Source organism: Somniosus microcephalus, chromosome 9 (assembly GCF_052327205.1).
Source record: "Somniosus microcephalus isolate GS21.2 chromosome 9, FLI_Smic_1.0, whole genome shotgun sequence".
Taxonomy (NCBI): domain Eukaryota; kingdom Metazoa; phylum Chordata; class Chondrichthyes; order Squaliformes; family Somniosidae; genus Somniosus; species Somniosus microcephalus.
In genome coordinates, this window is record NC_140995.1 from 199632479 (window position 1) to 199704567 (window position 72089).

At 48.7% G+C, this 72089-nt stretch overlaps 1 long non-coding RNA gene across 1 annotated transcript; it reads right to left on the reverse strand.

Annotated features, from left to right (window-relative positions):
• Positions 1-5467: 5467 nt before the first annotated feature.
• Positions 5468-59463, reverse strand: LOC147112940 (uncharacterized). Its single transcript, XR_015079453.1, has 2 exons — positions 59162-59463; positions 5468-5998 (listed from the first exon to the last, which is right to left on the reverse strand). It is a non-coding gene; the product is annotated as an uncharacterized LOC147112940 (long non-coding RNA).
• Positions 59464-72089: the final 12626 nt, after the last annotated feature.

Below are 72089 nucleotides of genomic sequence, written 5' to 3' on the forward strand. Positions count from 1 at the left end.
TCTATCTGCACTGTGGGGTTTCTGTGATTCTGTGATTAAGGGCCGCTTGCTGCAGGCTTACGGCCTGTCCAAGGAGGAGAGGGCCCGCAGGCTTCTCTCACTACCAGGCCTCGGCGATTCTACCCCGACCCAATTGATGAGCCGGATGCTTGCGCTCCTGGGCTCTGAACCGCAGTGCTTTTTGTTTCGGGCCCTTTTCCTCAGCCTGCTTCCTCAGCAGGTACAGACTGCCCTCGCGGGGTCCCCGATCACGGACTGCGTGCAACTGGCAGCCGCCGCGGACAAAGTTTTCGCCGTCGCCCAACTCGGCTGTGCAGCCGCGAGGCTCCCCGACACCACCGAGCGCGCGCCGCCACGCCAGGCCGCAGAACTATGCTACTACCACGCGCGTTTCGGCCACAAGGCCCAACGCTGCAGAGCACCCTGCTCTTTCGATCAAACCAAGATGGCCACCCGGCCCAACGCACCAGCCCCGCGCCGCCGCCTAGGCCCGCTTGACCGCACCCCCGCCGCCACGATGGCCATTGGCACCGCAGGTAAACTGCTGTACATAACCGACTCTCTTTCAGGGCGCAGATTCCTTTGCGACACCGGAGCCCAATGCAGCATAATTCCTGCCTCCCAGCTCGACATCCAGGCAGGCCGCAGCGGCCCACCCCTCGTGGCGGCAAATGGCGCAGCCATCGCTACTTTCGGAAAGCGACGGGCCGAGGTTTGTTTCAACGGCCAGCGATTTACGTGGGATTTCGTGACGGCCTCGGTGGCACATCCTTTGCTGGGCGCCGATTTTCTTTGCGCCCACGGACCCCTGGTTGACGTCCGCGACAGGCGCCTGATTGACGCAGCAACTTTCGCTTCACTGGCCTGCCAGCAGAGCAACAGCCCGGCCCTCGTCGGGTCCTGCTCCGCCCCGGCGCATGACGACTACGCCCGCCTACTCGCAGATTTCCCGAGGCTCACACAACCGACCTTCTCAGCCGCGGCAGCCAAGCATGGGGTCGAGCACCACATCGCCACTATGGGACCACCAGTGTTCACTCGAGCCAGACGCCTGGACCCAGCCAAGATGGCGGTGGCCAAGGAAGAATTCGCCACGATGGAAAAACTGGGCATCATCCGCCGCTCGAACAGCCCTTGGTCGTCCCCCCTCCATATTGTGCCCAAGCCGGGCGGTGGCTGGCGCCCCTGCGGTGACTACAGACGGCTCAACGACGCCACCACGCCCGATAGATACCCCATTCCGCACATCCAAGACTTCTCGGCACACCTAGCAGGAAAGTCCGTCTTTTCCAAAGTCGACCTGATTCGCGGCTACCATCAGGTCCCTGTCCACCACGCAGACGTCCAGAAGACGGCGGTCATCACCCCCTTCGGACTGTTCGAGTTCCTGCGCATGCCCTTCAGGCTTAAGAATGCCGCACAGGCCTTCCAACGGCTCATGGACTCCGTCCTATGGGACCTGAGCTTCCTGTTCGTCTATCTGGACGATATCTTCATGGCCAGTACCAGCAAGGCCGAGCACATCGCGCATTTGCACTCCCTTTTCCAGCGCCTCAGCCAACACGGGCTAATCGTCAACCCGGCCAAATGCCAGTTCGGAGCAGCCCAAATTGACTTTCTCGGCCACAGAATCTCGCCAAGGGGAGCCATTCCCCTACCTTCCAAGGTGCAGGCGGTGGCGGACTTTCCCCAGCCCACCTCGGTTAAGGCGCTGCAGGAATTTTTGGGGATGGTCAATTTCTATCATCGGTTTGTGCCCAAGGCCGCCGCACTCATGCGCCCCCTCTACGAAGCCACCAGGGGCAAAACGGGCAAAGAGCAACTCACCTGGTCCAGCGAGATGGCGACAGCCTTCCACCAGACCAAAAGCGCCTTGGCCAATGCCACACTACTGGCCCACCCCATCCCGGGCGCCAAGACCGCCCTCACCATGGATGCCTCGGATTACGCCGTCGGCGCCGTCCAGCAACAGTGGGTCGAAGGCGCGTGGCAGCCACTGGCATTTTTCAGCCGACAGCTACGCAAGAACGAGCAGGCTTACAGCACGTTCGACAGAGAGCTCCTGGCCCTGTTCCTGGCAATCCGGCACTTCCGTTCCCTTCTGGAAGGCCGGCCGTTCACCGCATTCGTGGACCACAAGCCGCTCACTTTCGCCATGGCCAAAGTAACCGAACCCTGGTCCGCGCGTCAACAGCGCCAACTCAACTTCATCTTGGAGTTCACCACGGACATCCGCCACGTCGCCGGCAAGGATAATTTGGTGGCCGACTGCCTCTCAAGACCCTCGCTACACGCAGTGCACCTGGGCATCGACTACGCCAGCATGGCGAGAGACCAGGCTGCCGACGCAGAGATCCAGGCCCTCAGGACGTCAACTACCAGTCTCACCCTGGCCGACATCCACTTCCACGCAGCCGGCACAACCCTCCTGTGCGACGTCTCAGTCCCTTCGCCTAGGCCGGTCGTTCCATCCACCTGGCGCAAGCGAGTTTTTGACATCATCCACGGCCTCTCACATCCAGGGATGCGTGCGTCTCAGAAACTTATGTCCGCCAAGTTCGTCTGGCCTGGACTCCACAAGGATGTGAGAGACTGGACCAACACATGCGTGCCGTGTCAGCGCGCTGAGGTCCAGCAGCACACCAAGGCGCCATTGGAGTGTTTCCCGGTGCCTGAGAGGCGTTTTGACCACGTCCACGTTGATCTGGTAGGCCCCTTGCCGCCATCGCACGGTTTTACACACCTGCTCACGATCGTCGACCGCACCACCAGATGGCCCGAGGTGGTTCCCCTCGCCTCCACCACCACGACCGACGTCGCGCGAGCATTCGTCTCGACATGGGTGGCCCGGTTCGGCGTGCCGACCGACATATCCTCGGACAGAGGCCCCCAGTTCACCTCCCACTTGTGGAATGCCATCATCGCCGGCCTCGGCACCAAGTTGCACAGGACAACAGCCTACCACCCGCAGGCCAACGGGCTCTGCGAGCGCTTTCATCGTTCTTTGAAAGCCTCTCTCCGCGCCAGCCTGGTCGATACCAGCTGGATCGACAAACTACCCTGGGTTCTCCTGGGATTGCGTACCGCGCCCAAAGAGGACCTCCGCGCCTCTGCGGCCGAGATGGTCTACGGCCAACCGCTCAGAGTACCAGGCGACTTCCTCCCCCTGGCAATGGAGCCGTGGTCGGCCGCCAGACAGCTTTCCCTGCACCAGGACGCAGCCCAGCAATTCCGTCCAGTGCCCACTTCGCAACATGGCCCGCAGCCGTCCTACGTGCCTCGAGACTTACGACATGCGGAGTTCGTCTTCGTGCGCCGGGACGCGCACAGAGGCCCGCTGCAGGCACCATACACCGGCCCCTTCCCAGTATTGGAGACGGGGGACAAAGCTTTTCTTATCGATGTCGGCGGGAAGCCGGACCTTATTTCAGTAGACCGCCTCAAACCGGCGCACCTGGACCTTAGCTTCCCGTTTCGGCCGGCTCTTCCCCCACGGCGGGGCAGACCTCCCGCGTTGGCGGTGGCCCCACAAGAGGACCAAGACACGCCAGAACCTTACTTTCCGGCCACCGCCCCACCTTCGCCGGCAGCCCATCCAGCCAGCCCACCGGCAGACCAGCCGACAAACCAACCGGCCGACCTCCCAGACAGCCCTCCTCACACGCCAGATGGCTACTACAGCCGCTACGGCCGCTTGGTCAAACCTCCGCAGAGACTGACTTTTACAGTTAACGAGGATTCTGGGGGGGCGTATGTGGCGTTGCCACATTGGGGAAACACTGTGTGTATGTAGATAAACCTGTATAATCCCCTTTTAACTGCTGTATTCCCCTCCCCCCGCAAGACAGTTGCAAGCTGAGAGGAATAAGGCACGTTCAGACTTGCCTGCTGCTGATTGAAGGAAAACCAATCAGGTTCCAGCAGGTGACCAGTCCGTGAGTCATCACAGGTTCGCGGGCTTCACGAATTCAGTACTGTATTGTGAGAGTTGGAGTAAAGACCTATTTCTTGCAGCTTGCTGTGTTGCCTAGTTCTTTACGCGGGAGACCGTAGTCCCCCACAGTATATACCTCAGTTGAGGAAACGCTCAGTCAAGGTGGGGAGAGGGGTTTCCCAGGAGGTCACACTGGAGTTGGGTGTCAGGCTCCAAACTTCAAGAACAATGAGTATGCCTACTAAAAGTTCCCCCAGACCTGAGATAACAAAGTTCTGCCACCTGCAAATGATGATTGGTGAAAACTCCTTTATAATGGTGGGGCTGCAGCTGTTAGTAAGCAGTCTACTTGTGAAGCTGCCAGGATTCACTGGCGTGTTCCTGAGGAGGTGTGCAGAACGTGGGAAAAGAGTTAAAACTGGAAAGGCCTCTCAAAATGGGATTATAGAGGCAATTAAGTGGTTGTTAAGGGCCTTAAGGGCCTATCCCGCCTCTTGGAGGCGGGATGGAAACGGGGTCAGAAAACTCGCATGTGGGAAAATTGCTCGGAGGCGGGATGGAGGCGGGATCGGGCCCACCCGCCATTTTTTGCAATTTTAACACCTCACCCGCCTCCAATCTCGCCTCCTCGGGCCTGGCAAAATCAAGCCCATAGAGTACAAAAGCAAAGAAGGTAATGATAAGCCTGCATAAATTATTGGTTAGGCTACAGTTGTGTCCAGTTTTGGGTTGATTATTTTGGTCCCTTCAACAAACACAAGAATCCCAGAGGGAGGCGAGACAGCCAATGTTACTCGGAAGGTGCGATTGTATAAGTTCAAGGAATCGTTGCTCAAGTTATGAGCTCTTCAGCCATAAGATGAATGGACTAACTTTTTTAACATATCCACTGGATTCATTATTCAGAGCAGTTAACTTATACAAGTATTCTAACCGTAAACTAACCTTGCTGACTTTAAGTTAATCTTGGACATTGAGTAAAATGTCAACTTGTAATAAGTAGAGCCCAGCCGATGCTGAGTTAATGAACTGCAATTGTGACCTTAGGTTTACTAATTACATCAATTAATAACATCTTGCTTAACTACCTTAAGTACTTTTAATGTTGACTATTAAAATGCTGCTAATTATGTTGTCATAAGTTTTAATAAAGAAATGCTATTTCATGATTCATTGTCTGATTTCTTTGATGATTTGGCAGGAAGAGGTTAAATCATTCACTCAGCAGCATACCATTGGTCCCAAAAGGGTACTTGATTTGTAGCTGTTAACATAATTTGGACTGGTTAGTGTAAGGCAGTCCAAACAAGCTAAATTTTAGGCATCGAATAAACAATAAGCGTGAACCTTAAATCTCCAGATGGTTCTCTGATGAGGCATTAAGGTGAATGGGTTAAAGGGCCATCTGGCACCTTTTGATTAATATTCTATGTGAGGTTTATGGGTTTACTGGTCATATCGTTCTTATATGGTTTTCAAACTATTTGGTGTGGGGAACACCTTGTCAGCTACCCACAAGGGAAACAGAGCTACTACCAGTGCAGAAAGCATTTTATTCACATATACAACAATGGTAACACAAATCATATGTTAGTAAGTTAACAAATATAGAAAATACAGAAATCTGATGATAGACAGGCACCCCACTTTGAAAAAATATGCTCTGAACAGCTATGTCGGTAGATTTTCTTTATCTCAGATCTTTGTATTTTTAATGGAACAGGCCAGTGTTATAGATCTTCAGCAATCACAGTATTAATATTCATGGTGATTGAAACTTCAGCTTCATATATTCATCACATTTTTATTCTTTTCTTATCTTCTAATTTATCAGGATCCATCATGGGTGGCAGTCTATAGGCCCGAGGGGACGCCAACGTCAGTGTGTTGTTTTTTTGAAAAGGGTATCTGCGGTTTGAGGAGCGGAGGCTGCCATCTTCCTGCTCATCCTCCAATTCTGACCTCAACTATTTGGGGGACTTTCCACCATGACAGCGTCCAGAAAGCCACGGGATCCGCTAATTCATTCCGAAACTTCACAACCTCCATTTACAGAGCAGAGTTCTAGTTTGGAGACAAAGGATGCTTTGCATTAGTGCCAACAAAAGGAAGATTTTCAGCCAAATATATTCAAACAGCTAGAAAAATGCACTAAAGTGGAATTTGTTTAGCAAATATTATAATCAATAAAACCACACAGCAACATTAAATTAAAAAAATTATGCACCTAATTATTATAATCGCTAATCAAAATACGAAAGATTCCTCCCATTTCACCTCAACAAGTCATTGCGACATAATGATATATCGTTTACCTGGCAACCACTCATTAAGCTGCATAAGAAAAAAAACAACTCGATTATAAAAGGCGAATAAAATATTTGAGGTACCGTGCCAAGCAGTATGACATTGATAAACCAATGCAACTTTAAACAAGTCGGGCTTGTATTTCCACACATGCTCACAAATTCCAAATAAATTACAGGAATCGATGAAGATAGCAATCCACACAATCATTTCCTCAAACCACCCTTTCGCCGTTCAGTGCTTCAAGCACGTTTACCTGCTCAGCTAAGAACAGCGCAAACCCCCTTTGGTTGCTTTCTATGTTACAGACTCAGATATAAGGTAAGGGAATAAACCTCGCTGACCAAAGCATACATTTCTCCAAACATAGAAACATAGAAACATAGAAGATAGGAGCAGGAGTAGGCCATTCGGCCCTTCGAGCCTGCCCCGCCATTCAATGAGATCATGGCTGATCATCCAAATTCAGTACCCTGTCCCTGCCTTTTCCCCATATCCCTTGATCCCTTTAGCCTCAAGAAATATATCCAACTCTTTCTTGAATATATTTAATGAACTAGCCTCCACCGCCCTCTGTGGCAGAGAATTCCACAGGTTCACCACTCTCTGGGTGAAGAAATTCCTCCTCATTTCAGTCCTAAATGGCTTACCCCTTATCCTTAGACTATGACCCCTGGTTCTGGACTCCCCGGCTATCAGAAACATCCTTCCTGCATCTAGTCTGTCCAGACCTGACAGAATTTTACAGGTTTCGATGAGATCCCCTCTCAATCTTCTAGACTCCAGTGAGTATAAGCCCAATCGACACAATCGCTCCTCATACGTCATTCCTGCCATCCCAGGTATCAGCCTGGTGAACCTTCGCTGCACTCCCTCCATGGCAAGAACGTCCTTCCTCAGGTAAGGTGACCAAAACTGCACACAATACTCAAGGTGCGGTCTCACCAAGGCCCTGTACAACTGTAGCAAGACATCCTTGTTCCTGTACTCGAACCCTCTTGCTACGAAGGCCAACATACCATTTGCCTTCTTAACCGCCTGCTGCACCTGCATGCTTACCTTCAGCGACTGGTGCACAAGGACGCCCAGGTCTCTTTGCACTTCCCCTTCTCCCAATCTATTGCCATTCAAATAATAATCTGCCTTCCTGTTTTTGCCACCAAAGTGGATAACCTCACATTTATCCACATTATAGTGCATTTGCCATGTTTCTGCCCAATCACCCAACCTGTCCAAATCGTACTGGAGTTTCCTGACATCCTCCTCGCAGCTTACCCTCCCACCCAGCTTTGTGTCGTCTGCAAATTTGGAGATATTACATCCAATTCCCTCGTCCAGATCATTAATATATATTGTGAACAGCTGGGGTCCTAGGACCGATCCTTGTGGTACCCCACTAGTCACTGCCTGCCACTCGGAAAACAACCCGTTTATTCCAACTCTTTGCCTTCTGTCCGCCAACCAGTTCTCTATCCAAGTCAATACCTTGCCCCCAATCCCATGTGCCTTAATTTTGCACGCTAATCTCTTGTGTGGGACCTTATCAAAAGCCTTCTGAAAGTCCAAATACACCACATCCACTGGTTCTCCCCTATCTATTTTACCAGTTACATCCTCAAAAAATTCCAGTAGATTAGTCAAGCATGATTTACCTTTTGTAAATCCATGTTGACTTTGTCCGATCCTGTCACTGCTTTCCAAGTGCTCTGCTATTACATAGTAATATAATAGACTCTAGCATTTTCCCCACTACCGATGTCAGGCTTACCGATCTATAATTCCCCGCTTTTTCTCTACCACCTTTTTTGAATAGTGGGGTAACATTAGCTACCCTCCAATCCATGGGTACCGTTCCAGAGTCTATCGAGTTCTGGAAGATGACCAGTAATGCATCTACTATCTCTAGGGCCACTTCCTTAAGTACCCTGGGACGTAGACCATCAGGCCCTGGGGATTTATCGGCCTTTAGTCCCATCAATTTTCCTAACACCATTTTCCTACAAATACTGATTTCTTTCAGTTCCTCTCTTTCATCAGACCCTATGTTCCCCGGCATCTCTGGGGGGTTATTTGTGTCCTCCTTTGTGAAGACAGAACCAAAGTATGTATTTAGTTGGTCTGCCATTTCCTTGTTTCCCATTATAAATTCCCCTGATTCTGACTGTAAGGGACCTACGCTTGACTTCACTAATCTTTTTCTCTTACCTTATAACCAGTGATTCCCCCCACCCCCCTCGACAAGAGCTAAATGTCTTTCGCAAACCCTGGATCATCTGCTGATCCACAAGCAGCCCATTTCATACTGGATATACATCGGAATTGCTGGATGAAAAAAGACCAGGGTCCAATCTAGTTTGCCTTCTACCATCCTGGTGGTCACATCATGGACACACAATAGTCGCACAACGACAGTGAAGTTATTGACTAATCATAGCAATCACATTCTATCAATTAGTCTACAACAGACCCATACATGATGTGAGGAAAAACCCCAGTGCTGGAAAGCTTTGGGAGCCATAGGCGCCGGAATTTTCATGCTGCCACGCGTGCAGGATTGGAGGCGGGTTGGGAGTAAAAGTGGAAAAAATCGGAGTGCGTCGGGAACCCGCCATCATGCTGCCTCCTCTCTCCTTTAACTCGGGCGCGTTTGCCAGTGTGGCGACAACCCATACAGCAGAGGCGGGCGACCTAATTTAGATCATTATTACCTTGTTGTCAGACCCTTAATCGTGTTTTTAACCAGACCTTTTGGGGGAAAAATTCAGTTGGTTGCGCCTCCCGTTAGCGCCTTAAGAGGGTGCCAAGTAGGGCGCAAAACAACTAGCGCCCGGGTGCGGCGATATCTGGGGCTCTCGCAAAATTAACTAGACATTTTGCGGCGGCGCTAAACACTACCGCCACGATCTCCTGCGCCGGCAGATCGTGACGTCAGTCGAGTGCGCAACGCCCCGGTAGCGCCCCGGACCGGATATTGAGTGCTGCCCCCTGCCTTACCGCCTACCACTAGCAACGACAGGTTGAGGGGAGCGTTTTGCAGTCAGAAAGGGACTGGGGGAGCGCTATTTAAAGGCGACCACTTCCTGCCTTTTTTTGTTGGTGACATTTTTGCACCACGCATTCTGAGAGAGAGAGAGAGAGACCTCTGGAGAGATTCAACGCTGTGTAAAGGAGTTTTGGGTACTGAGCAGCAATTTGCAGGTTCATTTTGATTTGCCCTTCCTTGTATCGATTTAGAAGAGACTGTGGGGGCTGCACTCTGAGCTCTTTCCCTGGGTCTCTCCATTGTTCTTTCCAGCAGATTTGATGTGGAGGTCTCTCCAGGCCGAGCAGGATGTGGGTGGAGAGCAAGATCAACCCATCCCTTTAAGAACTGGCCGGCGCCAGTGTGTCTGTGTTCCATTGCTGACTGACATCACATGAGCTTCGCCCGCCCTCTGAGATAGCGCCTCGCTCCTCGGCCTTAGCGCCTTAAGAGAGGTGTGTAGCGCCTGAGTTAGTGCTCCAATTACCTCCAGGGGTGATAAAAGCCAAGTTTGCTGTCAGAGGCGATAATTAGCGCCAGGCGCTAAACTTTGCGCACCGCCAATAATGGCGCCCCAAATGGGGCGATACCGAATTTCTCCCCCTTTGAAGTTCACTGCATGACCATGGGAATCACGCAGCTCGGGAACCATGTCTATTAAGCTGAGGTGAATGTTCAGTGGCCATTGATTGAGGTCATTAATGCAGAGCATGGAGAGCACAATAACTACAGCCACCTGACACCTGCTTACTTGCTGAGTGCATTTTCAGCACAGATTTAGATGTCTAGAGTTTGCAAGTCTTTTCTGCAAATTCAGAAACTACTCTCACCCATTGCTACTACCAATCACAACATTGACAGATTGCTTCTCTGATCTCTACTTGACCTGCCATCTATTCCATCAGCATGGGTGCTGTTTATACTGTCTCACCTTGGTCCTCAGAATCGGACCAGGATGAGCCCCAACACCAGCATCAGCAGGCACACCAGCAACAACAACACCACCAACTTTCTCCTCAACAACCTGATGCTCCACAGGACAGAGGGGATCAGCGCAGGGCTGCACTGCGCCGGAGGCGATACCCAACACAGGGTGTGCAGGCAGAGAATGAGCTTCCTCAACATGACTGAGCAGCAGTGCCAAAGGAGGCTCAGGCTATCGCGCCAGGTTGTCGCAGACATTTGTAGCTTACTGGATAAAGATCTGCTGCCCAGAGGACCTGGTGGACACCCCTTACCAGTGGCTGTAAAAGTCACCGGCGCCCTCAACTTCTTCGCTTCAGGCTCCTTCCAGGGATCTGCAGCAGACATTTGTGGCATTTCCCAGTCAGCCACCCATAGATGCATCACACAGGTCACCGATGCCCTGTTTGACAAGTCAGGCAATAATATCAACTTTGTCACTGACGACGCCAGTGTTACAGAGCGGACGCTCGGCTTTGCGGCTCTGGCTGGCTTCCCACAGGTGCAGGGCATCATCAACTGCACACATGTGGCCGTCAGGGCACCCCATCATCACCCAGGTGTGCCTGTGAACCGCAAGGGCTTCCACTCCCTCAATGTGCAGCTGGTCAGCAACCATAGGAAGATCATCATGCTTGTGTGCACCAAATTCCCTGGTAGCTGCCATGATTCTTTCATCATGCAGCAGTCTACCCTTGCTTAGCTCTTCGCACCTCCAAATAGGCTTTCTGGCTGGCTGCTTGGAGCCAAGGGCTATCCACTGAAGACATGGCTCATGCCACCCTTGAGGAGGCCAAGTACTGAGGCCCAGGAGAGATATAATGAAAGACACATTTCCACCAGATGCGTCATAGAGCAAACAGTAGGGATGCTGAAAATGCGCTTCAGACTCCTTGACAGATCTAGCGGAGCCCTTTGGTACACACCAGCCAGGGCGGCGGGTTTAAAAGGAGCAGCGAGGCGAGGCCCGACCAGAGTGGGCCTGTGTGTGGAACAGCGAGCGCGGCGGGTTTAAAAGGAGCAGCGAGGCGAGGCATACCAATTCAACAGCGGGGGAGAGAGGTCAAAAGTAATCAAAGTGTGACATCACCAGGAAGCAGGTAAGTGATTTGTTGGTGAGTATTTCTCTCTTTTTTAAACTTTAACTCTGTGGGTTGTAGTTACTAAGGTCTCTCTGGTGTAGCGGGGATTGTTGGTAAACCATTTAACTGTAGTGCAATTAGTGGGATTGATTGATTTAATTTAAATTCAATTAATTAAAGGGTAAGTCATGGCAGGACAGCCCGGCCACGTGATATACTCATCCTGCGATATGTGGGAACTCAGGGACACTTCCTGTGTCCCTGAAAACTACATGTGCAGGAAGTGTATCCAGCTGCAGCTACTGACAGACCGCATTGCGGCACTGGAGCTGCGATTGAATGCATACTGGAGCGTTTGCGATGCTCAGGACATCGTGAATAGCACGTTTACAGAGTTGGACACACCGCAGGTACAGGTTGCACAGGAAGAAAGGGAATGGGTGACCAACAGGCGAAGTACTAGGCGCAGGCAGGTAGTGCAGGGGTCCCCTGCGGACAACCCCCTCTCAAACAGATACACCACTTTGAGTGCTGTTGGGGGGGATGGCTTATCAGAGGAAAGCAGTAGCAGCCAACTTCCTGGCACCAGGGGTGGCTCTGCTGCACAGCACGGGAGGAAAAAGAGTGGGAGAGCTATAGTAATAGGGGATTCTATTGTAAGGGGAATAGATAGGCGTTTCTGCGGCCGCAAACGAGACTCCAAGATGGTGTGTTGCCTCCCTGGTGCAAGGGTCAAGGATGTCTCAGAACGGCTGCAGAACATCTTGGCAGGGGAGGGTGAACAGTCAGCTGTCGTGGTGCATATAGGCACCAATGATATAGGTAAAAAGCGGGATGAGGTCCTCAAAGCGGAATATAGGGAGTTAGGAGGTAAATTTAAAAATAGGACCTCAAAGGTAGTCATCTCAGGATTGCTACCAGTGCCACGTGCTAGTCAGAGGAGAAATAGAAGGATATTTCAGATGAATACGTGGCTAGAGGAATGGTGCAAGGGGGTGGGATTCAAGTTCCTGGGACATTGGAACCGGTTCTGGGGGAGGTGGGGCCAGTTCAAACTGGACGGTCTGCACCTGGGCAGGGCTGGAACCGATGTCCTAGTGGGAGTGTTTGCTAGTGCTCTGGGAGAGGGTTTAAACTAAAATGGCAGGGGGTTGGGAACCTGAGCGGGGAGACAGAGGAAAGGGAAACAAGGATAAAAGCAAAAGATAGGAAGGAGAAAAACAAAAGTGGCAGTCAGAGAAATCAACAGTTTAAATCAAACATGGCCACAGTAAATAATAATTCTAATAGGTCCAAGAGCATTAAAAAAACAAGCCTGAAGGCTTTGTGTCTTAATGTGAGGAGCATTCGTAATAAGGTGGATGAATTGGCTGCGCAAATGGAGGTAAACGAATATGATTTGATTGGGATTACGGAAACGTGGCTCAAGGATGGCCAATGCTGGGAACTCAACATCCAGGGGTATTCGATATTCAGGAAAGATAGGCAAAAAGGAAAGGGAGGTAGGATAGCATTACTGGTTAAAGAAGGGATTAACACAATTGTAATGAAGGATATTAGCTCTGATGATGTGGAATCTGTATGGGTAGAATTGAGAAATACTAATGGTGTGGAGATGCCGGTGTTGGACTGGGGTGGACAAATGTAAGAAGTCACACAACACCAGGTTATAGTCCAACAGTTTTATTTGAAATCACAAGCTTTCGGAGCACTGCTCCTTCGTCAGGTGAAGTGGAGAGATGCATATAGACACAGATTATATAGTCAGAGAATAATACCAGATGATTACAGGTGGCAGGATTATCTCACTATTTCAACTCAATATTGATCTTTTAATACATCCCAATATCTGGTTTGATTTTGCAATAGCTTCAATTTATAGTCAATCAGGACCCTCCAGATCTCTTTCATTGTCCATGCAACATTATTTTCTTTCTATTTAAGTAATAGTCCCTTCCTGGATTTTTATTCCCCATGTGAAGCACTTTGCATTGCCCTACATTGAATTTCTTCTACCACCTGTCTGCCCAATTCCCAAGCTAATTTTTTTTTGTAGTTGAATGTGCGAAGCTTTGGAATCGACCACTTTCATTAGCTTTGTATCTTCTGTAAATTTAGCCACTGTGCGTGACTCCTTGCTCCAGACCATTTATGAAGATATTAAACAAAAGAGGTCCCAAAACAGACCCCTGTGGGACCCCACAGGTAACACTCTCCCAGGCTGACAACAATCTATATCTCCTCTGAGTTCTGGGTACCAATTACGTATCCATTGAAAAATATTTTCACTGATTCCTGCTTTCTTCATTTTCAGTAGCAGCACTTCCAAAGGAACTATATCAAAGGCCTTACTGAAATCTGAGTACATCACACCCATTGCCTTACCCCTATCAAGCTCCTTTGTCACAACCTCAAAGCAAACCAGTAAGTTAGATTGACAAGACCTCCCCTTCATGAACCCATATTGGCTATCTTTTATGATTTTATTTCTATCCAGATACTCCATGATCTTAACTTTAATAAATGTTTCCACAACTTTACCCACAATGGATGTCAAACTCACTGACCTCTAGTTTCCTGAGTCACAATTGCTACCTTTTAAAAAAAAAATCAAAGTAACATCTGCCTATCTCCAGTCCCCAGACACCTCTCCAGTATTCAATGATTCCTGGAAGATTTATGCCAAAGTTTCTGCAATTTCCTCCCTGATTTCCTTATGGTTCTTCGAAAACACCTTACCCAGCCCCTGAGACACTCCATTCCCAGCTCACTCCGCCCCAGCTCACTCTGCCCCAGCTCACTCCGTTCCCAGCTCACTCTGCCCCAGCTCACTCTGCCCCAGCTCACTCCATTCCCAGCTCACTCTGCCCCAGCTCACACCATTCCCAGCTCACTCCGATCACCGCTCACTCCATTCCCAGCTCACTCTGCCCCAGCTCACTCTGCCCCAGCTCACTCCATTCCCAGCTCACTCCATTCCCAGCTCACTCCGATCCCAGCTCACTCTGCCACAGCTGACTCCATTCAAAGCTCACTCTGCCCCAGCTCACTCCATTCCCAGCTCACTCCAATCCCAGCTCACTCTGATCCCAGCTCACTCTGCCCCAGCTCACTCTGCCCCAGCTCACTCCATTCCCAGCTCACTCCATTCCCAGCTCACTCTGCCCCAGCTCACTCTGCCCCAGCTCACTCTGCCCCAGCTCACTCCATTCCCAGCTCACTCCATTCCCAGCTCACTCTGCCCCTGCTCACTCTGCCCCAGCTCACACCATTCCCAGCTCACTCTGTCCCAGCTCACTCTGTTCCCAGCTCACTCCGATCCCAGCTCACTCTGCCCCAGCTCACACCATTCCCAGCTCACTCTGTCCCAGCTCACTCCATTCCCAGCTCACTCCGATCCCAGCTCACTCTGCCCCAGCTCACTCTGCCCCAGCTCACTCTGCCCCAGCTCACTCCATTCCCAGCTCACACCATTCCCAGCTCACTCTGCCCCAGCTCACTCCATTCCCAGCTCACACCATCCCCAGCTCACTCTGCCCCAGCTCAGTCTGCCCCAGCTCACTCCATTCCCAGCTCACACCATTCCCAGCTCACTCTGCCCCAGCTCACTCTGTGCCAGCTCACTCCAGCACCAGCTTACTCTGCCCCAGCTCACTCCATTCCCAGCTCACTCTGTCCCAGCTCACTCCGTTCCCAGCTCACTCCGATCCCAGCTCACTCTGCCCCTGCTCACTCTGCCCCTGCTCACTCTGCCCCAGCTCACTCCGATCCCAGCTCACTCCGATCCCAGCTCACTCTGCCCCAGCTCACACCATTCCCAGCTCACTCCGATCCCAGCTCACTCCATTCCCAGCTCACTCCATTCTCAGCTCACTCTGCCCCAGCTCACTCTGCCCCAGTTCACTCCATTCCCAGCTCACTCCATTCCCAGCTCACTCTGCCCCAGCTCACTCCATTCCCAGCTCACTCCGATCCCAGCTCACTCCGATCCCAGCTCACTCTGCCCCAGCTCACTCTGCCCCAGCTCACTCCATTCCCAGCTCACTCCATTCCCAGCTCACTTTGCCCCAGCTCACTCTGCCCCAGCTCACTCTGCCCCAGCTCACTCCATTCCCAGCTCACTCTGCCCCAGCTCACTCCATTCCCAGCTCACTCTGCCCCTGCTCACTCCATTCCCAGCTCACTCTGCCCCAGCTCACTCCATTCCCAGCTCACTCTGCCCCAGCTCACTCTGCCCCAGCTCACTCCATTCCCAGCTCACTCTGCCCCAGCTCACTCTGCCCCAGCTCACTCCATTCCCAGCTCACTCCGATCCCAGCTCACTCCATTCCCAGCTCACTCTGCCCCAGCTCACTCTGCCCCTGCTCACTCTGCCCCAGCTCACTCCATTCCCAGCTCACTCCATTCCCAGCTCACTCTGCCCCTGCTCACTCTGCCCCAGCTCACTCCATTCCCAGCTCACTCTGCCCCAGCTCACTCCGTTCCCAGCTCACTCTGCCCCAGCTCACTCTGCCCCTGCTCACTCTGCCCCAGCTCACTCCATTCCCATCTCACTCCATTCCCAGCTCACTCTGCCCCAGCTCACTCTGTCCCAGCTCACTCTGCCCCAGCTCACTCTGCCCCAGCTCACTCCGATCCCAGCTCACTCTGCCCCAGCTCACTCCGATCCCAGCTCACTCCGATCCCAGCTCACTCCGGCCCCTGCTCACTCTGCCCCTGCTCACTCTGCCCCTGCTCACTCTGCCCCAGCTCACTCTGCCCCAGCTCATCTGCCCCAGCTCACTCTGCCCCAGCTCACTCTGCCTCAGCTCACTCCATTCCCAGCTCACTCTGCCCCAGCTCACTCCATTCCCAGCTCACTCTGCCCCAGCTCACTCTGCCCTAGCTCACTCCATTCCCAGCTCACTCTGCCCCAGCTCACTCTGCCTCAGCTCACTCCATTCCCAGCTCACTCTGCCCCAGCTCACTCCATTCCCAGCTCACTCTGCCCCAGCTCATCTGCCTCAGCTCACTCTGCCCCAGCTCACTCTGCCCCAGCTCACTCTGCCTCAGCTCACTCCGATCCCAGCTCACTCTGCCCCAGCTCACTCCGATCCCAGCCCGCTCTGCCTCAGCTCACTCTGCCCCAGCTCACTCTGCCCCAACTCACTCCGATCCCAGCTCACTCTGCCCCAGCTCACTCTGCCCCTGCTCACTCTGCCCCTGCTCACTCTGCCCCTGCTCACTCCGATCCCAGCTCACTCTGCCCCTGCTCACTCCATTCCCAGCTCACTCTGCCCTAGCTCACTCTGCCCCTGCTCACTCTGCCCCAGCTCACTCTGCCCCAGCTCACTCTGCCCCAGCTCACTCCATTCCCAGCTCACTCCATTCCCAGCTCACTCCATTCCCAGCTCACTCTGCCCCAGCTCACTCCATTCCCAGCTCACTCTGCCCCAGCTCACTCCATTCCCAGCTCACTCCATTCCCAGCTCACTCTGCCCCAGCTCACTCCATTCCCAGCTCACTCTGCCCCAGCTCATTCCATTCCCAGCTCACTCTGCCCCAGCTCACTCCATTCCCAGCTCACTCCATTCCCAGCTCACTCTGCCCCAGCTCACTCCATTCCCAGCTCACTCTGCCCCAGCTCACTCTGTTCCCAAAATGGACGGTAGCAGATCGGTTGCCCATCACTCACCCTTTCCAATCCTTTCCATTGGCTTCCTAAGAAAAATGAAATGTACAACTGAAGATATTCACCTGGAATTTCTTGAAAAACTTACATACAATTACGTAGAATTAACAGCACAGAAACAGGATATTTTGTCCAATTGTTCTGTGCCAGTGTTTATATTCCACACGAGCCTCCACCCACCTTACCTCATCTCACCTTATTTGCACATCCTTTAATTCATTTCTCCCTCGTGTGTTTATCAAGCTTCCTGTTAAATGCATTCGCCTCAATTTCTCCCTGTGGTAGCGAGTTCCATATTCTAACCACTCTCTCTGTAAAGAGGTTTCTCCCAAATTCCCTATTGGCTTTATTAGTGACTATCTTATATGTATGGCCCCTAGTTTTGGATTCCCCCACAAAAGAGTATGATCACACGATTGGGGGTATTCTATAGGCCTCCAAATAGTGAGAGGGAGGTAGAGGAGCAAATTTGCAGGGAAATCACAGAGATATGCAAGAGCTATAGAGTGATGATATTGGGGGACTTTAATTACCCAAATATTGATTGGAATAATGCTAGGGTAAAGGGAAAGGAGGGGGAGGAATTTCTGAAATGTGTTCAGGAGAACTTCTTTGACCAATATATTCTTGGCCCAACTAGGAAGGAGACTGTTATGAATCTTATGATCCATGAAGAAAGACTCATGAATAACACTGGACGGCCAGCTGGTGGCGCCGTCCAAGGAGTATAACTACTCGGGCGTGGGCCCAGCTTGCCCAGGACATTGTGTAAACAGGAGCTAGTGAAAGATAGCTAGACCTCCATGTTTTGAAACAAGTTGATTAAAGCCTTGCTTTATACTCGAACCAAGTGCTTAGTGAGTTTTATTATGTTTTATTGCTGGGTCTGGTGGTGGGGAATGAGGTGGGCCAGGTCGACCAAGTGTCTGTGGGAGAACACTTAGGTATGAGTGATCATCGTATCGTAAGATTTAGATTAGCAATGGAGAGGAGCAAGGAACAATCTAGAGTGGAACTTCTAAACTGGAATAGGGCTAACTTCAATGGAATGCAAAAGGATCTAGCCAGGGTAAAATGGAACCAAAAACTGTAATGGAACAATGAGTGATCTTTAAGGAGGAGATGTTCCAAAAACAGGCTAGGTACATTCCAACAAGAGGGAAGGGTAAGGGAACCAAAATAAGGGTGACGTAATAAAGACTCATTACGCACTTGGTTGTACATAAAGCAAGGCTTTAATCGACTTGTAACAAAACATGGAGGTCTAGTTAGTAGTCACTAGCTTCCTGTTTCCAGATTGTCTCTGGCCAAGTTGGGCCCACACCCGAGTATTTATACTCCTCGGACGGCACCCTCAGCTGGCCGTTCAGTAGTACTTCCTGAGTTACTTCTTGTAGAAGTTGCGATTTATGACATTCTTCCTCCCTAAAAGGTTTGGAAGTCCAGTCTTCCTTTAACGGACTAGGCGGACCAAAAATAGCTGTAGTCATTTAGCTTTCCGCTTGTGACCGGAAGGCAGGTCTCCCCGGACCGTGTCCTGGTCCCTGGGTCACTTAGCCTGTACCGGTAGTTTTGTGTCTGTGTGTTGATAGAGACACTGAAGACAGGAGTTGGTTTCACAGGTGTTTACTAAACAAAGTCTGGAGGGGAACTAACTGATACAACACAATATACAGGCTTATATAGCCCGAGTGGCCATTACCGGCATTACAGTACACATGGGGCTCTTAAAGACACATACACTACAATTCCTCCCCTTTTAGCCAACCAGTACATAATATTTTAAGTAATTATTAATTACATGTTATAAGAAAAATAATCTACACATTGCTGCAGTTAATTAATTATAAGTCAGTCTCTCTGGAGGCTTCCTGACTCGGTCCGGATAACGCCTCGGTGGTGTAGTAGTTTCTGGTGGTGCAGTAGGCTCTTTTGGCAAGGCTGATTCGGCTTGAATGCCAGTGTCGGGTTCATCGGGTTCCAGTATCACCGGATCGGAGGTAGATACTATGGGTATCTCTACTTCATCGTTAGGTGTATAGAGTTGTGGTGTAGGTTGTCCCTTTTCGGATGACTCTATGATTTGGTCAGCATGGCGCCTTATTATGCTTTCTCCGATGTCCACGGTATACATCAGCGGTCCTAGTCGTGTGCAGATAGTTCCAGGCTGCCATTTCTCGGTACGGTAGTCCCGGGCCAAAACCTGTTGACCTATCTGGAAGGTTCTAGTTGGCCTTTCATTCATGCCTTGAAATTGCCGGTTCTCCACGTCCCTTCTGATGTTGGGCTTGATCAAATCCAGCCGGCATCTTAGTCTTCTATTGAAGAACATCATGGCGGGAGTTTGGTTTGTAACCATATGTGTTGCATTCCTGTGTGCGAACAAGAAGTTATCCACCTTGTGCTGAAGTTTTATGTCTTCATTACCCATGGCCTTTATGGCCTTCTTGAAGGTCTGGACAAACCTTTCAGCCAATCCATTGGTGGCGGGATGGTATGGGGCGGACGTGTAGTGCTTAACCCCATCGTTTTTTAAGAACTTCCTGAATTCTTCGGACACAAATTGCGGTCCATTATCAGAACAGATCTGTTCCGGCAGCCCATTCCTGGCAAATATGGTCCTTAATACTGTGATGGTTTTTTCCGTGGTGGTGGAGGGCATCTTTATTACCTCCGGCCAATTGGAGTGTGCATCAACCGCGATTAAGAACATTGGCCTAGAAATTGAGTGGGCTTAGCGCCCATTTTGCGGCGCTAGAGGGCATTGCGCTGGACTTACAGCCGGTTTTGAAATTGACTAGGGTCCAACATCGGCGTTACACCGGTAGCGCTGCGCCGGCACCGATGACGTCATCGGTGTGCGCAGCGTCCCGGTTGCCGTGGTGACGGGCCCCAGCGCCGAAATTCAGTTGCGGCCGCCTCGCCCGTGGCAGCCGCAACTAAGACTCTGGCAACAGAGTCTTACACGACTTTGCGCCGGCGCATAAAGGTGGAGCGGCGGCCAGCCGCTTTCCCGCCGGCCGCCTGCCCGCACCTCCCTCCCCGGACTCCCCCAACCCCCCCCGCGGAACAGATGCTTCTCGGCTGCGAGCCCGGCACTTCCCCGAGGTGCCGGGCTCATTTTTGTGGCGATTTAACCGGCCAGCGGGCGGGTGCAGGCAGCTCCTCCTTAACTGAAGGAGGAGGCCTGCACTTCCCGAGCCTGCCGCACCGCATCGGGCGCCGCAGCGCCGGAATAGCGCCAGTTTTCAGGCGCAACCAGCCTTCAGTAGCGCCGGCAGCCGTTTGGGCGCGGCGCTACTGAATTTTTGGCGCGCACAGCGCGACTTAGCACCGGCGCTAAATTTCCGGCGTTAAGCCCCGGCGCAGCGCAAACTCAATTTCTAGGCCATTGAGTCCATAAATGGATCAGCAAAGTCGATGTGTACCCTTTGCCAGGGAGATGAGGGCCACTCCCATGGATGTAGAGGGGCTTGGGGTGGAGCGTTTTGGACCTTAGAGTCATAGAGTCATAGAGTTATACAGCACGGATAGAGGCCCTTCGGCCCATCGTGTCCGCGCCAGCCATCAAGCCCTGTCTAATCTAATCCCATATTCCAGCATTTGGTCCGTAGCCTTGTATGCTATGGCATTTCAAGTGCTCATCCAAATGCTTCTTGAATGTTGTGAGGGTTCCAGCCTCCACAACCCTTTCAGGCAGTGAGTTCCAGACTCCAACCACCCTCTGGGTGAAAAAGTTCTTTCTCAAATCCCCTCTAAACCTCCCGCCCTTTACCTTGAATCTATGCCCCCTAGTTATTGACCCTTCTACTAAGGGAAAAAGCTCCTTAGTATCCATCCTATCTATGCCCCTCATAATTTTGTACACCTCAATCATGTCCCCCCTCAGCCTCCTCTGCGCCAAGGAAAACAAACACAATTTGCCCAGTCTCTGGCATCCTAGGCAGCTCTTGGTCATTTCTTCGATGTCTCCATCGATACCTGGCCACCATACAAACGCCCTGGCTAGGTTCTTCATTTTCACTCCACCCAGATGCCCCCCGTGAAGCTCCTTTAGAAATTTATCCTGGAGTTTGGGTGGAATCACCACTCTGGATCCACACATCAAGGTTCCTTGGCACACTGACAGCTGTTCTCTTCTTTGCGAGAATGCTGGCAACAGTGGTTCGCCATGTGCTGGCCATCCCTTCACTGTTAAATCGTAGACTCGTGAGAGAGTCGGGTCATTTCTAGTTTCCCTTTCAATGGCAGAATTTGTTACTGGTAGACATTCGACTATGGTAGAGTGGAAAATCTCTACTGGGTCTACGGTAGGTGCTTCTTCTACCATTGGCAACGGTAGGCGCGATAACCCATCAGCATTCCCATGCTGTTTTGATCCTTTGTATTCTATGTTGTATTGGTGTGCCCCTAGAAAAAGGGACCACCTCTGTAGCCTTTGCGCTGTCATAATGGGAACACCCTTTTTAGGGTTGAATATGGAGATGAGGGGTTGATGTTCAGTCAACAAGGTAAATTTTTGTCCGTGTAGGTAATGGTTGAATTTCTTCACTCCCCATACCAGGCTGAGTGCTTCCCTGTCGATTTGGGAATAGTTACGCTCAGCTGAGTTCAATGAGCGTGACGCAAAAGCTATCGGCCGTTCCGAGCCATCAGGGAATTTATGCGATAATACTGCTCCTACGCCGTAAGGGGATGCATCGCACGCCAGTCTGATTGGCAGTGATGGGTTGTAATGAGCCAAAACTTCTTTGGATGTGATTAAGTCTTTGCATTTATGGAAGGCACGTTTACAGTCTTCGCTCCATTTCCAAATTACTCCTGTTTGTAGCAGTTCATTAAGAGGGTGTAGAAGAGTTGATAAGTTCGGTAAAAATTTATGATAGTAATTTATTAATCCCAGGAACGACCTTAATTGTGAAACATTTTCAGGTGCTGGGGCTTTTATGACCGCTTCAATTTTTTCAGGTGACTTATGCAACCGTTCCTTATTAATTATGTGGCCACAGTATGATATTTGATTTTGGAAAAATTCGCACTTGGGGCGATTTGCTCGTAGGCCCCGTTCTCTCAGCCTAGTGAGCACCTGCTCCAAATTGGCAAGGTGCTCGTTGTCGTTTTCTCCTGTTACAAGGATGTCGTCTAGGTAGCATTGAGTCCCCGGAATCCTTTGGAGGACTTGCTCCATAGCTCTTTGCCAGATAGCTGGAGCGGATGCTACTCCGAAAACCAGTCGATTGTACTGGTACAGACCTTTGTGTGTATTTATCGTGAGACATTTTTTAGAGGCCTCTTCAACCTCCATCTGTAGATATGCCTGTGCCAAGTCAATTTTGGTGAAACGTTTCCCTCCGGATAGTGAGGCGAAAATATCTTCTATCCTCGGAAGAGGATACTGTACTGTGTGAAGGACCGGGTTTACAGTCACCTTGAAGTCTCCACAGATGCGAATTTTTCTCTGTTCTTCAGATTTATCATTATTCAATGCTTTCTTCATGACTGGAACGATGGGTGTTGCCCACTAGCTCCAATCTATTTTGGATAATAAGCCTGCCTTTTCCAAATTCTCCAGCTCTGCCTCGACTGCTGGACGAATTGCGTATGGCACCGGTCTTGCCTTAAAAAACTTGGGAATTGCTGCATCTTCCACTTTTATTGAGGCGGTGATGCCTTTCAAGGTTCCTAGTTTCTCTTGAAACACTTCTTTGGCGTTGGCCAAGATGTCTTTTAATCGTTCAGGTATGGCGTCATCATCGTTTTTTTCTTACTGGTCACCATCAGTGCCTGAATGGAGTGCCAGTCTAAACGTATTTTCCTGATCCATTCACGTCCCAACAGCGGTGGACCACCATCTTGCAGAACGTATAAATACAACTTCTGTATTTCCTTGCTGTTGTATACAACAGGCACCCTTATTTTTCCTTTGGGGTATACTTTCTGCCCCGTATATGTTTTCAAGATAATGGATGTGTCTTTTAAAGGTATATGCGGAAATAGCCGCTCGTAATCCTGTCGATTTATGATGGTCAGAGCTGATCCTGTATCTAGCTCCATTTTAACTGGGGACCCTGCTATCGTGAGGGTAACCCAAATGGTCTGGTAATCATCTTTGGCAATTACATTATGTAATTTGAGACAGCTTAGTCTCTTGTTTTCAGAGTCGCTATTGCTCTTCTGGTCTTCGGAGCTGCTGTCCGTCATCATTTGTACATTTCTGTACTTTTCTTTATTGATTTTTTTTTTCCTGTCTGTGGATTTTTTTTGTCCAGATCGGCATACCCGTGCAATGTGTCCAATCTTTCCGCATTGCCTGCATGCTTTGTCCTTGAACCAGCAGTCCCTCTGGTCATGGGTGGATCTGCCGCAGCGATAACATCTCTCGAAACCCTGTGTCATTTCATGGGTGCCGAAGTCCTGTGTCTTTTGTTGTATCTCTGCAGCTCCTCTTGCAGCTGCTTTGTATGATACAGCCATACTGAAAGCCTTGTCCAGTGTTAAATCTTTTTCAGAAAGCAGCCTTTTCTGTGTTCCTTCACTTAAGAGACCGCAGACGAATTTGTCTCGAAGATAATCTGCTAGTCCTGCCCCGAATTGGCAGTGTTTTGATAGCTTTCTTAATTCGGTGAGGTAATCAGCGTTACTTTCATTCTTGTGTTGATTTCTCTTGAAGAATTTGATCGTTCCGCTATCAGCAGCGGTGTTGGGTTTAAGTGCTCCTGTAGGGTATCAACAATTTCTTTAAAATTCTTGTCCTTTGGTTTGGCTGGAGTGATTAAATTTCGTAACAGCCCGTATGTCTTTGCGCCCATTAGATTTAGTAGTACTGAAGCTTTTTTTTCATCTTCTATTCCATTTGCGGTGCAATATACCTCCACTCTTTCCACATATGTGGTCCAATCCTCTATCTCGTTATCAAAAGCATCAATATTGCCAGACTTAGGCATCCTAGAAAAAAAATGGCGCTTCTCGCGCTTTTCTTTCTTTTCTGCAGTAAAGATATGGCGCTTCCCGCGCTCCCCCGCCGCTGCTGCCGATGACAACGCTGTTTCCCGCGGTTTCCGTTCTTTTTATTTATTTATTTACAGTTGGAGACTCGTTCCCGCCGGACTCTCTCTCTAGGTCTGAACGCCGACCTGCTCGCAGCGCCGGCCGTCTCCCGAGTGTTCCCTCCCCGTCTGTTACTGCTTGCCTCCGCTTTCGCTGCTTGGCCCAGCTGTAGAGCCAGCCGCTGGAGCCTCAGCCCAACGCCCAGGAAGGATTATTGCAGTACCTGCCACCAGCTTGGCTAGCTGGTGAAACTACAGCTTTTTCTTTTTCTTGATTTTTCTTCAACTTTGGACGCTAGAGGAATCGATGTCCTTGAGGTGCTGCCGAATTGCAGGTAAGTCCGTTTCCAATTCGTCACCACTGTTGTGTCTGTGTGTTGATAGAGACACTGAAGACGAGTTGGTTTCATAGGTGTTTACTAAACAAAGTCTGGAGGGGAACTAACTGATACAACACAATATACAGGCTTATATAGCCCGAGTGGCCATTACCGGCATTACAGTACACATGGGGCTCTTAAAGGCACATACACTACAGGTAGGTCGGTAGATTCTGCGTCGTCTTGATCGTCCTGTGGAGGCCTGGGAATATCATGACTCCGAGTGCGGGTCCCCACAGGCGCAGAGCTGGCCTCATCCTGGGTTGTAGCCGGAGATTGTCCAGCGTCCTGATTTCGGGTGGCCATCCTACGGGGAGCGTTTGGCTCCCTGAGTTGATCCGGTAGCACTGCAGACAGATCCCTCGATGTCCCAGGTTTTGACGTCATCTTCATAGGGGTGCGGAGTGTTGACATCATCGTCGTGGGATCCTTCATCATTCGGGCCCGTGTGACCGGTTGGGCAGGGAGCCAGATCTCTGAGCGAGACGATGGACTCCCGGCCATCGAGGTACCGCACGTGCGCATACATGGTGTTTACCTCCGTTAACTCCACCTCGTCAATGAGAGGGTCGTTCTTGGCAGACCGGACAAACCTCCGGAGTAGCACAGGGCCTGGAGCCACCAACCATGACGGTAGAGATGTCCCATGTGTAGAGCGACGCCGGAACTTGAAGAATCGCTCATGAGGTGTGACATTAGTGGATGTGAAGAGAAGAGACCTGATAGAGTGTAACACGTCGGGGAGCACAGTTTCCCACTGCTGGTCTGGTAGGTTGCGTGACCTCAGTGCCAGACGGACAGCGTTCCAGATGAAGGCATTGTATCGTTCAACCTGTCCATTGCCGATTGGGTGATATGGTGTCGTTTTATTCGAGGCGATTCCCTGTTGGGAGAGATAACTTTTAATTTCACTCGACATAAAGGAGGGACCCCGATCCGTGTGGATAAAATTGGCCGTCCCGCAAAGGGAAAAGACCTGATCGAGGCATTTAATTACTGTAGAGGTAAGCATATTAGGACAGGGGAAGACAAAGGGAAAGCGTGAATACTCATCTACCATTGTAAGTAGGTAGGTGTTCCGCGTCGACGAAGGCAATGGCCCTTTAAAGTCTATGCTGAACCTCTGCATAGGCTGCATTGCATGTATGAGTAAGTCATCTGATGGGCGGAAGAATTGTGGTTTCAATTCTGCACAAATCCTACAGGAGGAGCATGTTTTCTTTACGTCCTCCGTTGACAATGGTAGATTTTTGGAGCGCACAAAGTGCAACATACGGGTAACGCCAGGATGGCATAAGTCCATATGCAGATCCGCCAGAGTCGACGTTGACATTGAAGAGCAAAATGCCCGTATGAAGGTATCTGGGGCCACATTCTGTTTGCCGGGTCAGTAACGGATAGTATATCCAAAGGCGGCCAGCTCCATCCTCCAGAGTTGAATTTTATTATTTTTGATTTTCGTGCGCTTCCGGTTATCCAACATGAAGGCCGCGGAGCGCTGGTCAGTTATGAGCGTGAAATGACGCCGAGCAAGAAAATGACTCCATTGGCATACAGCCTCGATGATGGCTGTAGCCTCCTTCTCGACGGGGGGGGGTAATGGAGCTCGCTACCCTGTAAGGTTCTGGATAGGAATGCCACGGGCTGAGCACCTTGATTCAAGGTAGCCGAGATCGCCACCTCCGATGCATCGCATTCGACCACAAAAGGAAGGTTTTCGTCAATGGAGTGAAGCGTGGCTTTCTCCAGCTGTCGTTTGAGGAGGTTGAAGGCAGAAATAGCCGTTGCTTCCAATGGAAAAGGCTTCGCATGAAGCAGGGGCTGTATTTTATCGGAGAAGTGAGGTATCCACTTTGCGTAATAAGCAAACGTGCCAAGTGCCCGACGAAGAGAGCCGAGATTTGTAGGAGGAGGGAGCTCCTGAAGTGGACGAAGTCGTTCTGGGTCCGGTTTAATAACACCGTTGCCCACCCAGTAGCCGAGAATGTTCACTGATGGCACCGATTTCACCGATTTGGATTCGTTTAACGTTAAGTGGCGACGACGGAGAACGTCAAAAAATCTCTGAAGATTGGCGTCATGCTCCTTTTGATCATGGCCGGCAATAGTGATATTGTCTAAATACGGAAAGGTATCCGTCAAGTTCTCTTGCCGGACTAGGCCATCCATTGCCCGTTGGAAGACAGCCACCCCATTGGTGACCCCAAATGGAAGGCGACGAAACTGAAAAAGCCGACCATTGGCCTCAAAGGCCGTATACTTTTTGTCAGGGTCTTTCAGCGGTACCGGATGGTACGTGCTCTTTAAATCGAAGGTTGAAAATACCTTGTATTTGGCAAGGTTGTTGACCATGTCATCTACGCGTGGTAGCAGGTAGGCATCCAGATCGGTATATTGATTAATAGTCTGCGAATAATCAATACACAGACATTTCTTATGTTGTTTTAAAGGGTTTTTCACAACGACGACTTGAGCCTGCCAGGGAGATGAACACGGCTCGATAATACTGTCAGCTAAAAGGCGAGAGATTTCTGCCTCGATAAATGTTCAGTCGTCTTGGCTAAAGCGCCACGATTTGGTGGCTATGGGTTTACAGCGGGGGGGCGAGATTGGCAAACAGGGAGGGCTCACCGAGTAAGGCCGCCGAGAGCGCACAAAACGGCACCTTAGAAATGGTAAGCTCCGGCTTCGACCATCCAAACTCAAAAGTGAGTCTTTTGTGCTGCTTCTGGAAGTCCTGTCCCAGAAGCACATCGCTACATAAGTTTTCGAGTACTCCGAGCTGGGTGGAGGGATACGTGCGACCATTGAGGATGAGGTTGACAAGACAGAAGCCAGAAGAATTGGTGGTCAGAGTCGTCAGAGCCATTGCAATCTCCCTGTCTGAGGGATAAATGCGCAGTTTTAACCTGCTGACAGCCCGCTTACTAATGAAGCTGTCAGAGCTGCAGGAGTCGATTAGTGCGCTTAGAGTGTGCCCATTTACTGAAACCTTCGTGGCTGCATGGGACAAACTTTGGGGAAAAACAGCTGTAGCCTTAGCAATGGTTCTTGGGGGAGGAGCAGCTCCATAGATAGCAGCTGTGAAGCTAACAGGAGCTCTTGACCGGTATACTTTAGAGGAGCGGCCTTTCTTGTTAGCAGAGGCCCGTGACTGGCATACCTTGGAAAAGTGTCCTTTCTTGCTGCAATGATTGCAGGTCGCATTATGAGCTGGGCAAAATTTTCTGTAATGGAACGTACCTCCACAAAAGAAACACTTTCTTCCTGATTGCCAGGATGCTGCTAGGGCGGGGTCGTCATCAGCAAAGGCCTCTAGGGTAGGGTCATCGTCCGTTAGAGTAGAGTCATCATCAGCGGGGGCATCCACCCAAGACCTATCGAAAGACTTATTAAAGGTGATAGCCGCTGCCCGTGCACGTGGTGGGAGATAAGTGTCTGCATTCTTCTTGGCCAAGTCCAGGGAACACGCCTGGTCATAAGCAGCCCGTAAATTGAGGGGTTTATTTTCCAGCAGGCGCTGACGTATAAAAGGGGACACAATCTCATTGATAAAGGAATCGCGGATTAGTTCCTCTTGATACTGTTCAGCTGTAACCGCTTTAAGGTTACAATCTTTGCTGAGCCTGCGAAGTTTCTGGAGGAACTCATTGAGTGATTCCTCAGGCTGCTGCCGAGTTGTGGCCAGTAGGTGTCGAGCAAAGATTTCATTCGGGGACTTGACATATAGCTACTGTAAAATTTGGATAGCAGCGGCGTAGTCTATACAGTCCTCAATATAATCATACACATGAGGGGATGTGTAGTTAATAAGCATTCGTAATTTATTAGGGGCATCCGCCCCACATTCTTCAAGAAAGTTGCTAAAGGTACGAAACCAATGCTTCCATACCTTCGCTGCCGCAGGTGCATTCGGGTCCAGGTCGAGACGAGCGGGTCTAAGGAGTTTTTCCATGATGGATCAGTTTCTTGCCCAAGTCCCTTTCTGCGGTTCGAGTTGCAGCTGGTTGTTCCGAATCACCCAAGGCGTGGAGACGATAACAAGTCGATTAAATTGATGTAATAAAGACTCACTACGCACTTGGTTGTACATAAAGCAAGGCTTTAATCGACTTGTAACAAAACATGGAGGTTGTTGTATCCGTGTGTTAATGGAGACACGGAATGCAGGAGTTGGTTTAACAGGTGTTTACTGAACAAAGTCTGGAGGTGAACTAAAAGATACAAGACACTATACAGGATTATATAGCCCGAGTGGCCACTACCGGCATTACAGTACACAGGGGCTCTTAAAGGCACATACACCACAATTCCTCCCCTTTTAGACAACCAGTACATAACATTTTAAGTAATCATTAATTAACATGTTTACAAGAACAATAATCTACACATTTGCTGCAGTTAATCAATTATAAGTCAGTCTCTCTGGAGGCTTCCTGAATCGGTCCGGATAACGCCTCGGTGGTGTAGTAGTTTTCAGTGGTGTAGTAGGTTCTTTTGGCAAGGTCGATTCGACTTGAATGCCAGTGTCAGGTTCATCTGGTTCCAGTATCACCGGATCGGAGGTAGGTACTATGGGTATCTCTGCTTCATCATTAGGCGTATAGAGTTGTGGTGTAGGTTGTCCCTTTTCGGATGACTCTATGATCTGGTCAGCATGGCGCCTTATTATGCTTTCTCCAATGTCCACGGTATACATCAGCGGTCCTAGTCGTGTGCAAATAGTTCCAGGCTGCCATTTCTCGGTACGGTAGTCCCGGGCCAAAACTTGTTGACCTATCTGGAAGGTTCTAGTTGGCCTTTCATTCATGCCTTGAAATTGCCGGTTCTCTACGTCCCTTCTGATGTTTGGCTTGATCAAATCCAGCCGGCATCTTAGTCTTCTATTGAAAAACATCATGGCGGGAGTTTGGTTTGTAACCACATGTGTTGCATTCCTGCATGCAAACAAGAAGTTATCTACCTTATGCTGTAGATTTATGTCTTCATTACCCATGGCCTTTATGGCCTTCTTGAAGGTCTGGACAAACCTTTCAGCCAATCCATTGGTGGCGGGATGGTATGGGGCGGACGTGTAGTGCTTAACCCCATTGTTTTTTAAGAACTTCCTGAATTCTTCGGACACAAATTGCGGTCCATTATCAGAACAGATCTGTTCAGGCAGCCCATTCCTGGCAAATATGGTCCTTAATACTGTGATGGTTTTTTCCGTGGTGGTGGAGGACATCTTTATTACCTCCGGCCAATTGGAATGTGCATCAACCGCGATTAAGAACATTGAGTCCATAAATGGACCAGCAAAGTCGATGTGTACCCTTTGCCATGGAGATGAGGGCCACTCCCATGGATGTAGAGGGGCTTGTGGTGGGGCGTTTTGGACCTTCTGGCATCCTAGACAGCCCTTGGTCATTTCTTCGATGTCTCCATCGATACCTGGCCACCACACAAACGCTCTGGCTAGGTTCTTCATTTTCACTCCACCCAGATGCCCCTCGTGAAGCTCCTTTAGCACCTTATCCTGGAGTTTGGGTGGAATCACCACTCTGGATCCACACATCAAGGTTCCTCGGCACACTGACAGCTGTTCTCTTCTTTGCGAGAATGCTGGCAACAGTGGTTCGCCATGTGCTGGCCATCCCTTCACCGTTAAATCGTAGACTCGTGAGAGAGTCGGGTCATTTCTCGTTTCCTTTTCAATGGTAGAATTTGTTACTGGTAGACATTCCACTATGGTTGAGTGGAACATCTCCATTGGGTCCACTGTAGGTGCCTCTTCTAGCGTTGGCAACGGTAGACGCGATAAACCATCAGCATTTCCATGCTGTTTTGATCCTTGTATTCTATGTCATATTGGTGTGCCCCTAGGAAAAGGGACCACCTCTGTAGCCTTTGCGCTGTCATAATGGGAACGCCCTTTTTAGGGTTGAATATGGAGACGAGGGGTTGATGGTCAGTCAACAAGGTAAATTTTTGTCCGTGTAGGTAATGGTTGAATTTCTTCACTCCCCATACCAGGCTGAGTGCTTCCCTGTCAATCTGGGCATAGTTACGCTCAGCTGAGTTCAATGAGCGTGACGCAAAAGCTATCGGCCGCTCCGAGCCATCAGGGAATCTATGCGATAATACCGCTCCTACGCCGTAAGGGGATGCATCGCACGCCAGTCTGATTGGCAGTGATGGGTTGTAATGAGCCAAAACTTCCTTGGACGTGATCAAGCCTTTGCATTTATGGAAGGCACGTTTACAGTCTTCGCTCCATTTCCAAATTACTCCCGTTTGTAGCAGTGCGTTAAGAGGGTGCAGAACAGTTGACAAGTTCGGTAAAAATTTATGATAGTAATTTATCAATCCCAGGAACTACCTTAATTGTGAGACATTTTCAGGTGCTGGGGCTTTTATGACCGCTTCAATTTTTTCAGGTGACTTATGCAACCCTTCTTCGTTAATTATGTGGCCACAATATGATATGTGTTTCTGGAAAAATTCGCATTTGGGGCGATTTGCTCGTCGGCCCCGTTCTCTCAGCCTAGTGAGCACCTGCTCCAAATTGGCAAGGTGCTCGTTGTCGTTTTCTCCTGTTACAAGGATGTTGTCTAGGTAGCATTGAGTCCCCGGAATTCCTTGCAGGACTTGCTCCATAGCTCTTTGCCAGATAGCTGGAGCTGATGCTACTCCGAAAACCAGTCGATTGTACTGGTACAGGCCTTTGTGTGTGTTTATCGTGAAATACTTTTTAGAGGCCTCCTCAACCTCCATCTGTAGATATGCCTGTGCCAAGTCAATTTTGGTGAAACGTTTCCCTCCGGATAGTGAGGCGAAAATATCTTCTATCCTCGGAAGAGGATACTGTACCGTGTGAAGGACCGGGTTTACAGTCACCTTGAATTCCCCACAGATGCGAATTTTTCTCTGTTCTTCAGATTTACCATTATTCAACGTTTTCTTCATGACCGGGACGATGGGTGTTGCCCACTCGCTCCAATCTATCTTGGATAACATGCCTGCCTTTTCCAAATTCTCCAGCTCTGCCTCGACTGCTGGACGAATTGCGTATGGCACCGGCCTTGCCTTAAAAAACTTGGGAATTGCCGCATCTTCCACTTTTATTGAGGCGGTGACGCCTTTCAAGGTTCCTAGTTCCTGTTGAAACACATCTTTGGCGTTGGCCAAGATGTCTTTTAATCGTTCAGGTATGACGTCATCATCATTTTTTTTCTTACTGGTCACCGTCAGTGCCTGAATGGAGTGCCAGTCTAAACGTATCTTCCTGATCCATTCACGTCCCAACAGCGGTGGACCACCATCTTGCAGAACGTATAAATACAACTTCTGTATTTCCTTGCCGTTGTATACAACAGGCACCCTTATTTTCCCTCTGGGGTATACTTTCTGCCCCGTATATGTTTTCAAGATAATGGATGTGTCTTTCAAAGGTATATGCGGAAATAGCCGCTCGTAATCCCGTCGATTTATGATGGTCAGAGCTGATCCTGTATCTAGCTCCATTTTAACTGGGGACCCCGCTATCGTGAGGGTAACCCAAATGGTCTGGTAATCTTCTTTGGCAATTACATTATGTAATTTGAGACAGCTTAGTCTCTTGTTTCCGGAGTCGCTATTGCTCTTCTGGTCTTCGGAGCTACTGTCCGTCATCATTTGTACCTTTCTGTACTTTTCCTTATTGATTTTTTTTCTGTCAGTGGATTTTTTGTTTCCAGGTCGGCATACACGTGCAATGTGTCCCATCTTTCTGCTTTGCCTGCATGCTTTATCCTTGAACCAGCAGTCCCTCTGGTCATGGGTGGATCTGCCACAGCGATAACATCTCTCGAAACCCCGTGTCATTTCATGGGTGCCGAAGTCCTGTGGCTTTTGTTGTATCTCTGCAGCTCCTCTTGCTGCTGCTTCGTATGATACAGCTACACTGAAAGCCTTGTCCAGTGTTAAATCTTTCTCAGAAAGTAGCCTTTTCTGTGTTCCTTCACTTAGGAGACCGCAGACGAATTTGTCTCGAAGAGAATCTGCCAGTCCTGCCCCGAATTGGCAGTGCTTTGACAGCTTCCTTAATTCGGTGAGGTAATCAGCGTTACTTTCATTCTTGTGCTGATTCCTCCTGAAGAATTTGAATCGTTCCGCTATCAGCAGCGGTGTTGGGTTTAAGTGCTCCTGTAGGGTATCAACAATCTCCTTAAAATTCTTGTCCATCGGTTTGGCTGGAGTGATTAAGTTTCGTAACAGCCCGTATGTCCTTGCGCCCATTAGATTTAGAAATACCGATGCCTTTTTATCATCCTCTATTTCATTCGATGTGCAATATACCTCCACTCTTTCCACATATGTGGTCCAATCCTCTACATTACTATCGAAAGCAGTAATATTGCCAGTCTTAGGCATCCTGAAAAAAAAATGGCGCCTCCCGCACTTTCCTTTCTTCCCTGCTGAGAAAAAATGGCGCCTCCCGCGCTTTCCCGCCGCTGCCGCTGCTGACAACGCTGTTCTCCGCGGTTTTTATTTATACAGATATTTTCAATAGTTGGAGACTCGTTCCCGCCGGACTCTCTGGGACTTTTCCCTCCCTCTGCTTGGTCCGAACGCCGACCTGCTTTGCAGCGCTGGCCGTCTCCCGAGTGCTCCACCCTCTGTCTCTGTTTGCCTCCGCTTTCGCTGCTCGGCCCCGCTGCAGAGCCAGCCGATCGAGCCCCAGCCCGCCGCCCAGGAAGGATTATTGCAGTACCTGCCACCAGCCTGGCTAGCTGGTGAAACCACAGTTTTTTCTTTTTTTTTCTTCGACCTTCGTCTGAGGAATTGATCTCCTTGAGGTGCTGCCGAATCGCAGATAAGTCCGTTTCCAATTCGTCGCCACTGTTGTATCCGTGTGTTAATGGAGACACGGAATGCAGGAGTTGGTTTAACAGGTGTTTACTGAACAAAGTCTGGAGGTGAACTAAAAGATACAAGACACTATACAGGCTTATATAGCCCGAGTGGCCACTACCGGCATTACAGTACACAGGGGCTCTTAAAGGCACATACACCACAATTGTCTAGTTAGTAGTCACTAGTTTCCTGTTTCCAGATTGTCTCTAGCCAAGTTGGGCCCACGCCTGAGTATTTATACTCCTCGGACGGCGCCCTCAGCTGGCCGTTCAGTAGTACTTCCTGAGTTACTTCTTGTAGAAGTTGTGATTTATGACAAAGGGTTCCTTGGATGACGAGGGAGATAGAGAAGATGATGAAACAACAAAAGAGGGTGTATGATGTATGTCAGGTGAACTCTTCAAGGGAGAACCAAACCAAATGCAATAACTTGAGAGGGGAAGTGAAGATGAAAAAAGATTGGTGAAGAGAGAATATGAGAGTAGAATGGCGGTTAACATAAAAGGGAACCCAAAAATCTTCTACCGCCATGTAAACAGTAAGTGGGTAGTAAGAGAAGGTGATATATGCTTAGAGGCGCAGGGCAAGGTTGGAATACTCAATGAGTACTTTGTATCAGTGTTTACTAAGGAGATGGATGTTGACAAAATATTGGTAGAAGTGGAAAAGGTAGAAGCAATGGAAGGGGTGAAAATTGATAGACAGGATGTACTAATGTGGTAAACCACTTTTATCGTTCACTATCGTTACACTATGGTTATCACTGTTTATATTGTTACACTATGGTTATCACTGTTTACACTGTTGTATCGCTACACAAGGCCACCTCTTGTCACGCTGTTATACCTGGGCTGACCACAGCTGACTCCGCCCCATGGCTCCGCCTGCTTGCCCAGGTATAAAGGTGGTCGACTGGCTGGTATTCCTCCTTGTTGGATCCGATCACCCACGAGGGTGGGCTCTGTTATTTAGCCAATAAAAACCTATAGTTACTAACTTAACTCGTCGCTTTTCATGAACTGAATTGATAGGTATATCAATTTTATTGGCTAAATTTTGAAATGTCTTCAACGGAGCAGCCAAACAACCAGTCAGACGTACAGCCTCAGCCAAACGGCCATCTACAACAGCCCCAGCAGCCAGCCTGGCTGCGAGCCCTCCGACCACCGTACCTGGATCTAAACCCACAGGCAGCGAACTCAGCCCTCGACTTCGAACACTGGCTGAGCTGTTTCGAATCCTACCTGGGAGAATCCGGCGTGCCTCCGGGATCCAAACTAAGAGTTCTGACCGCCCAGGTGAGCCCTAAAGTATTTGCTTTCATCCGGGACCTTGCTACACACGAGGACGCCCTCAACCTGCTGAAAGAGCAGTACCGGAGCCCTGTAAATTCTATGTATGCCAGACATCTCCTAAGATCCCGCTCGCAACAGCCAGGAGAGTCTGTAGATGAATTTTTACGGGCGCTACAAACACTCGGCAGGGACTTTAAAGCTGTAACGGCTGCAGAAAATACTGAAGGGAATATCCGCGATGCCTTTGTGAAAGGCCTTCGGTCCGACTACTCACGGCAAAGACTGCTCGAATCAAAGGACCTCGACTTGAATACAACTGCAGCCCTCGCTCGCTCTCTGGAAGTGGCCCATCGGGACCTCGAGGCGTACTCCAGGTACTGTGCTGCGCGACCCTGGGACTCGGGCCCGACCCCGGCCGCAATACCCCTCGCACCGCCGCCTCTGGGACCTACCACAGCGTCGGCGTCCCGGAACCGATCGGGACCGCCACCCCCGGTACCGGCTGCGACATCGGAGCCCCGCGATCTGGCCGCCGGCTGCTTCTTCTGTGGCCAGGCAAAACACCCGAGGGCGCGCTGCCCTGCAAGAAACGCGACCTGCTCCGACTGCCACAAGAAAGGCCACTTCGCGAAGGCCTGCAGGGGGAAAGCCACAGACGCCAGTAGTGCCTCATGCGAGTTGTGGGGGCGGCCATCTTTGATCAAGGCCACCGACGCCGGCAGTGCCTCATGTGAGTTGTGGGGGCGGCCATCTTCTCCGCCATTTTATTCAACGTCGTGGGCACCGCCATTTTGTTCACCACACTCGACCGCCACCTTGTCTCCAGACCCGACCACCGCCTCACCCGCAGACTACAGCAGCTCGCTCAGCCATACACTAGCCTCCGTCACACTTGACCAAGCTCGCCCGCATCACCTGTCCAAGTCCATGATGGACATCAAAGTAAACGGCCACGCCACGACCTGCCTGTTCGACAGCGGAAGCACGGAGAGTTTCATCCATCCAGACACGGTGAGCCACTACTCCCTCACTGTCCGGCCAACGCGCAACCGGATCTCGATGGCGTCGAGGTCCCATTCAACAGACATCAGCGGCTACTGTGTTGTGACCCTGTCGGTTAGGGGCACGGAGTATAAAAGTTTTAAACTTCTCGTCCTGCCCCAGCTCTGCGCTGCCATCCTACTAGGGCTGGACTTCCAATCCCACCTTCAAAGTGTCACTTTGGCATACGGTGGACCCCTCCCCCCACTCACAGTCGACAACCAGCAGCTTTTAAACCGCCCACCGCGTACCACCTGCGGCCTATCCACCCTCAAGGTCCCGCCCCCCTCCCTGTTTGCTAACCTCACCCGCGACTGTAAACCCGTCGCTACCAAGAGCAGGCGGTACAGCGCTGGGGACAGAGCTTTTATTAGCTCTGAGGTGCAGCGTCTCCTGAAGGAGGGCATCATCGAGAGGAGCAACAGCCCCTGGCATGCCCAGGTCGTAGTCGTTAAGACCGGCGATAAAAACCGCCTGGTCATCGACTACAGCCAAACCATAAACCGGTACACCCAGCTGGACGCATACCCACTTCCCCGCATATCTGATATGGTCAATCAGATTGCACAGTACCGGGTATTCTCTACCATCGACCTTAAGTCGGCCTACCACCAACTCCCTATCCGCCCTGAGGACCGCCAGTATACCACCTTCGAGGCGAACGGCCGCCTCTACCACTTCCTTAGGGTCCCCTTCGGCGTCACCAACGGGGTTTCGGTCTTCCAAAGGGAGATGGACCGGATGGTTGACCAGAACGGGCTGCATGCCACGTTCCCTTATCTAGATAACGTCACCATCTGCGGCCGCGACCGGCAGGACCATGATGTTAATCTGGAGAGATTCCTCCGTACGGCCCAACGGCTGAACCTCACCTACAATAAGGAGAAATGTGTGTTTAACACCTCGCACCTTGCCATCCTCGGCTGCGTAGTAGAGAACGGAGTCATCGGCCCCGACCCCGAAAGAATGCGCCCCCTCATGGAGCTTCCCCTCCCCCACTGTCCAAAGGCGCTGAAGAGAACCCTGGGGCTCTTCGCCTACTATGTCCAATGGGTGCCCAATTATGCGGACAAAGCCAGACCCCTCATGAAGTCCACCTCCTTCCCCCTGACGGCAGAAGCATGCGCAGCCTTCTCCCTCATAAAGGGAGACATTGCTAAGGCCACAATGCACGCGGTGGATGAGTCTATCCCTTTCCAAGTGGAGAGCGATGCATCCGACTTCGCCCTAGCTGCAACCCTTAACCAGGAGGGGAGACCTGTGGCCTTCTTCTCAAGGACCCTCCAGGGCCCTGAGATCCGACACTTTTCGGTCGAGAAGGAGGCCCAGGCGATCGTGGAGGCAGTACGACGCTGGAGGCATTACCTGGCAGGCAAACGATTTACCCTCCTCACCGACCAGCGTTCGGTCGCTTTTATGTTTAATAACAAGCTGAGGGGCAAAATCAAGAACGACAAGATCTTGAGGTGGAGAATCGAGCTCTCCACCTATGATTATGATATCTTGTACCGGCCTGGTAAACTGAACGAACCCCCAGATGCTCTATCACGAAGTACATGCGCCAACGCGCAAATTGATAGACTGCAGACCCTCCACAACGACCTCTGCCACCCCGGGGTCACCAGACTTTACCACTTCATTAAGGCCCGCAACCTGCCCTACTCCATCGAGGAGGTCAGGACCATGACCAGGAACTGCCAAACCTGTGCCGAATGCAAACCGCATTTCTTTAGGCCGGACAGAGCAAGCCTGATCAAGGCCACCCGCCCCTTCGAGCGCTTGAGCATTGATTTTAAGGGGCCCCTCCCGTCCTCTGACCGTAATGTGTACTTCCTCAACATTATTGATGAGTACTCCCGTTTCCCCTTTGCCTTCCCCTGCCCAGACATGACCAGTACCACGGTCATCAAATGCCTGAACGACCTCTTCGCCTTGTTCGGGTTCCCGAACTATATACACAGCGACCGGGGCTCATCCTTCATGAGCGAGGAACTTCGCCAGTTCCTACTAGCAAGAGGTATTGCTGCAAGCAGGACCACCAGCTACAACCCCCGAGGGAACGGCCAGGTGGAAAGAGAGAACGCGACTGTCTGGAAGGCCGTTCTCTTAGCCTTAAAGTCTAAGGGCCTCCCAACCTCTCGCTGGCAGGAAGTCCTCCCGGCAGTGCTGCATTCCATCTGGTCACTGCTTTGCACTGCCATTAACGCCACCCCCCATGAACAAATGTTTGTTTTCCCCAGGAAGTCGACTACGGGAACCTCGCTACCAACATGGCTGACTTCTCCGGGGCCCGTCTTGCTGCGAAAGCACGTGAGGGCCCATAAAACGGACCCCCTGGTCGAGAGGGTGGACCTCCTGCACGCCAACCCCCAGTACGCCTATGTGGCATACCCAGACGGGCGGGAGGACACAGCCTCCTTACGAGACCTCGCACCCTCGGGCATCCCTGAGACACCACCGTTACCCCCCACCACCCCCCCAAATCCAGCCCAGGTAGACGGCATGCGGGAACCCCATGAGCCTTTGCCGACCACGGAGACACCAGCATTAACACCGGATACTGCATCACCGCCGCCGCTGCTGCGCCGATCGGAAAGGCTTACGAGGCCTCCGGACAGACTGACATACCCGAACTGGTAGTACACTTCACCCCGCCGGACTCAAATTTAAACAAGGGGTGAATGTGGTAAACCACTTTTATCGTTCACTATCGTTACACTATGGTTATCACTGTTTATATCGTTACACTATGGTTATCACTGTTTACACTGTTGTATCGCTACACAAGGTCACCTCTTGTCACGCTGTTATACCTGGGCTGACCACAGCTGACTCCGCCCCATGGCTCCGCCTGCTTGCCCAGGTATAAAGGTGGTCGACTGGCTGGTATTCCTCCTTGTTGGATCCGATCACCCACGAGGGTGGGCTCTGTTATTTAGCCAATAAAAACCCATAGTTACTAACTTAACTCGTCGCTTTTCATGAACTGAATTGATAGGTATATCAACTAGAAAGGCTGGGTTTGCTTAGAGTGGATAATTTGCCTGGTCCAGATGGCTTGCATCCCAGATTGCTAAGGGAATTGGGGTAGGAGATAATGGAAGTGCTTGCCATAATTTTCCAATCTTCCCTAAATGCTGGGGAGGTGCCTGAGGATTGGAGAGTGGCAAATGTGACACCATTGTTCAAGAAAGGGTGTAAGGACAATCTTAGTCACTGCAGGCTGGTCAGTTTAACATCAGTGGTGGGTAAAGTTTTAGAAACAATAAACAAGGAAAAAATTAACAGGCACTTGGGGAGATTTAAACTAATTAAGGAGAGCTAACATGGATTTGTAAAAGGCAGATCATGTTTGACTAATCTAATTGAATTTTTTCATGAAGTAACAGGGAGGATCGATGAAGGGAATGCAATGGGTGTTGTCTACATGGATTTTAGGAAGGCGTTTGACAAAGTACCCCATAGAAGGTTGGTTATCAAAATTGAGGCTCATGGAATAGGTGGGTCAGTGGCAGCTTGGATAAGGAATTGGCTTAAGGACAGAAAACACCAAGTTGTGGTAAATGGCTGTTTTTCAGACTGGAAGATGGTAGACAGTGGTGTTCCCCAAGGGTCAGTGCTGGGGCCACTGCTTTTTTTGATATATATAAATGACCTGGATATTGGAATACAAAGTAGAATTTATAAATTTGCTGATGACACCAAACTTGGGGGTGTGGCAAACAGTGAGGATAATACCAATTGACTGCAACAGGACATAGAAAGGCTAGCAGAATGGGCAGACAAGTGGCAGATGGAATTTAATAGAGAAGTGTGAGGTGATGCATTTTGGCAGAAGGAACAGGGAGAGGCAATATACACTTAATGGCAGAGTTTTAAAGAGTGTGCAGGGACAGTGGGACCTGGGAGTTAATGTGCATAGGCCCCTGAAGGTGGCAGGACATATTGAGAGAGTGGTTAGCAAAGTATATGGGATCTTGGGTGGGGCATCTTAGCTACAAGGACAGGTTAGAGAAGCTGGATTTGTTTTCATTAGAGCAAAGGGCGTTGAGGGGTGATTTGATAGAGGTGTACAGGATTATGACAGGTTTAGATAGGCTAGATGGGGACAGGCTATTCCCACTAGTTGATGGTACAAGGACTAGGAGACACAGATTTAAGGTTTTGGGCAAGAGATACAGGGGGGATGTGAGGAAAAACTTTTTTACGCAGTGAGTGGTGAGGACCTGGAACTCACTGCCAACGGACATGTTGGAAACGGAGACACTCAATGTTTTCAAGGGGAGACTGGATGGGCACTTGAGGGAAATAAACTTGCAGGGCTATGGGGATAGAGTGGAGGAATGGGACTGACTGGATTGCTCTACAGAGAGCCTGCACGGACTCGATGGGCCGAATGGCCTCCTTCTGTGCCATTATGACTCTGTGGGGGAAAAATTCAGTTGTTTGCGCCTCCCGTTAGCGCCTTAAGAGGGCGCTAATGGGGCGCAAAGCAACTAGTGCCCAGGCGCAGCGATGTTTGTGCCACTCGCGAAATTGACCAGACATTTTGCGGCAGCGCTAAACACTACTGCCATGATCTCCTGCGCCTGCAGATCGTGAAGTCAGTCGAGCGTGCAACGCCCCGGACCGGATATTGGGTGGCGCCCTCTGCCTTACCGCCTGCCGCTAGCAACGACAGGTTAAGGGGAGCATTTTGCAGTCAGGAAGGGACTGGGGGAGTGCTATTTAAAGGCGACCGCTTCCTGCCTTTTTTGTCGCTGACATTTTTGCACCACGCATTCTGAGAGAGAGAGAGAGACTTCTGGAGAGATTCAACGCTGTGTGAAGGAGTTTTGGGTACTGAGCAGCACTTTGCAGGTTTATTTTGATTTGACCTTCCTTGCATCGATTTAGAAGAGACTGTGGGGCTGCACTCTGAGCTCTTTCCCTGGGCCTCTCCATTATTCTTTCAAGCAGAATTGATGTACAGGTCTCTCCAGGCTGAGATTCAAGGCTGCAATGAGCAGGGTGTGGATGGATTGCAAAATCGACCCTCCCCTTTAAGAACTGGCCGGTGCCAGTGTGTCTGTGTTCCATTGCTGACTGACATCACGTGAGCTTCGCCAGCGCTCTGAGGTAGCGCCTCGCTCCTCTGCGTTAGCACCTTAAGACAGGTGTGTAGCGCCTGATTTAGCGCTCCAATCACTTGCATGGGCGATAGAAGTCAAGTTTGCAGACGGAGGCGATTAATTAGCGCCAGGCGCTAAACTTTGCGTCCGGCTGATAATTGCGTCCCAAACGGGGCGATGCCGAATTTCTTCCCCATGACTGTATAAGTGGCAAACTCTTCTCTATGACTACCTTCATAATTTTAAAGACTTCTATTGGATCACCCCTCAGCCTTCTCTTTTCTACAGAAAGAGCTCCAGCTTGTTCAGCCTTTCCTGATAGTTATAACCTCTCAGTTCTGGTATCATTTGGCGAATCTACAGCATAAGAGAGGAATTGCATTTCATTTTCACTGAGGAAATTTGCACGTAAGTGACTTACGCCGGTTTTGTGCCAGAACAACACAGCAAGCGAATTTCCTCGATCATGTGCGTCGCTCACAGTGTTACATCCGCTGAAACCCTACTTAGCTGGTGAACATAGCTCTACCCCACAATTCAGCAGTGCTGTGGCATTTTGCACCTGTTGTTGTTTCGTGGAAAAGGAGATGTAAGTACCGGCCATGCAGATATGTTGGGTGACATAATGACAGGTGTTGGTTGTCTGGTCTGGCACCAGTTCTGAGTGACGTATATTTACACTAAAAGTTTAGGCGTTGGAGGATCCGAATCACTATTTCTGGTGTTTTTATAGTGATTTTTAAAACCATTTTTCTCACTGTATTTTTCTATAGCTTTGAATGGTTTTTTTAATGGCATCAGAATTTGTTACATTAAAAGGGAAAATCTCCCACAATTGCATGTACATAATGATGGTGTGATGGCTTCAAAACTTAATTTCATAACATCAACAAGATAAAGCGAGACTAAAAGAAGGAAGATGACGCATGTTTCTCAGGTCCCGATTGCCTTTATGCTGATTTCTGCTTGTTGACGTTCGAGTATCTGATAATGAGATTGTCAGGACATTTCGGCCTAAGCTCGGCGTAGATACAGGCATAGATTTCAGTGTAATTCTGGCATAAGTGGGGTCAAAGAAATTTCAGCCCATTGAATTGAACTGTTTCAATTACAGTTCATAGTTGTGAATGTTTTTGCAGTTCCTCTTATGTCAGGTTTCATCCTGCCAGGTTTACTCAGAAACAATGCAGAGCTATGCGTGGGCGAGAAAGGAGAATGCAATTGGCACGATACAGTCCTTACTGATTCCAAATTCACTTAGTTAAGGTGTCAATAATTGAGGCATGTGATAATAGCAGGTAATTAGCATCCAAAATACAGGGTTTTGTGACTCACAGATTATTACAATGCGAGCATCACTTAATTGATGTATCAATGAATAATATGCATCCCTGCAGGTAAATGTATTCCAGGAATCTCTACCTGAAATTGCCTCAGAAATGTCTGGTTCCATAACTGCATGCAGCAAAGAACAGGCACCACCAGCCCTACCTGGGCAGCTAAAAATGTCTGTAGGTAAATCCTTCTGCACCAGTGTGCCTCGCTGTACTGAATGTAAGCTGCTTTTTGGGGTATAAAGGGGAGTCATTAGTCAGAGTTGTGTTCATGCCCACAATCTTCCATCATTCATTCTTCCAAAGTCAGAGCTGCCCCCAAGATCCTCCAAAAGAGGATAAAGACAGAATATAGTACCTGTATAAGCTCTTTTACCTATATTCACAGTCACTGCCTCAACCTTGCCATTCATGTGGCCTCTCTACTCCCATTGTCTTGATCACAGACAAGGCCATCTCAGACCACTTTCTTGAATCCCTCACCACCCATATTCTCTTACCACCTTCCAACCCCTGAATCCACCCCTGGGAAAAACATTCTCCCAAGTCACTTACAACTGCACTTTCAAACTCCCAATTGTCTCGCCTATGGCCCTCCATTCGCCACAATACTTCTGCAGCTGTGGATCTGCTCAGCGACTCCCTCACCTCCACCCTTGATGCCTCAGTTACCACTAAAACCCTAACTCTCTCCCAGCCTGGTCGTTCCCCTGGTTTGGTTCCCATCTTCGCTCCCTCAAGTCCAAGTAGGTGCAGTCTTGTCTGTCAAACTCCTCTGCTCCATCCACATCACTATTGCATAGAATGAGACCATCTGTTTCTGTGGCCCTGAAATTCCATGCCCTTTCCTGTACGTTTTTGGCACTGCAATGGTGACTTTCTCTTTCGAGCTCTGAAAATTGGGGCAAATGCCATGCCAACTGGACAGAAAGCCAGCAAACCTGCCTAGGGCCTACCTGCAGTGTGCATCCAATGCTGCTGGAGGATCGTATCAATAGAGGATAGCAACAGCAAAATGAGGATGACCGGCGATGGGGTTCCAAAAACCCATGAATTGCATCCCCAATGCACCAATGAAATAAGCGATGAACACCTGTTGCCAGTATCAGCTGACACTGGCAGGAGGACTTTGGAGCCAGCAGCCTGAGGAAACTTTCAAGAGAAATTATTGGGGTTACTACACAAGAGCTTTAAAATTGGTTTTTTTTGTTGCCTTACACTTGGATAGAGATACACTTGCCTTTGACAGCCTGAGGCCTGTGAGCCCACTAGGAATTTTTTTGCCCTTACCACAATAACAGGTTCTGAGTACCAGGTGTGGTATTCCCTGCTGGAATTCCATTTCATGCAATTTTAGTGACGTCACAACCAGGGAAGGAACTAATTGGTAAGTAGGACCTGGTGAGTATTTCTACAGTCCAGTCGTTAAAGTCAAAGTAAGCTCTCTAGTTTAGAGTAAGTAGCGTTTAAAGGGAAGTAAGGTCCCTAGTGTATTTAATATGACTACTTGTGCTTTATCTTCCTCTTACACATGCTCCTACGTAGTGCTTCCCCTGTGGCTTCAGCTTATGTGGAGGCCCCTTGCTCACTTTCCTGCTGCTCCTGTCTCGACACCTTTGGCGGGCGTCCTCTGGGGTTGCGAGCCTGTGAGGGCTCATCAACAGTCTGCTGCTCCTGCGGCTGTGCAGGGATTGAGACGTCTATCTCACTTGGGTGTGGACTCTGGTGGGGCTCTGACCGAGGGCTCTGCAGTGGCATGGAAGTGTGAGCGCTTGGAGAGGAGCCCCCACTTCCTTGAGGTCTGCCACCAACCTCCCTCTCATGGGTCAGGTCCCCCTCAGCACCTGCAAGTGGCTGGAGAGCACCTTACTGCACATCATGGGGGCCATGGGGACCCATATCTGCAATGGCAGTCCTACTCAGAAGGACTTCCATGAAGGTCTGGTTTCTCTGTTCAATAGATGCCCATCGCTCCTCAAGAGATGTCATTCTATTCTGAACAATGACCATGTTTTCCATACCCTGGCGACTAAGCTCCTCCATGGCCATAGCCCTCCTCTCCCCTACCGTAGCCATCCTCTCCTGTACGGTAGCCAGCCTTTCCACGGAGGTAGCCATCCTTTCTGTGGTGATGCGTTCATGCGCCAATGACTCCACAAAGGCTCTGCTCATGTTCGCTATGGACTCCTCCATTCGCTCCACACTTGCAGCGACCCTAGAGACAAAACCTGCTAGAGACTCCTGCATCTGTGCCTGGAGTTCCATCACCTCTGATCTTATGGATGGACCCAGAGGCAAAGGGTCGACATGCTGCTGAGCCGAGCTGGCAGAGTCCTGCGCCCTCCGACTAGGACTCTCCACTGCTTTCCCTGTCTCCACAATCTGCTGATGCTCACTTGTGAGCTGTGATACACCAGGTGACAACACTACTCTATGGCCCGAAGGTCCCACCGAGGTGTGAGTGTCTGTGCTGGTGCTGGGTGCGCTGAATTCTGGTGACACTGCGTCCTCAGAGGTTGCAGCTTCCTCTGAGGAGTCTGGCTGTTCAGCCTCTTCTTCCTGGCTAGGGGGGACGGATGCTTGTGATGGTCCTGTGGGGGAGTAAAGAAAAGAGTCAGAGATGTGATGCAAAGGCTACATGCACATAGCTTTTTGCAGATGCTCATAAGTCTATCTGTTACAGCTTCACAATCATTATCAGCGACTCATGCAATGTCAAAGAGAGAGATGGGAAACTTTTCTGTCACCAGCTTGCTGTGTTGCACCCGTCTGTTTGTCCCCCACAAGCGAATCATCCTCAATGCCCATGATTTCCAGGACGGCCTCCTCCCAGGGGGTCAGGTGGGTTTTGAGGCTGTCCCTCCTCCAGTCCTGGCTCGCTGTCTCTTGTTGTGAGCTCGCTTTTCCTGCAATGAGGGAGACAAGTGGAGGTTGAGTGAGAATGAAGGAGTGAGTGTAGAGATTGCATAGCATAGATACTTAGAAGGAGACAAAGATGGAGTGAGGTTGCAAGACCAAGGGCCCTCCCTGTGTGTTGTCAGTTGTGTTCAAAGCATCAGAGTGATAGGGAGTGTGAGGTCTGCATGGTGGAATAGTTATGTGAATGTGAGCATAGAGAGAGAGGGAATGGGTAAGGGTGCATGGATGTCAGTGTCAAGTGGGATGTGGAGGAAGAGATTGCTAAAGCTGAGTGCTGGTGAGGAAAGGCAATGGGGATCAGATTGAGGGTGATGGGAAATTCATACTTCCTTTTCCAGTGCGCTGAAGGTCATGAAATCTTTTCCTGCACTGTATCCAGGTTCTGCGGGTGACTCCCAAGGAGTTGACCTCCTCAGCCACCTGCATCCACACAGCCTTGGTCTGAGTGGGAGGCCTCTTCCTCCCTGATGAAGGGAACAGCACCTCCCTGTTGGCCCTAGCCCCATCCACCAATGTCTGCAGAAGAAGCAAGGCTTGCTGTGGACCTTAAATGTAGCAGCAATGATGACGTCATCGGAGGGGACTTTCAGTCATGAAAAACCCATTTGCAAAGGCTTCCCACATGTTGGAAATCAATTGGCCAATTGAGTTAAAATTGCATCAATCTCCCACATCCATTTAGATTCGTGTGGGAAACACGAAATTCGGATAACACGACAACAGCCCGCACCTGAGTTAAAATCCAGCCCCATGACTCTATTTAATGGATGATTAGTGCAGGATGGAGGAAAGGAGAGTGAGGCGCCATTTGAGGAGACAGTTCTCCTCAGTCTGGACAGAGCGGGATTAAACGGAGTGGACTTGAGCAGAGTATTTTACTGGGGAATTTGGAAAGAGTGGGAATTTGGAGAAGAGGGGAAAGGAATTGCTGCTTTTTGCCTACAGATCTTGTAGTGCTTTGTGTTACAAGTAGATATTTAATTTCAGTACCCTTAACTTAATCGAGATCAAGTAAGTAGTCATGAAACAACACTGTAAACCTTGGTGCCAGGGTTAAAGACATCTCCTCGCGGCTGGAGAAGAACTTGGAGTGGGAGGGGGAGGATCCAGTTGTCGTGGTCCATGTAGGAACCAACGACATAGGTAGAACCTGAATGAGGCTCTGCTGAGGGAGTTTGAGGAGCTATGATCTAAATTAAAAAGCAGAACTTCAAAGGTAATAATCTCTGGATTGTTACCTGAGCCACGTGCCAATTGGCATAGGGACAAACAGATTCGGGGTTTAAATGCGTGGCTCAAAGAGTGGTGTGGGAGGAAGGGATTTCAGTTCTTGGGGCACTGGCACCTGTACTGGGGAAACAGGGAGCTGTTCTGTTGGGCTGGGACCAGTGTCCTGGCGAACCGAATAACTAGGGCAGTAGACAGGGCTTTAAACTAATGAAGTGGGGGTGGTGGGAGGATTCAGGAAAGAGTAAATTTAAAAGCAGCGAGTGAAATGTCAAGGCTCCAGAGCAGAGTAGAGTTTTGGGTAAAAATAAGCAGAGTGGGTCAGGATGGGACAGAGAGAGTAACAAAGGTAATAAGGCATCAGTGACTAAGGTGACATCAGGGGAAAATATAAATAAGTCAAAGCTTAAGGCACTATACCTGAATGCGTGAAGTATTCACAACAAAATAGATGAATTAATAGCACAGATAGAAATTAATAGGTTTGATCTAATAGCCATAACAGAGACGTGGTTGCAAAGTGGCCAAGGTTGGGAACTAAATATTCCAAGATACATAACTTTTAGAAGAGATAGGCAAAATGGAAAAGGAGGAGGGGTAGGCCTGATAATAAAGGATGGGATAAAGACAGTACGGAGAAAGGATCTTAGCTCCAAAAATCAAGAAGTAGAATCAGTTTGGGTGGAGCTAAGAAACAGCAAGGGGCAGAAAACATTGGTGGGAGTTGTTTATAGGCCCCCAAACAGTATTTTTAATGTAGGGCAGAGTACAAATCAGGAAATTAGAGGCCCATGTAACAAAGGTAATACAATAATCATGGGGGACTTTAATCTACATATAAACTGGGCAAACCAAATTTTCAGTAATAGTGTGGAGGACAAATTCATGGAATGCAAGATAATTTTCTAGATCAGTATGTTGAGGAACCAACTAGGGAACAGGCTATTTTAGATCTAGTTTTGTGCAATGAGAAAGGGTTAATTAATAAACTTGTAGTAAAGGGGCCTTCAGGGAATTATGATAGAATTTTATATTTAGTTTGAAAGTGATTTAGTTAAATCCAAAACTAGGGTCTTAAATCTAAACAAAGCAAACTACGTAGGTATGAGGGGCGAGTTGGCTAAGGTAGATTGGGAAACTACATAGTTCCTCGGAGTCCACATCACGGAAGACCTCTCCTGGTCCCTCAATACCTCCTCTCTGGTGAAGAAGGCCCAGCAGCGCTTATATTTCCTAAGGAGGCTGAAGAGATGTAGCCTGTCACCCCTGATCCTCTCTAACTTTTACCGCTGCACAATAGAGAGCATCCTGACGAACTGTATCACAGTATGGTATGGCAGCTGTAGCTACTATGACCGGAAAGCCCTGCAGCGGGTAGTCAAAACTGCCCAACGCATTACCGGCACCCGGCTACCGACCATAGAGCACATATACCAGAAACGCTGTTTACGGAGGTCACGGTCCATCATCAAAGACCCTACCCACCCCAGCCACAGTCTGTTCGCCCTCCTGCCATCTGGGAGACGCTACAGATGCATTCGCACCCGTACGACCAGATTTAGGAACAGCTTCTTTCCCAGGGCTGTCATCCTACTGAACTCCACAAATAAACTCTAAAGCCTGCACATCTGCCAATGCACTTTATTAGGGTTATGTTTATGTTAATGTATTACAAGCCAAATGTATGTTGAATGTTTAAATGTCTTAATCTAAATGTACACTCTCGGGAGCCGCAAGCCTACATTTCGTTGTACTGCACTTGTGCACTAACAATGACAATAAAAGTTGATTATTATTATTATTATTATTATTACATTAAAAGGTATGATGGTGGAGAAGCAATGGCAAGCATTTAAAGAAGTAATCCATAATTTACAACAGATATACATTCCTTTAAGGCACAAAAACCCCACAGGAAAAGTGGTCCAACCGTGACTAACAAGAGAAATTAACGATAGTATTAGATCAAAGGAAGAGGTTTATAATGTTGTCAAAAAGAATAGTAAGGCTGAGGGTTGGGAGGATTTTAGAATTCAGCAAAGGAGGACCAAAAAATTGATAAAGAAAGGGAAAGTAGAATATGAGAGTAAACTAGCGAGAGGCATAAAAACAGATTGTAAAAGCTTCTATAGGTATGTAAAAAGGAAAAGATTAACGAAAGTAAATGTGGGTCCCTTACAGGCTGAGACAGGAGATGCATTGGTTGTTATTTTCCAAAATTTCATAGATTCTCGAATGGTTTCCACAGATTGGAAGGTGACAAATGTAACCCCACTATTTAAGAAAGGAGGGAGAGAGAAAACGGGGAAGCACAGACCCTGATATCAGTAGTAGGGAAAATGTTAGCCTGACATCAGCAGTAGGGAAAATGTTAGAATCTATTATTAAGGACGTGGTAACAAGGCACTTAGAAAATAATATTAGGATTGGGCAAAGTCAACACGGATTTATGAAAAGGAAATCGTGTTTGACAAATCTGTTAGAGTCTTTTTGAGTTTGTACCTAGCAGAATAGATAAGGGGGAACCAATGGATGTGGTGTATTTGGATTTTCAGAAGGCATTCTAGAAGGGGCCACACAAGAGGTTATTAAACAAAATTAGGGCTCATGGGATTGGGGGTAATATACTAGCATGGATTGAGGATTGGTTAACGGATAGAAAACAGAGAGTAAGAATAAATGTGCCATTTTCAGGTTGGCAGGCTGTAACTAGTGGGATACCGCAAGGATCAGTGCTTGGGCCTCAGCTATTCACAATCTACATCAATGATTTGGATGAGGTGATCAAATGCAATATATCCAAGTTAGCTGATGATACAAAGCTGGATGGGAATGTAAGTTGTGAGGAGGATGCAAGGAGGCTTCAAGTGGATATAGACAGGCTAAGTGAGTGGGCAAGATCATGGCAAATGGAATATAATGTGCAGAAGTGTGAAGTTATCCATTTTGGTAGGAAAAATAGAAAAGCAGAGTATTTTTTAAATGGTGAGAGATTGGGAAATGTTGGTGTTCAGAGGGACCTGGGTGTCCTTGTACATGAATCACTGAAAGTTAACATGCAGGTACAGCAAGCAATTAGGAAACACATGGTATGTTAGCCTTTATTACAAGAGGACTGGAGTATAATAGTAAAGACATCTTACTGAAATTATATAGAGCCCTGATGAGACCACACCTGGAGTATTGTGTATAGTTTTTGTCTCGTTACCTAAGGAAGGATATACTTGCCATAGAGGGAGTGCAACAAAGGTTCACCAGACTGGTTTTTGGGATGGGGGATTGTCCTATGAGCAGAGATTGAGTAGCCTAGGCCTAAATTCTCTAGAGTTTAGAAGAATGAGGGGTGATCTCATTGAAACATACACAATTCTTACAGGGCTTGACAGGGTAGATGCAGGGAGGATATTTCCCCTGGCTGGGGAGTCTAGAACCAGGGGTCACAGTCTCAGGATAAAGGGTCGGCCATTCAGGACTGAGATGAGGAGAAATTTCTTCACTCAGAGGGCGGTGAATCTTTGGAATTCGCTACCCCAGATGCCTGTGGAGGCTCAGTCATTGAGTATATTCAAGACAGAGATCGATATATTTTTGAATACTAAGGGATATGGGGATAGTGCAGGAAAGTGGACATGAGGTAGAAGATCAGCCATAAACTTATTGAATGGTGGAGCAGGCTCGAAGGGCCAAATGGCCTACTCCTGCTCTTAGTTCTTATGCAAGGTATTCCCCTCCCCCATAATTTTACAGGCCATGCAGATTCTATGAAGACCACAGTGAGGAACTCTGTTTTAGAAGAATGCGCTTCACCAAAGATGCTATAGGGCAGGTGTTGTATGCTACTACAGTAAGACCCGCAGCCATGATCCTCTGCCTGGAGAGCTCTGTTACTGTCAAAGTGGCAACAGCACTCAACTGTTATACCACAGACTTATTTCAAACAGCCACGAGGACCTATGTAATATCGCCCAGGAGACCATTTGTGCACATATTAATTCAGCCATTGTCACACTTTTTAGGAGAGCTGGGGAGTTCATCCAGTTTATCAACACAGCAGCATGATAGAACCATCCAGTTTAATTACATTGCTGGGATGCCCAAAGTGCAGAGTAGACTTATGGGGCCTATGTACCATTGTGAACACCCACCATTAACTCCCTTAATTAATTAAGGGGCACTACTTGCTGGAGGTCCTGATTGTGTGTGACCTGATGCAAAAAAGCCATCATGTGAATGCCAGATTTACTGGAAGTTTCCATGACGCCTTCATCCTCAGGAATTGTGCCTTCCTAAGCTCTTCAAGGAAGATAGTCAAGTGAACAGATGGCTTGTGGGTGAAAAGGTGTAGCCCTTGCTACTATGGATAATGACCCTTCTAAGAGTTGCAGGAACAGCAGTTGAGGAGTGCAACAATGAGACACGTGCCTCTGCCAGAGTGGTCATTGAGAGGATCATCAAGTCTTAAACGGATGCTTTTGTTGCCTTGATGGATCAGGATGGGCTTTGCAATATGCTCCAGATAATGTGTCCTGCATAGTTGTGGCTTGCTGTGCTCTGCACAACTCTACCAGGCAAAGAGGCATGCTGTTTCCTGGGGAGGTGGGTCTAGCTGCTTTGGAGGCAGAACGCATGGTGGACCATCATTCAGAGGACTCCCCAGTAATGGCTGTAAGAGGCATCAGAAGTCAATTTATCAATGAAGTGTTCTCATCTGTTGAATACAGTCTACCTTTGCCACCACTGCCACTGACATTACTACTTCTTTCCACCTTCAAATAAGCAACAAAATAAGTGCACCCTTTCCTACATGACAATAATCTTCATGAATAACAAAATACAACGTAAGGGCACATTCTCCTTTAATGCAAGGAACTCAACAGTGAACATAAGCCATCCTACTCTTCCCTCACTTCATGCTTCCTCTGGGTGTCTAAACATGCCCTTCTTTCTCCTATTCTAGTGCAACCTTAGGGTCAGTACTGCAAGAGGGAGTTGACTGCTCCTGTGTTACAAAAGATTCATAGGACTGAGATGGCCCTTCTCTCATGGCAACTTAGTCCTAGCAGGGAGCCACTGCTGGCTGCATCTCTAGAACTTGTGCCTGAGCAGACAAGCATCACCACTTGTGTCGTGCTCTGAGGGGAAAGACAGCCTCATGCAGGTTGTCTCTAGCCATCATCATTTCGGTATGAAGGGTGCTGTCTAGTCTGTAACCTATTGCCACCAGAGCTGCACTCTGTGCTTCCATGGCGCACGAGGCACCAACTGGTTGCAGGCTGCTTCTGAGATTCCAATACAGCTGCTACAAGCTCCATTGATGCCTGCAACAAAGAAGAAGCTCCCCTTACCTTCCATCAAATGATGGCTGTAGACTCCAGAGTCACAGCTGTTAGTTGTCGCACATCTTTGGAGCCTGAGGTCAGAGCCTGCATGTAGGTGTGGTGTTCCTCAACTATCCTTCTTTTCAAGTGAGATTTATATCCCACAGTTCCAAAACCATGGGCTGTCTTCTCCTTGGCTTCCACTGGGAAGGTGACACATCCTCCTCACCCACTCACACTTCTCAGACTCCCACATGCTCTGTAAATCACCAGCTGCTACATCCTCACTTACACTATCCAATGTTCCCTGAGTGACAGTATCTGAGCTGGTGCAAGGGAGTGAGAATGTAGCAACACGGGGGCGGGGCGGGGGGGGGGGGGTGAATAGAGGGAGTTGGGGCACTAGAACATGGGACTCCTATGCAGCCTTGTCCTCACTATACTCTTCCTGAACATCATCCTCCTCATTGTCAGCATCACCTTTTACTGCTCCTGCTCCTTCTCCTCCTCCTCATCATCATCTCTTTCCTCCCCTTCATCATCCTCTGCCCCCTCAGCCCACGGCTGTGATGTATTTGCAGGAAAGGAGTGCAAAACTAAGAATGGGTGAGCGTAATCTCCTTGGGTTTCAGGAAACAGAGAAAGGGAGTGGAAGCTTTTTTATTCATTCACGGAACATTATCAGCAAGGCCAGCATTTATTGCCCTCGAGAAGGTGGTGGTGAGCCATTACTAATACTAGCTTTTTATTCCAAATTTATTTAATTAACTGAATTTAAATTCCCCAGCTGCCGTGGTGGGATTTAAACTCATGTCTCTGGATCATTAGTCCAGGCCTCTGGATTTCTAGTTCAGCAACACAACCACTATGCTACTGCACCCACAGGCTGTATGTTGCTTCACAAGGATGCCATGATGACTGTGCATCCATTAACCTTCCGTCTGCAGCATCCCACCAAAGTCATGCCTCCCCAGCGGCTTCACGGCTTGTTCCTCCTGGAGGCTGAGCTCTCTAAATGTCTAAAATGCCTCCTTCGTTCCCCTGCCTTTCACGGGCATTGTGAGCAAATTTCTCCTGTAACAAGATTGAGGGAATTAGATGAAGATGAGCATTTGAGGTATGCCTCCCAGGTGGCATCAGAAAGTGAATGTAATGGAACTGCTGGTATCACTCAGTGCAAATGGAAGAAGTGATTTTAAAGTGGTTGCACATGCAACAGTGTACTGCTCAGGGAGACGGCGACACCAAGGGTGATATCCCAAATTAGTGACTCTTCGCCACAGAGCAGTGTGAAGGATTACTTGTGCAGCTATACATTTTAGAGGTTGATAGTGCTTTAGCACCCAAGGAAAAAAGGGACAGTGGCCAGTGTATTACCTTGCCTACCCTCGTCAGGTCATTGAACCTTATCTGGCACTGGTCTGTAGAACTGCGGGTGTCTGAGGTGGCACTCTGCACCTCCTTCCACTTGACATTTTTCTGAACTTTCTTTCCATGGGTACCCAGCGGTCTTTCCTTTGGCGCATTTCAGCCCAGAGTGTCTGAAAGTCCTTCTCATTCAAATAGTACAATAGCAAAATACTGCGGATGCTGGAAATCTGAAACAACAACAGAAAATGCTGGAAACACTCAGCAAGTCAGGCAGCATCTGTAGAGTGAGAAACAGAGTTAATGTTTCTGGTCGATGACCCTTGGTCAGAACTGTAAAAAGTTGGAGAAGCAACAGATTTTTAAGCAAGTGTGGGGCGGGGAAAGCGGGGAGGGGAGGAAAGAACAAAAGGGAAGGTCTGTGATAGGATGGAAGGCAGGAGAGATTAAAAAACAAAAGGGATAATGGTGCAAGGCAAAAGGAGATGGTAATGGGACAAGTTAAGAAACAAAAGATGACTCTAGACAAGGTGTAAATGGCAATGGCAGAATCATCAACAGCTGCCATGTGAGAGAAAAAAGAAAACATAGGGGCCGAGGTTCTGGTCTGAAATTGTTGAACTCAATGTTGAGTCCAGAAGGCTAGAAAGTGCCTAATTGAAAGATGAGGTGTTGTTCCTCGAGCTTACGTTGAGCTTCATTGGAACAGTGTAAGAGGCCGAGGACAGAGAGATCAGAGTGGGAGTGGAGTGGAGAATTAAAGTGACAGGCTCGGGGTCACGCTTACGGATTTAATGGAGGTGTTCCGCAAAGCGGTCGCCCAATCTGCGTTTGGTCTCCCCAATGTAGAGGAGACCGCATCGTGAGCAGTGAATACAGTATACTAAATTGCAAGAAGTACAAGTAAATCGCTGTTTCACCTGGAAGGAGTGTTTGGGGCCCTGGACAGTGGGAAGGGAGGAGGTAAATGGGCAAGTGTTGCATCTCTTACAATTGCACGTGAGGGTGCCGTGGGAAGGGGTGTTGGGGGTGATAGAGGAGTGGACCAGGGTGTTGCGGAGGGAGCGGTCCCTTCAGAATGCTGAAAGGGGTGGGGGGTGCTGGCGGGAAGATGTGCTTGGAGGTGGGACCTCTACCGTGTGGAGTCTGAATGCCAACTCCCTGACACCTCCTCCTACCTCCCCCTGGACCATGACCCCACTACCAAACATCAAGCCATTGTTTCCAAGACTGTCACTGATCTCATCTCCTCTGGAGATCTTCCCTCCATGGCTGTCAACCTCATAGTCCCCCAACCCTGCACAGCCTGCTACTACCTCCTTCCCAAGATCTACAAACAGGGCTGCCCTGGAAGATCCATCGTTTCAGCCTGCTCTTACCCCACGGAACTGATTTCCTCCTATCTCAACTCTATTTTTTCTCCCCTTGTCCAGTCTCTTCCCACCTACATTCGCAACTCTTTCAAAGCCCTCCGTCACTTTAACAGTTTCCAGTTTCCTAGCCCCAACCATCTCCTTTTCAAAATGGACGTTCAATCCCACTACACCTCTATCCCCCACCAGGATGGTCTGAGGGCGCTCCGCTTCTTCCTTGAACAGAGGCCCAACCAGTCCCCATCCACCACCACCCTCCTCCGCCTGGCTAAACTTGTTCTCACATTGAACAACTTCTCCTTTGACTCCACTTATGTCCTCCAAATTAAAGGTGTTGTTATGGGAACCCACACAGGCCCTAGCTATGCCTGCCTTTTTGTGGGATATGTGGAACATTCTTTGTTCCAGCCCTACACAGGTCCCCTCCCTCACCTCTTTTTCCGGTACATTGATGACTGTATCGGTGCCGTTTCCTGCTCTCGCCCTGAACTAGAAAATTTCATTCACTTTGCTTCCAATTTCCACCCTTCCCTCACCTTCACATGGTCCATCTCCGACTCTTCCCTGTTGTTCCTCGACTTCTCTATCTCCAGTTCTGGGGATAGGCTATCGACAAACATCCACTTTAAGCCCACTGACTCCCACAGCTACCTGGACTACACGTCCTTCCACACCGCTTCTTGTAAGGACTCAATTCCACCAAACACATCTTCCTCTCCCCCCCCACCCTTTCAGCATTCTGAAGGGACCGCTCCCTCCACGACACCCTGGTCCCCTCCTCTATCGACAACACCCCTTCCCCTTCCCACGGCACCTTCCTGTGCAAGCACAGGAAATGCAACACCTGCCCTTTTACCTCCTCCCTTCCCACTGTCCGAGGCCCCAAACACTCCTTCCAGGTGAAACAGCGATTTACTTGTACTTCTTGCAATTTAGTATACTGTATTCGCTGCTCACGATGCGGTCTCCTCTACATTGGGGAGACCAAATGCAGATTGGATGACCACTTTGCGGAACACCTCCATTCAGTCCGTAAGCGTGACCCCGAGCTTCCGGTCGCCTGTCACTTTAATTCTCCGCTCCACTCCCACTCAGATCTCTCTGTCCTCAGCCTCTTACACTCCAATGAAGCTTAACGTAAGCTCGAGGAACAGCACCTCATCTTTCGGTTAGGCACTTTACAGCCTTCTGGACTCAACATTGAGTTCAACAATTTCAGACTATAACCTCGGCCCCTATGTTTTCTTTTTCCACTCACATGGCAGCTGTTGATGAATCTGCCATTCCCATTTACACCTCATCTAGAGTCATCTTTTGTTTCTTAACTTGTCCCATTACCATCTCCTTTTGCCTTGCACCATCATCCCTTTTGTCTTTTAATCTCTCCTGCCTTCCACCCTATCACAGACCTTCCCTTTTGTTCTTTCCTCCCCTCCTCCCATTCCCTGCCCCACACTTGCTTAAAAATCTATTACTTCTCCAACTTTTTCCAGTTCTGACGAAGGGTCATCGTCCTGAAACATTAACTCTGTTCCTCTCTCCACGATGCTGCCTGATCTTCTCATTAAAATGTTGTACTTTTCTTTGCTGCCTACTTGCAATGTCCTGCTCCCTTCTTTGAGTGCCTCTGCCAGTTCCTCCACATGAAGACATGTTTTAAAAGTGCCGCACAATCACACATGAACCATCCAGTACACCTATTGACAGTCAATTGACGATGCCAAACACTCTCCTACTCTCCTGCTGCTCTCCCAGTCTGCTTCAGCCATACTTAGCTTTTTAAAGGTTGCATTCCTAATTTTAGTTGTCAGATTTGGCTCAGTGGTAGCACCTTTACATCTGAGTCAGAAGGCTGTGGGTTCAAATCCAATTCCAGAGACTTAAGCACATAAATCCAGGCTGACACTTCAGCACAGCACTGAGGGAGAGCTGCTTTGTTGCAAGTGCCTTCTTTGGATGAGATGTTAAACTGAGGCCCTGTCTGCCTACTCAGGTGGATGTAAAAGATCCCATGGCACTTTTCAAAGAAGAGCAAGGGAGTTCTTCTGGTGTCCTGGCCAATAGTTATCCTTAAAAAAACACCACTAAAAATCAGATTATTTGGCCATTTATCTCATTGCTGTTCATGCGATCTTACTGTGTGCAAATTGACTGGCATACGTCCCTACACCAAAACAGTACTTCATTGGCTGTAAAGTGCTTTGGAACATCCCGAGGTCATGAACTGTGCTATAGAATTCTTTTTTTCTTTAATTTCAAAGCACCCTGAACACACTAATCCTCCATTACATAGGATTTGCACCACCAAACTGTTAATGAATGTTGAAATAAGCTGAGCCCAGGGCACTGTGGATTTTAAGCGCTTATAACCTTCCTTCTTTATTTCGTTTACATAAGAAAATTAGAAATAGGAAAACTGCCAAGAATCCATCCACCTGCCAGTCTTCTCACCATATGCCTCATTCCCGTCAATCTCTGGAAACACATTTAGAATAGTTCATGAAGTTTGCCGAGTTGGCAACAGTGAATGCACTTTAAAGTAATGAATTATAGATGAAGCTGTTTGAGACAGTTCTCAGCGACGTGATAAGGTACAAGGTCTTTCTTTCTCTTTAGGAGTAAGTGTAGCAGCATCGTAAATGGATTAACAACAACAACTTGTATTTATATAGCGCCTTTAACGTAGTAAAACGTCACAAGGCGCTTCACAGAAGTATTAAAAGACAAAAAATTTGACACCGATTTACAATTTTGCTGCACATGATAATCAGTTATTTCTCGGTGGCTGAACAGTGTAGATGAACAGAGAGGGGGCAATTTCCCCCCAATATTTTAGGTGCTAAAGAGCCTCCGAGGTGGCCAAGTTGGAGTCTTAAGCTGAAATGCCAGTATAGCTTGCGTTGAGCACAAGATGCCATTTTGGTAAAGGAATTGAAGCTTGCACTAGCAAGGGCCACCCACAGTATCATTAAGCAGCTGATTGCCACTTAAATTGCCTGCTAGTGTTCATTAACGAGGCTGCACAGCATTTTGGTGGCGAGTGCCCTCTCCTAACAGTGACCAGTTGATTGGGAGTAAACTAGTCGTTGCAGAGGATTTTGAGCTCTACTTAAAAGTAAATCACCTTTTACAGCTCACTTGTTACTGAAGTTTGGTCATTTGGACCTGAGTCTAGGTTCGGATCGGACATGGCCCTGTGGGTAGCGGAGCGGGCCCAGGGGCCGTGTAGCCTGATCCTGCTCCTATTTTGTGTGTCTAATTCTGTTAGATTCAGGAGATGGTTCTGTGATAGTGGATTGGCGGTTAGGATCAGATCAGCCATGATCTTATTGAATGGCGGAACAGGCTCGAGGGGCCGATTGGCCTACTCCTGCTCCTATTTCTTATGTTCTTATGTTCTTATGAAGGTTTGAAGAGAACTTTTGAAACACATTGGGAGACTTTCTGGGACACTTTGTCAAAACTTCACCTAAAAAGAGTGAGTGCTGTGCTACTCTCCTTTCTTAGGCATCTTATTCAAAACCATCCAGGACAGAGCAGCCTGCTTGATCGTCACCCCATCCACCAGCTTAAACAATCACTCCCTCCACCACCGGCGTACCGTGGCTGCAATGTGTATCATCTACAAGATGCACCGCAGCAACTCGCCAAGGCTTCTTCGACAGCACATCCCAAACCCACAACCTCTATCACCTAGAAGGACAAGGGCAGCAGGCGCAAGGGAACACCATCGTCTCCAAGTTCCCCTCCAAGTTACACACTACTTGGAAATATATCGCCGTTCCTTCATCGCTGGTGGGTCAAAATCCTGGAACTCCCTACCTAACAGCACTGTGGGAGGATCTTCACCATATGGACTGCAGTGGTTCAAGAAGGGAGCTCACCACCTCCTTCTCAAGGGCAATTAGGGATGGGCAATAAATGCTGGCCATGCCAGCGAAACCCACATCCCATGAATGAATAATAAAAAAAAGTCACCAGGAGAAAGGGAGTGCTTGGTCATTGGCATCTTGCTCGGGGTCCCCCTTGGTCTGCCGGAGGAATGGGAGGAGGTCAGGAGGCCAGGCAGAGCAGCACCAGCTGCTGCAGGAGAGAAGGAACAGAAGGGACTGGAGGTTGAGGTGGACGCCTTCCCCACTGCGGATAGAGGACATCCCTCCTCCTCTGGACCCCCTCCACCAGGACCTCCAGCAGGGTGTCCAAGAACCTGTGCGCCCTCTCCCTCGGTCCCTGAGCCATCCTGAAACCTGCCGCTGTGTGTCAGCCAGCGCACACCGCACTTTCAGTGGAAGTGGGTGAGTGGAGCTCACACGTACTGCTGCATGAAAATTGTGTCTAATCAGCACTTGAGTGCTAAACCTGCAGGTGTCTGTTTTAGCACTTCCAGGGAAGTTCAAATTAGGTCCAAAATTGCGTGCTACAACCAGACTTTCAAACAGGCGTGTCTTATTAGCACAGCATCCATTTAGTGCCTGCTTTCACCCTTTCACCAAAATAACTCCCAGGGCTTCAAACATAATGGGCCAGAATTTGCGGTGTCTCGGGGCGTGCCCTGTGAGTTGGATTTTTTTTCCTTACCAGCCAGCTCAAAAATTTTTGGCACTGCAAATTGCTGGAAGTGCGAGCTGCTAACGGCGCAGCGAGGGCAGCGGGGCTCCTGACTGGCTCCTTAGTGACCAAAGGGTCCAACGGTCTAGCTCCTCAACCCATTAAATTTACGGCTAGAGAAAGAAGGAACTAGGGTGAATTTAAGTCAAATTAGGTACAGAAAGAGAAATAAAGAGAGGGAACAAAAGATTGGATTAAAAAGAGAGAGAAAAAGAGACAGAAAGGAAAGGTAAGAAAAAATTAAAAAATTAAAAATTTACAAACCCTCCAGGAAGAATTTCCTACCTGCGGGAGTGAGACTCCACAGCTTCAATTGTTCCCTTTCTGTGCCTCGAAGGTTGAGTGGCATTGCAGCAACATAAATCTCGTCACTAAAAGGCTCCATAGGTCGTGAAATACCAGCTCCAACTTTCTGCGGTGAGTTTAATTTGTATTTATGGAGCAATCCAGCAATTTCTTGAAACTCATGGAGAGATTGATGGCGAGATCCTGTTTTTGTGAGGTTTACGGAAAGCCGATTTTCTTCCCTCTCTCTCCCAGAGCCACTGAGGCCAACTGCAATGCCTCAGCTGCTTCCCATGACTGAAGCCAGCTGACACAGCACAGACTGGGATCAAACCTGCAGCCCTTCATAACCCAGCATGGATACGGCTCAGTTCCACGCAGGTCAATGCATTTACCGACTAAGCCACATTCATTCATACATTTGTCAGACACTTCACTATACAGTAAGTGTGTGTTCAGATCTATGCATTTCATTATATAGTGAATGTTGTTTCACTATAGTACAAGTGTCTGCATTCTTTGAATGCCAACAGTTTCTCATGCATTTTCACACTAACCTGATTTGGAATCAGGTGGAAAGAATCTGAAAATAGCACATTGTAGGGAGAATGTAATAGGTGTTGAAATGCCTCCAGACCTATGGGAAAGCCTTTGGCCAGAATTTTCTGGGGTGGCAGCAGGCGAGATCAGTGGCGGGTCTGGTGGGAAAGTTGTTATTTTTGACAGCCAGTCGGGAACCCGCTGTCATCTCGCTCCCAAGTGCCGTTACCCCAGGCGCATTTGTCATCACGGACCCGACCCAATTTAAACATCCACTACAAGCCCACCGACTCCCACAGCTACCTGGACTACACTTCCTCCCGCAGCTACCTGGACTGCACTTCCTCCCACTCCGCTTCCTGTAAGGACTCGATTCCATTCTCCCAGTTTCACCGTCTCCGCCGCATCTGTTCGGACAATGCCACCTTCCATACCAGTGCTTCTGATATGTCTTCCTTTTTCCTCAACCGAGGATTCCCCTCCACCATGGTTGACATGGCCCTCGACCGTGTCCGTTCCATTTCCCGCACTTCTGCTCTCACCCCTTCCCCTCCCTCCCGGAACCATGATAGGGTTCCCCTTGTCCTCACCTTTCACCCCACCAGCCTCCACATTCAACGGATAATCCTCCGCCATTTCCGCCACCTCCAGCATGAGCCCACCACCAAACACATCTTCCCCTCCCCTTCCCTTTCAGCATTCCGAAGAGACCGCTCCCTCCGCAACACACTGGTCTACTCCTCAATCACCCCCAACAGCCTCTCCCTTCCCCACAGCACCTTCCCGTGCAAGCACAGGAGATGCATCACCTGCCCTTTATACCTCCTCCCTTCCCACTGTCCAGGGCCCCAAACACCCCTTCCAGGTGAAACAGCGATTTACTTGTACTTCTTGCAATTTAGTATACTGTATTCGCTGCTCACGATGCGGTCTCCTCTACATTGGGGAGACCAAACGCAGATTGGGTGACCACTTTGTGGAACACCTCCATTCAGTCCGTAAGGGTGGCCCCGAGCTTCCGGTCGCTTGTCACTTTAATTCTCCACTCCACTCCCACTTTGACCTCTCTCTCCTCGGCCTCCTACACTGTTCCAATGAAGCTCAACGTAAGCTCGAGAAACAGCACCTCATCTCTCGATTAGGCACTTTACAGCCTTCTGGACTCAACATTGAGTTCAACAATTTCAGACTATAACCCCTGCCCCTATTTTTTCACATGGCAGCTGTTGCTGATTCTGCCATCCCCATGGCAACATTTAATCTCTCCTGCCTTCCACCCTAGCACAGACTGTTCCTTTTATTCTTTCTTCCCCTCCCCCCTTCCCTGCCTCTGCACCTGCTTAAAAATTGTCACATCTCTAACTTTTTCCAGTTCTGACGAAGGGTCACAGACCTGAAACGTTAACTCTGTTTCTCTCTCCATGGATGCTGCCTGGCCTGCTGAGTGTTTCCAGCATTTTCTGTTAATTCAGATTTCCAGCATCCACAGTAATTTGTTATTGTAAACAATTATTGGCTTGTTGTCAAACCCTTAAGAGTGTTTTTAAACTTACCTTTTAAATTTAACTGGATTCCCACGGGGACCACACTGCTTGGGAACCATGTCTGTAAACCTGAGGCGGGAGTTCAGTGGCCATTGCTCCAGCTGATTAGTTGACAGGATGAAATGTGGTATAAACGCTCCCACCTGATAACTGATCACTTTCCTCAGCCAGAAGCTGTTTCTTACTGCATTTGCAACACAGATTGAGCTTTCTGCAGGCTGCAAGTCTTTCAAGCAAAGTCTCCATCCACTGTCACCTCATTGGAAGAACCTCTCTCACCATTGACAGGTCGCTTTTGTCATCTCTACTTCACATGCCATCTATTCCATCAGCATGAGTACCATTTATTTTGTCTCACCTTGGTCCTCAGAGCCGGACCATGATCAGCCCAAACACCAGCAGCACCAGGCACACCAGCAGCACCAAAAACACCATCAACCTTCTCCTCAATGCCCTGATGCTGCACAGGACAGAGGGCATCAGTGCAGGGCTGCACTGCGCCGTAGGCGATACCCCCATCACAGGGTATACAGGCAGAGGATGAGTTTCCTCAATGTGATGGAGCAGTAGTGCCAAAGGAGGCTCAGGCTATCGCACCAGGATGTCGCAGACATTTGCAGATTGCTGGAGCAAGATCTGCAGCCCAGAGGAGCGGGTGGACATGCCTTACCAGTGGCTGTCAAAGTCAGCACTGCCCTCAACTTCTTCACCTCAGGCTCCTTCCAGGGACCTGCTGCAGACATTTGCAGCATCTTACAGTCGGCCGCCCACAGATGCATCACACAGGTCACCAATGCCCTGTTTGACAAGTCAGCCAATTATATCAACTTTGCCACTGATGAAGCCAGTGTTACTGAGTGGGCGCTGGCCTTTGCCGTTCTGGCTGACTTCCCACGGGTGCAGGGCATCATCGACTGCACACATGTGGCCACCAGGGCACCCCATCATCACCCAGGAGTTTTTATGAACCGCAAGGGCTTCCATTTCCTCAATATGCAGCTGGTGTGCAACCATAGGAAGTTCATCATACATGTGCGTGCCAAATTCCCTGGTAGCTGCCATGACTCTTTCATCCTGCACCAGTCCACCCTCCCTCAGCACTTCGCTCCTCCAAACAGACTTTCTGGCTGGCTGCTTGTAGACAAGGGCTATCCACTGAAGATGTGGCTCATGCCACCCTTGAGGAGGCCAAGTACTGAGGCCGAGGAGAGATATAATGAAGGCCACATCACCACCAGATGTGTCATAGAGCAGACAATAGGCATGCTCAAAACGCACTTCAGATGCCTTGACAGATCTGGAGGAGCCCTTCAGTACGCACCGGCCAGGGCCTCCAGAATCGTCGTGGTCTGCTGCGCCCTGCACAACATAGCGCAGCAGCAAGGATTAGTGCTGCATGAGGAGCAAGGCTCTGAGCGCACAGCCTTTTCAGAGGAGGAGGAGGAGGAGGAGGAGGAGCATCAGCTGGAAGATGAGGAGCAGGAACTGGAGGAACCTGCGGTGCAGATGGCACTAGCACTCGAGCACACGGCTGCCTGGGAGGCCAGATTTACTTAACTTTCCACAGTACACCCATATGGCTGCCACATGCCTCACCATGTTGGCAAAACCCCACAGCCAGACCATAAAATATCCCGACAGTGACCAATCCATTCCTTTCACAGTCACCACCACTGCTGGAGGTAAAGTTAGGTCTGACCCTTCACTCCAACTCACTGAGCCACTTCCCATTGTGTACACAAATTTGTCCAAGACTGGAGAGTTTTGAAAATAAATTAATTAATGGTAAAAATTAAATTAACGGAAAATTCACAATAACATTGAACAAGACACCCAAGTGACTACCCTTGTGAGTCTACTTGTGTGGCATCTTTCTCTTACGTGTGCTTCTACATGGTGCTACCCCTGTGGCTTCAGCTGAGGGAGAGGCAGTCTCCTCACTCCCCTGCTGCACCTGCTTAGACACTTTTGCTGGTCGTCCTCTGGGTTTTGAAGCCTGTGAGGGCCCTGGCAAAGTCTGCTCCTGCAACTGTGCAGGGGAAAACTTGGCTGTCCGGGGAGGCATCTGCGGCTCTGACTGAGGGGTTGGCAAGGGAGGAGAAGTGTGAGTGCTTGGAGAGGAGCTCCCACTTGCATGTCCCCTCTCACCATCATCCCGCTCATGGGCCACCAGCACTTCCCTGCTAGCAAGGAGCTGGAGAGCACATCAGTGGGGCCATGAGGACACACGTCTACACTGACATCCCTCCTAGAGAGGTCTGTGAGCCTCTGTGATCTATCCTCCCTAGATAGCCATCTATGCTCCATAGATATCCATCTATCCTCCATAGATAGCCATCAATTCCCCATAGATAGCCATCTATCCTCCATAGATACCCATCTATCCTCCATAGATAGCCATCTATCCTCCATAGATACCCATCTATTCTCCATAGATAGCCATCTATCCTCCATAGATAACCATCTATCTTCCATAGATAGCCATCTGTTCCCCATAGATACCCATCTATCCTCCATAGATAGCCATCCATCCTCCACAGATACCATCTATCCTCCATAGATACCATCTATCCTCCATATTTAGCCATCTATCCTCCATAGATAGCCATCTATTCTCCATAGATAGCCATCTATCCTCCATAGATAGCCATCTATCCTCCATAGATAGCCATCCATCCTCCATAGATACCATCTATCCTCCATAGATAGCCATCTATCCTCCATAGATACTCATCTATCCTCCATAGATAGCCATCTATCCTCCATAGATACTCATCTATTCTCCATAGATAGCCATCTATTCTCCATAGATAGTCATTTATCCTCCATAGATAGCCATCTGTTCTCCATAGTTAACCATCTATTCTCCATAGATAGCCATCTATCATCCATAGGTAGCCATCTATCCTCCATAGATAGCCATCTATTCTCTATAGATAGTCATCTATCCTCCACAGATAGCCATCTATTCTCCATAGATAGCCATCTATCCTCCATAGATAGCCATCTATTCTCCATAGATAGCCATCTATTCTCCATAGATAGCCATCTATCCTCTATAGATAGCCATCTATCCTCCATAGATAGCCATCTATCATCCATAGATAGCCATCTATCCTCCATAGATAGCCATCTATCATCCATAGATAGCCATCTATGCTCCATAGTTAACCATCTATTCTCCATAGATAGCCATCTATCCTCTATAGATAGCCATCTATCCTCCATAGATAGCCATCTATCCTCCATAGATAGCCATCTATCCTCCATAGGTAGCCATCTATCCTCCATAGATAGCCATCTATCCTCCATAGGTAGCCATCTATTCTCCATAGATACCCATCTATCCTCCATAGATACCCATCTATTCTCCATAGATACCCATCTATCCTCCATAGATACCCATCTATTCTCCATAGATAGCCATCTATCCTCCATAGGTAGCCATCTATCCTCCATAGGTAGCCATCTATCCTCCCTAGATAGCCATCTATCCTCCATAGATATCCATCTATCCTCCATAGATATCCATCTATTCTCCATAGATAGCCATCTATCCTCCATAGATAGCCATCTATCATCCATAGATAGCCATCTATCCTCCATAGATATCCATCTATCCTCCATAGATAGCCATCTATCCTCCATAGATAGCCATCTATCCTCCATAGATACCCATCTATTCTCCATAGATAGCCATCTAGCCTCCATAGATAGCCATCTATCCTCCATAGATACCCATCTATTCTCCATAGATAGCCATCTATCATCCATAGATACCCATCTATTCTCCATAGATAGCCATCTATCCTCCATAGATAGCCATCTATTCTCCATAGATAGCCATCTATCCTCCATAGATAGCCATCTATCCTCCATAGATATCCATCTATCCTCCATAGATACCCATCTATCCTCCATAGATAGCCATCTATCCTCCATAGATACCCATCTATTCTCCATAGATAGCCATCTATCATCCATAGATACCCATCTATTCTCCATAGATAGCCATCTATCCTCCATAGATAGCCATCTATTCTCCATAGATAGCCATCTATTCTCCATAGATAGCCATTTATCCTCCATAGATATCCATCTATCCTCCATAGATAGCCATCTATCCTCCATAGATAGCCATCTATTCTCCATAGATAGCCATCTATCCTCCATAGATAGCCATCTATCCTCCATAGATACCCATCTATTCTCCATAGATAGCCATCTATCCTCCATAGATATCCATCTATTCTCCATAGATACCCATCTATCCTCCATAGATAGCCATCTATCCTCCATAGATACCCATCTATCCTCCATAGATATCCATCTATCATCCATAGATAACCATCTATCCTCCATAGATATCCATCTATCCTCCATAGATATCCATCTATCCTCCATAGATAGCCATCTATTCTCCATAGATAACCATCTATCCTCCATAGATGTCCATCTATCCTCCATAGATAGCCATCTATTCTCCATAGATATCCATCTATCCTCCATAGATAGCCATCTATCCTCCATAGATAGCCATCTATCATCCATAGATAGCCATCTATCCTCCATAGATATCCATCTATCATCCATAGATAACCATCTATCATCCATAGATAACCATCTATCCTCCATAGATAACCATCTATCCTCCATAGATAGCCATCTATTCTCCATAGATACCCATCTATCCTCCATAGATAGCCATCTATCCTCCATATTTAGCCATCTATCCTCCATAGATACCCATCTATCCTCCATAGATACCCATCTATCCTCCATAGATACCCATCTATTCTCCATAGATACCCATCTATCCTCCATAGATACCCATCTATCCTCCATAGATACCGATCTATTCTCGAACACTACTCTTGATGGACCGGTGGGAGAGTAAAGAGATGAGTTAGCTATGTCATATGTACATTGGGCACAGATAACATTATGCACATAATTTTCATTCGGTGGCTGCTGACATCAGCCCCCATATGAGTGGCTGCTGTATGCCATGTAGCTGTGTGATATATAATTCTGTCACCAGATTGCTGAGATGTCCCCCTGCCTACCACTTCCGGGTGATCGGACACTCCTGACAGCTCCAACGCAGCCTCCTCTGCAGTGGTCAGTGTTGCGAGTGATGGAGGTCTTCCATCAGTTCTCTCCCTCTCCCTCTTATTGTGGGCTCTCTTTTCCTGCAAAGAGGGAAAGAAGAGATGGTTGAGTTAGAGAGATTGAGTGAGTATAAGGAATGGATGGGTTACATGTGCAGGGGGTGACTATGGTGGAGTGGGGTGGCAATTGCAAGTGGCCTCCTTGTGTGTTGTTAGTTGCTATGATTGTACTAGGATGAGGGTGAATTGCACTCTATGGCAGTGAGGTATGGGGACCGCTAACTCAACAAGAATTTGCAAAATGGGACAAACACCCAATTGAGATCCTACATGCAGAATTCTGTAAAAGTATCCTCCGGACTCAAAGGAAAACAGTAAACAATGCATGCAGGGCGGAACTAGGCCAATATCCATTAATAATCACTATCCAAAAAAGAGCCACCAAATTTTGGAATCACCTACAAATGAGCAATCCCCAATGCTATCACTACGACGCCCTGAAATGCCAAGAGCTGACCATAAAGAAGAATACCCTCAGTCAACTAGTCCTGGGACTCAGTGAAGTAACTACTAACAATACTAACAATAACCAGCCCCAGGACAGTGACAGGGTAACACAAAGAATTCGACCCAACACAATCGTCGCTAAGCAAAAGGAAAAATATCTGACATATTGGGCAGAAACAACAAAAACCCAAAGCAAACTCAATTGCTACTTGGCCCTAAACAGACAATACAACATAGCTGATTACCTGACCATGGTAAAGGATAACAAACTGAGAAGAACCTTGACAAGGTACAGACTTAGCGAACATAGCCTAGCGATCGAAAAAGGCAGACACAGGCAGACCAGGCTGCCAAGAGAGGACAGGATATGCTCTCACTGCAGTCAGGGAGTGGTGGAGACAGAGATGCACTTCCTCACAGCTTGTGGAAAATATCAGGGCATCAGGGAGAATTTCTACCAAAAATTCTCACAAATATGCCCTGATTTCAGAAATCTGAATGACAACCAAAAACTCCCATTCCTACTGGGAGAGGAGAGAAGCTGTATAACACTGGCGGCGCACTATGTTACAGCTTGCCATGAACAGAGGGACAACCAGTAAACTAAGAAAAAAATATATATAAACAATGCGAATGTATATTTATACACTCAGGGATATACCTGTTTATACACTGTATGAATAGAACTGCGTTTATGTGGTAAACCATAAATGTATTTTGATGCTTTGGCAACATAAGATGTAACTTATCATGCCAATAAAGCGATTTAAATTGTAAAAAAAAAAAAAAAAAAATTGAGTGTGAGGGGTGGCTAATAAGATGGGGATGTGATAATGTAGATAGAGAAGGATGGGTGGATGTGCAAGGTATGTTGGTGTGAGTAAGGATGTGCATGAGTAGGGTAGGGAAGGCAGAGTGATGGGGATGTGATGAGATGCACAGCAGGATGAAGGCGAGTGTGGCTTTGGACTCACCTTTCCTGATCCCAAAGATCGTTGAAGCGTTTCCAGCACTGCACCCAGGTCCTCCTCACGACGTATCTGCTGTTCACCTCCTCGGCTATCTAAAACCAGGCTCCTTTGGTCTGCTGGGGAGGTCTCTTCTGCCCATCAGGAGGGAACATGACCTCCCTGCGTGCTCAGACTCCCTCCACAAGCATGTGGAGGGAGTCATCGGAGAACCTGCATGCAGCCCTCTGTCTCTGTGCAGCCATTTGTACCCCTGTGTGCAGCAGTGGAAAGCAATTGCACTGACTGCACACTCCTTAATGAACCTTCAAATGCAATGTGGCCATGGTCACTTTAAATATCCTGGCTGAAAACACGTCATCGATGACGTCTCCAGACCCACTCCATTTAATTGGGCCGGGCAACGCGCAGGGCAGGCTTAACAGGCCCCATTATCAGAAAAACATTCTGTGGAGCGGGATGGAGGTAGCAACGGGGTCACGACCTGACATGGCGGGCGCTCGGACCGGACCCGCCCAGGTAAGGAAAATTCCGGCCTTAGTCTCTAATTTTTTTTCTCATTGTTGCAATTCACCTGGAAGAGGTACTTATAGAAAGTAATACCAACAGAACACGCTGGAAACACTCAGCAGGTTTGTCAGCTTCTGTGCAGAGTAAAATGTTTCAGCCCGATGACCTTTCATCAGAAATGGAAGATGTTAGAGGTGAACAGCTTTAAAGCAAGTGCAGATCCAGGGAAAAGGATGGGGATTGCGGGGATGGCAGGAGTGATTAAATAACAAGGGTGATGATGGTGCAAGGCAAAAGGAGGTGATAATGAGACAAGTATAGAAAGAGAAGAAAAAAGAAAGACTTGCATTGATACAGCGCCTTTCATAACCTCAGGACATCCCAAAGTACTGTACAGCCAATAAAGTACTTCAAAGTGGAGTCACTGCTGTAATGTAAGAAACAAAAGATTGGTCCAGAGGAGGTGTAAGTGGTTACAGCAGATTAGAAATTAATGTTTAGCCATGGCACAGATAATACCTGTGGGAAACTTAAGGCTTGATGATTTGTACTATTTGTTAGCTACGAAAATAGGATCTTTGAGACTGTGCCAATAGTTTTATGAACAAGGTGAAACATGCCTTTGGAAAGTATACTAGTACTTGTTTTCGGCAATCACATGCAGCACGAGGATATGCATGGCAGCAATCCGGCGCCCAGGACCACACCATGGCCCACCATGGAGGGCTGACCTGGATGTCGTCGGAAAAAAATAAAATGGCAGCGCGGGTCACGGCCGCACCTCCCCTTTAACTACCGCCCTGCGGGGCGCAGCTGAATTTCTGCCGCGGGGCGCTAAGAGGACGCGGCGGGGCGCTATGGGATCGCCACACAAGGCGATGACATCATCATCGGAGGCGCGGCGACCCGGGGTGTTACCGGCAGGGGCACTGCGCTATCGGGTAGTGCCTCAGCAACGTCCCGCTGAATTTCGCTGGAGGCGATTTTTTTGCTCCCCCGGACAAAAACCCCTTTGCGTCCCATTCGCGCCTCCTGGAGCTGCTAACGGCAGGTGCAAAGGAGCCAAATTTCGCCCCCAAAAAGTCCACTGACTGAGTGGTAATGTGAATTAGCACACTCTCCTTTGATCTTATATTTCCAGAAACATGATGAAATACCTTTAACTTCTCCAACTGAGTGGTAGGGCACAGGTCCATTCCTGTTTCCTCACATAGTGTGATCTCAATCTCAGTCATAGCACTAGGATAGAGAAAGCAGGTGGCGGGCTGGAGGCATGTTCATTGGGAGAGATAGGAACATTGGAACATAGCAACAGGAGTAGGCCATTCATCCCCTCGTGCCTGTTCCGCTATTCAATTAGATCACAGCTGGTCTGTATCTCAACTCCATTTACCCGCTTTGGTTCCATAGCCCTTAATACCCTTGATTAACAAAAATCTATCAATCTTGGTTTTGAAATTTTCAACTGACTTTGTCTCAACAGTTTTTTGAGGGAAGAGAGTTCCAGATTTCCACTACTAGTTATGTGAAGAAGTGTTCCCTGACTTCAACCCAGAATGGCCTAACTTTTACTTTAAGTTCATGTCCCCTTGTTCTGGACTCTCCCACCAGAGGAAATAGTTTCTCTCTATTTACCCTATCAAATCCTTTAATCATCTTAAACACCTCAATTACATCGCCCCTTAATCTTCTATGCTCGAGGGAATACAAGCCTAGTCTATGCAACCTGTCCTCATAATTTAACCTTTTTAGCCCCGATATCATTCTGGTGAATCTGCGCTGCACCCCCTCCAAGGCCAATATATTCCTCCTGAGATATTGGGCCCAGAACTGAACACAGTACGTACTCTAAATGGGGTCCAACCAGAGCTTTATATAACTGTAGCATAACTTCCAGCCCTTTGTATTCCAGACCCCTTGAGATGAAGGGCAACATTACATTAGCCTTTTAAATTACTGTTTGCACCTGTCCACTAGCTTTCAGTATTTTTTGTACATGGATCCCTCAATGGCTCTGCTCCTCCACAGTTCCTAGCGGTGCTCCCCTGCCCTCCGCCAAGTTATGGTTGTTATATCCGTGTATCTTAATGTTGTGTCCTTCAATAATCAGACAACAAACTGCAGGGAACGATTCAACAGGTGTTTACTGAATGAGGGTTACTCTAGAACTAACTGTACAGATCACTACTCAGGGTTTATATACAGGTGTGGTCACTGCCGGTACTACAGTATACAGGATCTGTAAAAAGTAGTTCTCTCCCTTAAGGTATATATACATTACAATTCCTCCCCTTTTAGATTAACAGTACCATAATACTTATTTAACAATTAACATTTTTAATATACAATGTTATATGAAAATAATCCATTCATATATTCAGTCTCTGGGGAGGCTTCCTGATTCTTTCTGAATAACGCCTTTCCCGAGTGTCTCGCTCTTGGTGCGGAGGCGATTCTAGCACCCTGTCGTCAGTTGATTCATCAGCTTCCAATGCTACTGTTTCTGGGGTAGATGCTACCTGTACGTCGGATTGAAAACTTGCAGGAGAGACTGTCCAGAGCCAGGCTTGGTTCCTCGGTCTGTGGTTTCCCAGCTAATCGGGCTGGTGGCAGGTAGTGCACTGATCCTTCCTGGGCTGCGGCGGGCTAGAGCTCGATCGGGTGGCTTTTCAACGGGGCCGGGCAGCGAGTCGGGAAACAAAGAGAGAGAGAGAGGGTGGAGCACACAGGGCGCGGCCGGTGCTTCGAAGCCGGGCAGAGTTCGGACCTAAGAAGAGGGAGGGAAGTGTCCCAGAGGGTCGGCTCCACGACGGGAAAATAATAAAAGAAAAAAAATCAATATTAAACGCGCAAGAAACCGTGGAAAGCAGCGCTAACAACAGCGGGGAAGAAGGCAAAGCGCGGGAGGTGCCATTTTGTTAAATCGGGGAAGAAGGCAAAGCACGGGAGGCGCCATTTTAGATTTGCAAGATGCCGAAGACTGGCTGTATCACTGCTTTTGATAATACAATAGAGGACTGGACCACGTATGTGGAAAGAGTCGAGGCATATTTCGAGGCAAACGAAATAGCGGAGGGGAAAAAGGCATCGATATTGCTAAACTTAATGGGCGCTAGAACGTACGGCCTATTGCAGGACCTGATTACTCCAGCCAAACCGAAGGCAAAGAGTTTTAACGAAATTGTTGCTGTCCTACAGGAACACTTAAACCCTGCACCGCTGTTGATAGCAGAAAGATTTAAATTCCACAGGAGAACTCAGCACAAAGATGAGAGCAATGCTGAGTATCTTACGGAACTACGCAAGCTATCAAAGCACTGCCAGTTCGGAGCAGGACTGGCAGATACCCTACGGGACAAATTTGTCTGTGGACTCCTGAGTGAAGGAACACAGAAGAAGTTACTCTCAGAGAAAGAGCTGAGGTTATGCACTTTGGCAGGAAAAATCGTAGAGCAAGTTATTATCTTAATGGCAAGAAACTTGAAAGTACTGAAGTACAAAGGGATCTGGGGGTCCTGGTGCACGAAACTCAAAAGGTTAGTATGCAGGTGCAGCAAGTGATTAAGAAGGCCAATGGAATGTTGGCTTTCATTGCTAGGGGGATAGAATATAAAAATAGGGAGGTATTGCTTCAGTTGTACAAGGTATTGGTGAGACCGCACCTGGAATACTGCATACAGTTTTGGTGTCCATACTTAAGAAAGGACATACTTGCTCTCGAGTCAGTACAAAGAAGGTTCACTCGATT